General features: G+C 35.6%; 1 protein-coding gene across 4 annotated transcripts; it reads left to right on the top strand.

Annotated features, from left to right (window-relative positions):
- Positions 1-7,736: 7,736 nt before the first annotated feature.
- On the top strand, positions 7,737-44,503 carry LOC142350859 (polycystin-2-like). Of its 4 annotated transcripts, none has more exons than XM_075402842.1 (19): positions 7,737-7,875; positions 8,052-8,099; positions 8,286-8,413; positions 13,538-13,651; positions 14,243-14,373; positions 23,548-23,676; positions 23,944-24,068; positions 31,551-31,635; positions 31,995-32,134; positions 32,477-32,705; positions 33,163-33,342; positions 33,830-34,002; positions 34,424-34,643; positions 34,910-35,084; positions 41,448-41,601; positions 41,842-41,986; positions 42,389-42,523; positions 43,317-43,459; positions 43,729-44,503. In XM_075402842.1, the coding sequence occupies exons 2-19, from the start codon at positions 8,059-8,061 to the stop codon at positions 43,784-43,786; spliced, it is 2,505 nt and encodes an 834-aa protein (XP_075258957.1). In that variant the 5' UTR covers positions 7,737-7,875; positions 8,052-8,058; the 3' UTR covers positions 43,787-44,503. The 4 variants fall into 4 exon arrangements, with proteins under 4 accessions (XP_075258957.1, XP_075258958.1, XP_075258956.1 ...); XM_075402843.1 differs by lacking the exon at positions 14,243-14,373 and adding an exon at positions 21,854-21,981 and having other exon boundaries at positions 7,746-7,971; XM_075402841.1 differs by having other exon boundaries at positions 7,747-7,971.
- Positions 44,504-72,089: the final 27,586 nt, after the last annotated feature.

The following is a 72,089-nucleotide window of genomic DNA, read 5'->3' on the forward strand; positions in this document are numbered from 1 at the left end:
TGAAAACTGAAATAAATTGGTAAAGCACGAATGCATTAAGTAACTGAATGAAATCATCGGGTTCCCATTATTGCACCCCCCAGCATAATGTTCAGAAAACTTATAAATCCCCCCCCCCATAAATCATTGTAAGCATATCATAATGGGGGGCTATTATTTCATGGCTATAACGGGAAAGACACGGATCATAAAGCAAGCCTAAAAACTGGGGCAACGGGGGTTGGCGTAGGCTAAAAAATGACCGTCAGTGTACCAACTGAATAAATTCGGCAAAGTTTCTCTTAAGTTAACTGTGTGTATTTCATAGCTTGTTTTGCGTGCTATTTCCTTTTTGAAAACGGAATTAATTATACCCTCAAAAAGCAAAAAATGTTTGCTCTTAAGCCGCGCAGGACAATCAAATGGATGAGTAGAGCTCCCCTACTATAAGACACCACTGCATTCTATAAAATTTTAAAGGCAAAGTACTATAATGCTATTAGAGTTGGGTCATGAGAATTGAACTTCTATATAAATTAATTTGTTATGAAACCAGTTTCCCCTTCCACACTATGGCACTGCTAGAACTATCAATACCAGTCGTCCATTTGGAACCACGGAACCTTCTGAGGCATATGATGGCGCTGCGAAGGAGAGCAAAAATTTTCTTGTACATAAGTATGGTATTGCGTCCGAGTATGATTCGTCTTCCTTTTCATCAATTTTGCTGGATAGCTCGAGCGCGAGAAAGAAATGCGCGTTCAGTCCCGCAATTTGACCCAAGCAAAGTTGTGTGTTGCCGCCCAAGAAGCGTAGTTCGTTTTCTATGCGCTTTATGATGCATTTGCTTTTGATACGACGAACATCTTCTCGAACGCCAGTAGACCGAACACCTGGGTTTTTGTTTAGCGGAAAAGTATAAGCGTTGTAAGCTTCAAGAGATTTTTCAGATACTTTTTAAGTTGCCAGACAAATAGCAATTATGGTTCCCGTTTTCCCTATTTTTGCTAAAACTTCTTTGAACCACAGGAAAATTTGCCTCCAGTTTTTTTTTCGTTTAAACCAGAAAGTCCTTGGCTTCCATGCGTTTTCAGGGCTGTCTTTGTAAACTACCGATGCGGTTATGTTTTTGAATATTGCGGGGTGGCAAGGAATTGACTCAAAAATGTATTCGTCAACTGTGTAATTGAGGTTTTTTTGGGAAGGAGTCGGGTGTTTCGCAATGAGCAACTCATAAACAGTTTTCGACTCGTTTTCACTATGTTTGCTAAAACTTCTTTGAAACACGGGAAAATTCGTCTCCACCCATTTGCGTCTAAAACAGAAGGTCCGTGGCTGCCACGGGTTTCAAAGGCTGTCTGTTTAACTGCCGATGAGCCTGCGTTTTTGATGAATGAGGGGTTCTACGGGATAGACACAAACGTACGGGGTTTAGTTGACTATGTAATTGAGGTTTATTTGGGAAGGAGTCGAGTGATTCGGATTCAGCAACTCATAAACAGCTTTTCAGTTATTTGTATCGTTTGCTGATAATATTCCGTATTCCAGTTCACCAGTTAGACAAAAGATGGTGTTCGAAACTTTTCTGGTCTCCATGAACTGTTGAACTGGTTCACTTGATCAGGTTTGCCGTTTTTAGGGATCTTGTATTGTTTATTCTGCAGAGCTGTAGCTTCCAGAAGAATCTCGTCGAGGACGCCTTGGCACTATAACTTTAAGAGTAGGACAAGGTTCTTGGTAACTGACCCGTAGTTCGTCAATTTTGCGCACAAGAAGACCCTGGGGGAAGATAGTGGCAACTTACAATGAAACTTCTTTCATAAACTTTCAGAACTTCATTAAATTATTCAACTAGTTTTTGCCCTGTTGTTTTCGTTCAATATTATGAAGTTTGCCCGCCAGGGTCTGATCTTTTTATGAATTCTGTCAATCTTATCGGCGTTTTCTGGCAGTTTACTCCAGAACGTTTCGTAAAAACTTTTGCATTTTTTCCGCTACGTTTTGGGTGGTAGTTGCGACTACGGATTTATCATTGGCGTCATCAGCAACAACTTGGGCTTATCGTGGCTGTAAAAGTGTTGTACGGTATTGGTTTTTGATATGCGGATCAGTGGGCGGGGCTGTACTGGGTACGTTGCGATTACGGAGCGTTTCAGTCACTGCACCTTAAATGACAGTCGCAAGCGCAAACAATACAGCAAACGCTTGCGTTCCTTTACGAGTTTTACAATGACGAGTTTTACAATGACGAGTTTTACAATGACTGCATTAACTTTGACCAGGTCAAAGAACTCAAAGAAGTTAGTCGCATGCGCTTTTTGTAGAACACAAAAACGAACCAGAGATTTTATGAAACAATGACAGAGGTACATAAAGAGAGGAAAAATTTCCAAAAACTGAGAAAGAAGAATTTATAAGTGAATATTTAAACTTGAAGAAATTAGTATTACAATTAAAAGACAAAATTTTTTTCCTCCAACAACAAAATATCAAAATGATTGAGAATATAATTGGTAAAGTATACGAAAAACATCGAAAAATCAATGACAACAACAACGTCTAACAGCACGAATAACTAAGCAAGATTTTTTAACTAGGAATTATACCATAATCAACAAAGACACATAATCTCTCGGATGGTTCATACAAAAAAATTCAAGCAAAAGTTGTGAGCCCAAGTACAGCTAAACACTGCTACCCTGCAGCAAAAGCTCAAGACCTATCCAATATTGTAAAACAATAGAGCAATTATCACAAGATTGAACATCTCATTATACATGTTAGACATAACAATATTGATTCGGGAAGTATAGCGGTTTTGAATTGGATTTTGCGTCGGAAATAATAAAGAAACTGTCACCACTCAAAATTGCCCTTCGCAAAATTCCAACAGTTATTATATGTTTTTATATGTTTGCAGCAAAAAAAGAGAATAGAGACAAATATAATGAAGCGTTAGAAAATGTGGCAACGATGTTGAGTGGCGTTTTTGAAATCGATGTTGTTTTTCGAATAATATACTGGAAACAAAAGATATCAGATATGATGGATTGCGCCCATCAACCAATCATGGTATACATAAATTTGTCAAAAATGTTTTGAGTTTCTACGTATATCATGGGCCTATAGTGTCGGAAATTGCAATAAAACCGAAAATTATCCATCGAAACTTTGGAGAAATTTTTAATCATAATGATAATATCAAGTTTTTTGGTTTCCATCACATTCATTTCCAAAACAAGCATTTTTACCTGCTTTCATTATAATTCTGGCTGATGGTTTGTTGAAAAATAGAACAATGCGACTTTACCTGATATTTTTAATTTTCAGTATACTTATGGGAAAAAAATAATGCTGAAACTCATACGCGAACAATTGAAAAGTATTATTCCTTCAAACCTAATGTTCGTTTTTTTTAAAACAGTTGATATATAATTTTTTGTTTTCATTATAAACCTGTTAGTTTTATGATTACTTGAACGTCTCATATTGTCAGGTGACAAGGCATTGATCCCAGGGCCTCAGCTGGAAAACTTTATTGAGGATTGCACTCACTTAAAAACAGAGGATTAAGCCATTCGCCATCAATTTTCCTACTAATTGTCAAACCTTGAAAACATGTCTGAAGAGTTTTCAAATTTTGCAAACATCACCCATTATTTTTTTTGACGCTTTAACTGAAACCTGATTGGACACTGATTTTAACTTTGAAAACTTTTTTTAACAGCATTGCATATTTTTTGGGGAAATGTAGATCAGACAAAACAAGAGGTTCAAATGGTGGAGAAGTATGTATTTTTGTTACGAAAATTTTAACGCCAGTATTAAATCGAGCATTGAAATGTTGGATGAGAGTTTTTTAATCCATTTGGGTTGAAAAAAGCGACCCGCTGAATGAAAAATTACCGTTAACGTGTTAACGTTTCTTATTGCCGAAACAAATGCCTTGGGAATTTTTTTCTTGATCAGTTACGTAGCGAACTAATGGGTAAATACGGTATAATTGATAATGTTATTTTGCTGGGAGATTACAACTTGAATTGTCTGAACAGGACAGAAAAAAGTAAACTCGACAAATTTCTGTCGAATTCAAAATTGGAAGCTATTAACATAAGGGATGCAAACAGATGTACTGAAAAAAGATTTACACTTATTGATCACAGTTTCATTTCAAAAGATCAGATAATTGCCTAAAAGGTCACAACAACACCTTTTAACTCCGACCATTTTTTGTTGTCTTGAAACCAAACCTCTCATTGAAATCTGAAAGTGACAACATGATAAGTACAAGTAATTTTTGACTTTTCTCACGTTCTAAGTTTAAAAGAGATCCTGCACTTGCTGAATGCTGGAGAATGTACCAATGTGAGAATGGCAACGATATGTTTGATTCATTCACCTGAATTTTTGAGAAAATTGTTCAAATCATACACCAACTCAAACTCTTAAAAAAAAGGGGAGAAAATCTTTAGAATTCTAAGCCCTGGTTAACACGAGAATTGAAGCGTTTGATTGCCCAAAAACAATTTTTGTTCAGAAGATGAACAAAAAATGTCCTAACAGCGAAACTATCAAGAATTTAAGAGTTTCAGAAACTTGGTTTAAAGGAGATTAAGGGAGTCGCACAACAGTTTTTGCATCAATTACTTCCAAAATCTCACAACAAGTAAGGATCAGTAAAAAGTCATTAAACAGAAAATCAGACAGAGTGAAAAAAGTGCCCAGGTTGAAGAATTCAGTTTAGATAGTGATGAAACTTCAAGAGAACCAAAAATATTGTCAATTGTCTATACAATTCATTTAAAAAACTAGGTGTTTTCAATGGCTCAGATACTGCTTGTTAAAACTCTGATAAACATAATATACCTGAGTTTACATTCAAAGCTGCGAAGAGAAAAGAAATTTGTTCAGTCGTTGACTCACTGGACGATAACAAAGAAGCAGGACTTGGTGAATTCTCAATTTGTCTCATCAAGTCTTGCAAACTTGCTATAAGCGTTTATCTACAGTTCGCCTTAAATGAGTGCATTAAGGAAAAAGTTTCTCAAACTAAAATGGAACCAGCCTATGTATCATCAGTCATCAAAAAGCGATAATTTAGATCGCGCAAGCTATCAACCAATTTCTACAACTCCAAATTTTGCAAAAATAAGTGAGTGTCTCCTTCTGACTCAGATGACGGTTTTCATTGATAAGCTCAAAAATATAAATAAAGAGCAATTCAGACTTCGAAAAAAAACGTTAGCAACAGATGCAGTTTTAGATCTAGAAGCGGTCTCGTCCAACTTAGATCAAAGCAGAAATCTGCTGCTATTTTTCTAGACCTTGTAAAAACGTTTAATTCCATTTTACATAAAGTTTTTTGCACGGTTTTTCCCAGAAAGCGAAATAATTGCTGTTTTCTTTTGTTGCCATCCGCACACAAATTGTAATACTTAATTGCATGTTCTCTGATTGTGAAATTGTGAATGGCGGTGTGCCACAAGTAACTGTTTCAGGACCACTCAATTTACTTCTTTATGTGAACGATTTCTCATCTTATAAAAACAGGGAATCAGTGAAATTAATCAAGGAAATTTTACAAAAAACAGAAGAATATGCAGACATGAACAAGCTAAATTTGAAAACAAACAAAACCGAACTAATCTTTTTCTTGCGCATTAATTCTGATTTCGGATCTATTGTTTACAAAAACGAACATTACAAGAGAGTTGCAGATATATTGGTATCCGAATTGAAAGTAATCTTAAATTCAATAGGCAGCTGAATAAAACCTTAAAAAGATGGCTCATTCTATAAGATCGATATTCCTAATTAGACATCAATCCTCAACGCGCGCTTTCTTCTAAAATCATTTGTGCTTTCACACGTTTTCGGCAATCGTTTTCAAAATTCATCTGCTAAAAACCTAAAACGCCTTAACCGACAGATTAATTAGGGTATAACGGTGTGCTTTCTACGCATAAAGTGTCAAATGGAGAGATCTGCTTATCCAGACAAAGTCCCTACCAGCTGAGCTATTGATAGCAAACTTCTCCCAAATAAAATTTCATTATGCTATAGTCAGGCCAGTAACTTCTGAAAATTTTCACTTACCTGAGTTTTCATCAAAGTACTCGAAAAAAACAAGAAAATTAGACAATGTCAAAACCAAGTTTGGAATGACTTCGATAGTTCTTCAATGCGTAAAAAAGGCAATTAGTTACCACAGTTGTTTCGGTTGGAAAAAATGGAAATGTTATTTAGAAAACGCATGATTTCGTGCTCCCGCAACATGAAAAAATTCCTTTGAATTGTAACGTGGGAGCTTTTTAAAATTATTTCTTTTAGGAAGAAATCAAAAGTAAATTTTATAATGTGATTCTTTAAGAAATTGATTGATGTTTTATATTTTGTAGGGATGGTTTGAAGTTTTTTATGTCTCAAGTATATGTAACCGCATGGTTATAATTTTAATTTACTTGTTGCAAAAAAAAAAGAAAGTGGTTTAGCGAAGTGTCATAGTCGTCGGACATTGCGGGAGAGGAAACTGAACTTAGTAACTAAAGAACTTCATCTTGGGCGACCATGGATGTGACACTTCGCTCAACTGTTTGCATGATCAAAGCGAATGCAGTCATTGTAAATTTTGAAAATCAAATACTTGAGCTATGGCAACTGCAACATGGAATAATGCTTATTGTTGGGCGTAAAACTGCCCCAGCTTAATGGGCGTGTAATTTTTACGGCTCCCATGAGCACATGATATTTTTGTAAAACGCTTTGTAACCCAGGTGGGGGTTATAGTTAGTTTTATTTTGTTATAGTAGAACTATATAATTATAGTTAGCGGGGGCATAGAAAACGGAGTACAGAATAGATCCTTTTTTACTACTATTTGTTGATCTTCTTATATTTTGTCGAATCCGCTCGTAGCTTGGAGATGTCAGAACCTCCAACACAGGTTTCCGGGTGGTCCGTTATCTTCATCCCCAATAAATGGTGTTTACAATTGAAATACAACCATCACCTTCGCTGCTTTCTATGATGTCTTGTTTTTACTATTTTGCACTCTTCGCCTGCTGCAGGAATTCACCTTAGTGGGTATATAACTTATTAACTCATGTCCTCTTCGCAATAACCGTAACTATACCATATAAGGGACTGCAATTTCGAGACAGGAGCTTAGTCGAACCAGAAAATTTGGACTCTTCCCACCTAATCAGATTTAAAAGAATAAGGCCGATGTTCTGTGGAGATCTGCCATTGGAATGAGGCGTGAAGAGAAATTTTGAGTCTTTACCATTATAGCCCCCCCATGAAAATATAGCCCCCCATTATGGTATATTTACCATGATGGGGGGTATAGGTTATCTGACCACTAAGCTTAGGGGACTATAAGGCCCAAATTTTTTGCATTTTTTGAGCCAATTTTGATTTTGAACCCGTTTATATCATGCTAAAACTGTGGCTATAAGAGATAAACCAATTTTTAAATTACACGTTTTAAATATTCTGGGAAAAAACTGGTAAAAGTTACATGAGACGTCAGATGTCTTCCACATGAATCTATTTTCATAAAAATTGCGAAGAGTTGTTCTTGATCAGGTGTTACGTAAGCAGCTAAATCAAGTTATTTGCTTTAACGCGCTTGATCATTGCGCTTTTATCCAGTGAACGCAAATTTTTCCGTTGCTGCTTATTTCGTTGGAAGTAAAACATCTGCTCCTTGGTAACAGACTCAAATCCACACCTGCCATGTATTGAATAATATTCGATTGATTAATTTTTCATAAAGACGCTATCTCTTCTTTTATGGAAAAATACATTCGTTTCGCCTCGCTCCGCTAATTTTGCCTGTGGATGAATTTAGAGCTGGAACTGTTCCACATTTTCTACATTTGAAGTGAAAACGCTGTACGTATTGTACCTTTTAGCTTTAGCTAAAAAACCTTTGACAAGACCTCGATACGAGAGTCGCCTTCTAACTGTAAATTTTATTTTCCTAACTTGGTAAGCTAATTTATTTTAGAAATCAATTTTATGTAATGTTGGGAACTGAGCTGTGTATACTGTTTCTGATTCCATTTCAGACGCGCAATGCAAGAAGATTTTGATTTTCCTCGACCTGACTCTTCGAAGTAAGTTCAGCTAACATTTTTCTTCGGTCCCCAATGAAAATTAAAATTTGTTTTGAATATACATAGAGATAATTGTCACTAAAGTTGACAAATTTGAGCGCATTTTTGGATGCTAAATTTCTACGTGAAGAAAATGAAATAATTGAAACTGTCGTTGAAGAAATATCGATCTTTTTGTGCTTACAGGTCACTGGTCGATCCGGCAGCAGCTCAGAGGCGAGAGCAAAGGGCCAGAGAGAACAATGTGGAGGCCCAAGATGACGACGAATACAAGCCCAAACAGTTTTGCACTTTGGGCAAGAAGGTTTTATACAGTAAGTTTGAACTTCTTTAAACCTTTATTTGTGCTCAATACATCTTTTTTATCATCAATATTTCTGTTGGTCTTTAGCTTTTTGAGAGGTTAGCTCGATAGTTATTGTATAAGCGGTTAAACTACCAACGGTGGTGAACTGCAGTCGAAGGATCTTAAGATATGGGCAAATTTTTGTTATCTCGTCCTAATAATGGGAGCAACAGTTATCACGTGCACATTTCACAATTATTTGTTTCCTATTTACCAACCAAATATTAAGATTGTGCACCGAGCTCCCAATGTAATTTCTTTCGGCTGATTAGCAGGTTTGTGACAACTGTTAAATTTTGAATGCCTTTTAAAATTTTTGTTTGTTCTCATTTTAGTGACAGGACAGCATACGCATAGCATAGTGTAGGCTGTCACTGAAACGAGAGCAAAAGAAGTCGTGCGTAATCAGCCGTGCTTTAAAATTTATCTCTCATATATCTCTTTCGAACCTTTCTGAAAATTATGATTATCAGTTTTGGAACTGATTTAAAACATGCTGACCTATAGGCTTCCAAAGTAGCATTGGTGTTTGGAACGTTTATCGTTGTATCGATTGTAAATTTCATCAGTTTGCTTTGAGTTTAAGTTCTTGGTCGCGATGTTCCCTAAAATATCAGTGAACAGATTTTTACAGCTTATTAACTGGAAGCAGTTAACAAAAGTTTTGTCATTAGCACTATAAACTTAGTGGAATAAACTTGGAATCTAAAAGCGAGTGGTTTTGAGGCATGAAATTTTTCCACCTTTTTAAAGTACAGTCAGAAATTTGCATTGTTGATTAAAATTGGTTAATGAAAATTCTTTTGTTGTTGTTCAGCAGGACTATGATGCTTAATTCCTCTTGCGCGATTTTGTAACTCTCAATAAAATGACTTTTGTACTGATTAAATTAAAATGGGGGGTGTAAATTGGGGGATTTAAATCCTTTAGAGGTCAACGAAGCTAGATAACTGTGATATGATTTGGTTGAGGATCATTGGTGTCTGAAATCTCATTTGGAAGTAAGAATAGAGCTTGAAATCATCTTTTGAAAATTGGAGTCTTCAGTCTATTTCGCAGCTTTCGTCCAGAAATCTGCCGGCTATGATGATTTTTAGGATGCCTAAGAAGGTCACCGTTTCATACTTTTTAATAGCCGCACAGCGATAGCTGAGGCTATTATTGGCCTTCTCTTGGTTTTTTTTTTATTTCGTCGTCATGATTTTTGTTACGACCATATGACGTCACAGCCATTTTTTGTTCATTCGTTCATGCAATTTCAACTGAATTGCATGTGTGACGTCATTTTTCGCTCTTAGTGGAGCGAGTTTTTTTGTTCATGCGCGTGATTAAATTTTTGGTCACACTTGACTTACCTCACTCTCAAAAATGACTTCCTCACTTTGAAATTGACTTTTATTTACTTTAATTCAAAGAGATCAGGTCAAATGGGTGTGTATCACTCTAAATGAAGGTTATTTGAGATCAGCTAATAGAGGCAGTAATAACTTATACAGATTTTAAATCAAAATATAACATATCAGCCTTCAATGAAAAGACGAATTTTTTTGGTCTGTCTTTTTTACTGTTTTTTTAGAGTGCCGGTCTACGAATCTATTGCGGCTTTTTTCTGGCAATCTGCCAGCTATGTTTAGACTTCTACGTTTCGCTTTTCCAAGAATTAAAATAGCATTTGTATTGTTTTTATTACCGTTCGTCGAGGAAGTTTTTATAAACGTTTGTCAAATAGTAATTTTCCTGCTCACAAAGAATTTTTTGGCAGTTTTTTCCGCGTCGTGTATTGTTAAAGGAATCTTATCCTTCCAATGTTTCAATGATACATGTTATTTTTCTTCACCTTAAATTTGGTCCTTAGAGAATTGTGAAAACCCTTGAATTGCTGAAAGTAAATTCAAAACAAAAGTTTGAGGTTAATGCTACCACCAACATAAAGTTGCCAAACGAGATAAATAGAATAGATAACATCATACCCGCATCCCTTATCCATTTACGTGCCAGATCCCATCGTTCATTTGATTAAAATATTTTGTTTAGAGTTGTTTTAAAAAATATTGGAAAAATATTTTGTTTAAGAAGATGGGATTAAATGGAAATTAGTTCATTGTGCAATTAATAATGATATTTCGTGAATTGTTGAATATGTAAGTGGTGAAACCTAATGGCCTTAATTTTTTGGCAGCTCTTGCTTTCTATTTGAGAATGATTTCAGGAAAAAAATTTATTTGTTCTGATTCGCTTCGCTGAAGTTGTCTCCTAATGGATGCCAATAAGCTTTGGAATTTAGTCAGTAAGTCTAGTCTTAAAACAAGACAAAAATATTGTTAAAAAACGATTTTTATCTATTTCTAATTGCTCTTAGTGAGCATTGACTAGTCGCCATTTGCTGCCATATGGATTTTAATGACTTGAGTTTCTGGCTATATATGTAATAAGATTTGATAATGAAGCAAGTGCTAAATTTTCTCAACCAGAAATTGTGCACTGCCCCCTTGGTTTTTTCCTATTGCAATTAATGGTACAGAAATATTGATTGGTTTTGAAAATGATGCGAGTAATTAAATATCTTGATGTAGATTGGAGATTTTGAAAAAAGAATGGTCAGACAGAATGTAACTAGAGAGAATTCAAGTTGAATACTTTAAGGTTCCCGAAAATTTTTCAACACTGGCGAGTTTTGTTTTTGATGCTGGTTTTACCTCGACATTGGTCTTAGTCAATCCAATAAGCAGATGACTCAAAACGTACGTTTCTTGTACTTAAATGAAATTCCCTTTTCTATGCTAAGAATAAATCAATGCATACACGAAAGATTGGTTACTTTCTTTTTACGCAAAAAATCATTATAGGAATCAAATAACAAGTAGACTTGAATTTTTTTTCGCACACCAGATTAACATTTTTTAAAGGAAATTCAAATGTACAACTCCGTAAAACTCAATTTACAAGGATACATGACAATATACCCAATGCTCTTATACCTAATACACTCTAGATATTTTCGTTCAATAATCCGACTGCAAATTAGCCGTCGCTATTTCACGTATGTTATAGCATACTAAAATGGACAATTTAATCCCGTGTTCGGTTGTGATAGTTTCCTATTGAGTCCCACGGACCGCTGAGGCTCGACCATGGCCATTAAGAACGTTAAACATATGTGTAATAGTGACTGCTAATTGTGTAATTGACTTCTAATTTGTAGTTGGATTATTGAACGAAAATATCAAATTGCATTGGGTATTATGGGATTGGGCATATTGGCGTTGGGTGTAATGGCATTGGGTATATTGTCCTGACACCATTTACAAGTACTCACTAGTGATACCCTCATTAGGTTTCTCAAAGGCGTTCAGAAACCCATCATCGTCGACGAAACATTTTTTACGATACGCAAGTCTCTAATTGGCGCTCAATGTTCGTAATTTCTTAAAACTTTGCGCAATTGTCAGGTAGCAATTCATTTCTTAATAGCCAAATGTTAGAAACTCTTGTTGAATGCTTAGGTAAAATTTTGCAAACAAACTTTAACTTAAGTAAACTTTTTACTCAGTGTGTCACAAGCGTAATTTTCTGACATATTGAAACAATAACTGTTAGATAACTCGCTTACATATGAAATTAAGGTATTTTTTTGCAACCAGCAATATTTTTTTATAACCATACGGTTAAATATACCTGAAACAAAAAATATTTCAAATCATTCAAACAATAATAATAAAATAAACATCAACAAATTTCATAAAGAATCACATTATAAAATTTTCTTTCGATTGTTTTTCCTAAAAATAAAAATAACTTTTAAAAGCTCCTGCGTTACTATTCAAAGTAATTTTTTCATGTTGTGAGAGCAAGAAATCATTCAACGTTTTCTTAACAACGTTGCATTTGGCCATGCTTCGCGGGCCACAGCCATGCTTCAGCAGCCTATGGGACTTGATATGAATTTATAGCCATCTTCTATTTAACTTTGTCCCGAGCTGCTATTTGCTTGATCGGATCTCAAAATACCGAAATAGCTTCTTGAACCTATTTTATTTTTTCTAATTGTTGAAGAAATGGAATAATTTTCAAATATTTCCGTTTAAGTTTAACGAAAGTGTTTTTATCTAGTAATGTCGCACCCACGGCTAGTTTCCATGCACCAAACTAAATTGACGCCAGTTTTGAATCCTATACACGACCTTTGATCACTTAACTGGCGTCAAGATTTATTTTGTTCTCAAAAACATCCAATGTAAACAGCTGAGAAACCAGAAAGCTTGAAAAATTGCTGTCGTAATTACAATTCATGTTTTTATTTGAGCTATTGTAAAACGAATGTGTTTGATACGCATGATTGAAAATGGGTCTTTTGTTCTTTCACGTTTCCATGGCAATCAACACCTGTCTTTTCCCAATTTTCCATGTTTTTTGATTGAACAGTGGCCATAAAATTGTTGTCTCTCCAAGTATTTGTGGTAGCTCTGACGTCTTTTGATTTAGATGACATTTAGAAAGACAAAAGATATCTAAAATGGGACTTGAGAACAGTTTTGAATGCGAGATATTGTCTTAATTGCGGGTTTTGCGACAAAAACCTAAAAGAGGGCGCTGTGACGTCATACATAGGCTTTAAATAGTGCAATGAAAGAGAAACCTCTGGTTCACATTATCTGTTTTAGTATCAGCCGATTTAATGTAAATTTCACGTCATAATTTTCATTAATTTTCAAGTCATAATTTTCATTTATGCGACAAGTTTTTGTAGAAAAATTAGGAAAGATTATTGAAATTCGAAAAGTTAAGTCTGTATCTATTTGAGTTTTTATTTTTTGTAGTTAAGGTTGCATACAAAACTTCAATCAGCATAAAGACTACGTAATTTACATTAACATACGCTACCATAAAGGACTCAATGATTTTTATAAGAAAAACTCAATTAAGCGAGCCACAGTCAATTATTGCGAGCTGCAGTTTAATAAAAAGGAGACAAAAGAATCACGATCGGACTCTCATTTGATTAAAAACAGAAACTATAAACTAAACTCAAACAGCTGCTAAATTTCTTTGAGGGTTTTTGTATGGAAAATATTCAATATTTAATTTTTTGCAGCGATCTGGCGTACCCGTCTAACGATTCCGGAAGATGCGACGAGAGAGACTGTGATCCGGACCACTCTGAGGGAATTGGTCGTCTACTGCATCTTCCTTACCATCCTGTGCATAAGTAAGCATGTGTTCTTCTCTTGAGTCTTTTTGTTTGATTATTCAAGGTTTTTTAAAGCTAGATTGTATCGGTTTTTTAAATTTAATGTTGAATCAAGGCTGGATCTAATGTAATTATCTTTTTGGTTGATATATAAAAGTTTCTGAAGAAGATAGGTAGTGCATATTGTGATTTTCTTTGAGATTGTGCTATGACAACTATTGTATTTTATGCTGTTATATAACGTTGTCTGGTGGATATATGTTTGTGGTTATCTTTGAGTATATAGCGCAGGGAAAAATGGCGAGCTAGTACTGCTCTCGGAGAGAATATTGCTCACGCCAATTCGTATGACTAGTCAATAGATGGTGTTAAATATGATCGTTGAATACTGTGATTTGAACATTTTATTGGTATTATTGCTGTAAAGTAGGCCAGAAAGCATTTGTTAAACGAAGTTTCATTTGTTCTGTCAGGTATGCTAATTCTTGAATTTTTCTGTAACTTGAAGTTTTCTGGAACTGGCTTCTATAAGCGTTTAGGCAATGTTAAGAGACCTGTATAGCACTTGTAGTAATTTTGCTGGTAATTCGATTATGACGTAACAATTAGTGACGTATGGCATGGTGAACTCGACCATGTACTACTTCACGGCTGTGCTGATGAATCTCTTCTTGGATTCCTCGGCAACCGGATCCACCCTGACATTCAGGGATGTCAACTCCATTGACTACTTCTGGCAGGTAGTGCCTCTCCCCTCCTCTTAGTCCTAAAGTGGAATACTAAAAGCGGTGTAGTTGTGAGAATTATTAATCATGGGTAGTAACAATGAGCATGCGTTTAACAACTAGCAGTCGTGAAGAGAAACGTCTAACTGTGCATTGAAGCAGTCTTTATTTAAAAAAAACGAGCATCAGAGGAAATCATAATTAGCTTGCTCCTAATGTCATTGGTAGTTTGCATCCTAAAATGTCATTGATAATACCATCATTTAATGCTGAACCAGGAACATTAATCAGGTATATTTTTTCAGAACGGAGAAAACAATTATGCACTTAGTTTTTTAATTAACTTCGTTAGAGAATTTAGCATCTTCTATTGATTTTTTGACCAATTCTATTGATTTTCTGACCCATATAAAATTTAATCTAAAAATTTGCTAAGCGTACGATTGAAGGTTGACAAATGTTTTAGTTTTGAATTTTGATAATTGCAATAATTTGACAATTTATTCGAATGTCAGAAAAATTCATGATTAGTAACGCGTCCAAACGTTAGAAATGTTGAGAATGTTTCTTTTTGCATTTTGAGTACAGTGGAAATAGCCTCTTGGATTTCATGTTAAAATTGTTCTAATTATTCAAGACGTTTTAAGAGTAGCAATGGCTGCAAGTATTTGTATTTTTCTAATGGGATAAATAAGCTTTTAATTTCATGCGTTACAAATAACACAAGGCGGCTCGGTAATGTGCGATTGCAAATAAGGTTCCGACCCCGCTCATCCACAATTTTGGCATAATTGTCTACCAAATGAGGAACAGATAGAAAAACACAAAAAGTTCAAGTATTTAAAAAAAAATTGTGTATGAACGAAAAGATAGCCTCCAAAGCAAATAACTCAGTGGAGTAAAAAATGATGCATTAGATTGATGAGATATGCCGATATTAAGAAAGCGAGTGAAGACGAACGGCAAAATCAAACAACAACAACAAATATTAATAACATCCAAAAATTTATGTCCGTTTTAAAAAACAAAACTTAATAACAAAGTCAAAATAGCGGCAGAAAAAACTGAAATTAAACAAAATAACTTGTAATTCACCAGAAAAAAATGGTTATTCACCAGTTCATAGTAAAGCTTGGTAACAATTAGACAGAAAAGAACAGAATCTTCGCTGAATTTTTAATAAAAAAAAAACAAATAACTTCAATTTAATGAAAACCATTAGGAATCAACTAAAATATCCCATAGGTTTACAATAACCAATGCTTCTATAGAAGGGAATTAAGAACTCTTGGTATTCATTTTTTTATGCAGTTACAAAAATAACAACAAATAGACAACAAACTAAAAATCAATTAAAACTTGCCAGAAAATGCTTTGGAAGCCGTAAAGCCATAATTTGGCCCCCAAAATATGTTTGATTGCACCTTCGTCGAACACCGATACTGTATTATGTGGCCGCTCATTAATGAAAGTAATCAACAATTAGACAAAAAATAAAATTGAAAAATTATGTAATACTTGTTTTCTTTCGAAAAAAATTTATTTCCAAAGACATGAAAGCCATTAATTACAAAATGAAAAGGTTGAATAGGTTCGTCCATTCTTCCAAAGGAGGCCCCTGAGACCTGGGATTGTCCAGAATATGTCTTACGTCTACAAGAAGAACGTCAAATATGACAAAAATCAAAAATTCATTTACTTTGTGAAAAACCCGTGTGGAAGCCAGTCAAGTCATAACGAATTCTCTTAAAACATTAGATTTTTTGACACCAAGACCTTTTGACACCTTCCCTTCAAATGTATTATGTGACCTCTCATCAATGAAACTAGGTCACAATTAGACCAAAAAGAAAAAAGCAAGATTATGTAAAGCTTGTTTTTATCGAAAAACATTTATTTCCAAAGACATGAAAGCCATTAATTACAAAATGAAAAAATTGAATATGTTCGCTTATTCTTCCAAAGGAAGCCCTCGAGACCTGCAATTATCCAGAACATGTCTTACGTCTACAAAAAGAACGTCAAATATGACAAAAATCAAAAACATTTACTTTTTTTGTGAAAAACCCGTGTCGAAGCCAGTAAATTCATAACGAATTCTTTAAAAACATTCGATTTTGTGACACCAATCCCTTTTGACACCTTCCCTTGACAAAAATATTGTCATCTTTAACCTTTAATTAACGAGACCAGGTAACAAACAGACAATAAAAGGAACAAAATTGCGAAGTTGAAATGTTTTTTTTTTCATTTTGGAAAACAATTGTTTTCAAAGTCATGAAAGCCAATATCTATCTTCTATTATCAGAACGTCGGCTCCTCTACTCTTATAGGAAAAACCAATCAAACCGGGTCATTGTACAGGGAATTAAATACGACTAAAAAGACAAAGTAAAAACGACAGTTAAAGACAAAAATAAAAAATTCAATTAAATTCTTCGAGAAAGTATTGTCGAAGCGGTAAAGAACCACAATCTACATCTTTAAGGATTTGAATACTATCTATTGTGCGTTATTTTGGACGCGAAAAATGTGATATATGAAATGACAATAACATGATAATTTGAAAAAACTAGAAAACATGAAAAATGGGCAAGTACCTAAAAATTAAAAAAAAAATTGAAATCTAGTAGTATCAAAGACAGAACACCATAACTTAAGGCGTAAAACCGCAATAAAGACTAAATTTGAATTCAGCAGAAAGAAGGAGCACTCTTTGATTGCTGACACTAAGCTACAAGCTGACCAAAGTAAGAGAAAAATAGAGTCAATGTTCAATAAGCCATTTTTTATTTAAAAATCAAATATTTTAAAAGTCAAAACGACCATAAGCTTTCAAGCAATCAACTAGATAAAATAATTTCGAGCTTATTAGGAAGCCAGTAGGACCTATCATTAGTGAGCTTTGATTTGAAATGTTCTGTTATTTAATTAATATAAAGATTTATAAAAAGATTTATAAAGTTTATAAAAAACCGACTGATGACAATCCGAATTATTATTGTAACGGTCCAAGATAGGTACAGAACTAGTCCTGCTAATGTTGATTGTCCATTAGGAAAATTTAATTTTTGGAATGTCAGTGATATAGATATTTTGTTTGTTAAAAAATCAAAATTAAATGCTGCGTTTTTGATAATCAACGAATAAAGTTAGCAAAAAACGGCAAAGTTTTGTTACAGCGCACTTTCAACGGAAGTTGAAGTGGACTTAGCCCCCTTATCAGTCTACAAAGATTGTGTTAGTGTTGTTTGGGAGTGCACTTCCTGCAAATTTAATCAGAGTGGACTAAAGAAGCTTATTTCGTTCTGTTTTTGATGAAAAAGTCTGAATTTTGTAAAATTTTTAGCCGGAATTTGTGACAAAAAAATTCAATGAAAATAGCCGACAATGTATTTTGTCTTTAAACGTAAAATGTAAATGAAAAATGTTATTAAGTTGTATCAAAACTGGAGAAATTTTAGTCAAAAATTCAGAAAAAAGGTGAATGAAATCAACGGAATTCACTATTTTCTCGAAAGTTTAAACCTCGATATCTCCCTGTCAAAAACGAAAATCAAAAAATATTTTTAATTCCATATTCTAAGCTGGACAAGCTTTCTAATGATACCAGTCTCAACTCTCTACGATGAATATATCGATCGGCCAAAATTGACTGAACAAAAAAAACCCAGTTGAGTATATAGTTCCTCCCCCCCCCCCCCCCTCAAGAGGGGTCGGAACAATAAAAGTAGAACTTAATTTTGAGGACAACTTAGCAGTTATCGGACAAGCCGATGGTAACCTAATGTCATTTTTTCTATCCCAGGTGATTTAATATTTTATGGAGCTGTATCTCCTGAAACGTTTCAGATACTTTTTAAATAAATGTGTCCGTATTTGGCTCATTCACAAAAGTTTACAAGGAAACTGAATTTGGCGAAGAAAATGCCAACAATACGGTTATTTTAACATTTAAGCACCCATTCAGAACAGTGAAGGGCATTAACAGCAAAACTGAAACAACGTAACAGAGTACTCTGATGAGCACCAACTTAATCGATAACCTTTCAAAAACCGAGTTTATATTATGTGGTAAATGAGATGAGCAATACTTCAATCGACCGATTTTTTCTATTTCCAAGGAATTGTAATTTTGTAGTGGAAGTTTCACCTGGACCCTGATTTTCGACTTTTAAGACGCCTGAACGATTTCAATCACAAATAAAAGAAAGTAAAGCTTTCCTAGGAAGCACTGTTCACGATCGTAATAATGGTCCAAACGTGTGGAAAATATAAAAAAATTCGACGGGTATTAGATACAGTTATTGATTGGAGATGGGATAGGATATTAGGCGGAAAATTGACTAGGCAAACGAATTTTTTAGACGACTATTTTCAGTTTAAGATTTGTAGAAATAAGGCTGTCACCAACTAAAACACTTAAAATTAGGGCACTTTAAACCCAATTGACTATATAAAGCAATCAAGTGTCGTGAATCTTTGTCTTCACTAGGAAATACATTATAAATACAGACAAGAAATTAACTAATTTTAAAAAATTTCGAGCATGTTTAACAATTCATTTTCAATCAATCCAGCAGTTTTTCATTTTTTTTGCCCAGCAGCTCTAAAATTTAGGTTAAAGCAATGAATATTTTATTTTAGACTGCGATTGTTATTGTCAAATTCTTCTGGAAAGTACAATCTTGGTTGAGCTGACGCAATAGTTTTGGAAAATAGATTCTTCTTACTCATACGTCACTTTACCCATTTGCACAAGGAGTAAAACATGGAAAACTGACTACGTTATGTTGTCAAGTATATTTTCAAGTGATCATCTCAATTGTTCTAATTAGCTTTCGGCTGATTTTTAAATATCTATCCTGATAATTTGTGCTTAATGCTAATGTATACAGAACTTGCTTTAGCCTAATATAATTTTTCGCCTATTATCCTACTATGTTGATGGAGGATGTTGTTTCTTAAATGTAAAAAGATCCCGCTAGAAATTTTCATGTTTGTTACATAGAGTTGAAGAGTGAAGTAATGTTTTTTGTTCATCAATGTTTTTTTGAAAATAAGATAAATAGTGATTCTTTTTGCTCACACTGACGAGTTACTTTTTTACATTGTTCGTTTTTCTGACTTGGACTGCAATGCTTTTTTTATTTAATTGATGAACGGCTTACTTTACATAAATTTTATTAATAAAATTTCAGATTTTTAATGCAAACAATTTTTTAGTGAATTTTGAAAAAAACAAAATCATTTAATGGATAGTGCAGCTTTTCTAGGAAGAGCTGATAAATTGAGCATTTAGGTCAAGTAGTTCTATGCAGGAAATAGGTACTGTCAGGATTTCAATTTTGGTCCAATAATATTTGGAAGATAAAAAGGTACTTTAATGGATTCGAAACATTGAGGATAATGACATACTTAATTCTTATGAATGAAAGATTAAGTTGAGCTGGAAAAGTTGCTTCCAATTTACTGAAAATTTGTTTTGCGATCAATTGAAGGTTGGATTAAGTGCTTTTCAAAATATAAGAAAAAACCCTTATTTTAAATAAATGATAATTTATTAGATCATTACCTGAATCGAATCCTAATTTGTGGAAGTCAATTGTATGAATATTGTGGGTGTACAGTTTTGATTATGCCTTAGAGATGTGTTTCAAATTGAGATGAGTAATATAATGGTCTATGCTGCCGTTTTTTTATTGCTGCAAAGCGATAACTAGGGCTGTCCTTCTTGTTTTTGTCTGCAATTCAATGAATTTGATTTCTATGTGGCGCTGTTTTTACGGCTGGAAGAAGTGTACTGGCTGTGCATCTTTTGATCAACAATTTTTTGAGGTATTTATAACAGGATGCGCACGTGAAAAGTAGGTGTTTAGTTGAAGCGGTTGGAGGAATTGAAGAGCTGAGAGAAGGGAAAGTTTGATCATGCTGCATTTTTGCGAGACCAGCATCTTAACCTACGAAAAAGGAGGTATAAAAATATTTCTGCCTAGCAAGCGATGTTTTTGATAACGTGCGGCTTTTTGGAAGCTGTTTTTTTTTGTTTTTAATTGACTTTTATCTGGCAAAGTGGTTTTTTAAACTATATTAACAAGTAAGTGTATGTTTAGCTTTTTCGTCCGTCTCTAACGTGTATTGTCGAACTTAAAATAACTTTATCAGACATAAGTCATGACAGGTTTTGAAGTCCTGACTTGTGAAAAGTTTTCAGGAAACTTGAAAGTTACGCTTTGCTTTTACCTTCTATTTTCCTCCGTTTATTTAAATTCATTGGCACAGTAAAGTAAACGGTTAAAGTTCAGTTCGCTAGGGCGTTAGTCAAGTTTTACTTCGAGTCGATTTCAGAGTCTTCCGGCTATCTTATTTAATATCGGTTTCCGGCAATTTGCCAGCTGTTTTCTATTTTTTGATAGAATTTTCGCAATCCATTCGAGGTGTAGTTTGTTTAGTCATTGAAAATTCTTTGAATTATAGGTCAGGATATGTCCTGTTATGTTTTTGATTTTATTGTCAAGATTTTTCTGACGGCCATATGACGTCAGGATGACTTCAAATGTGCTTTTTGTTCATTAGCTCAATCAATTATGACTGCATTGCGTGGGTGACGTAATTTTTACATTTAATGGAATGGAGCAGCAGTTTTTGTTCATTTGTTTGATTGTCTTTGGTCACACCTGACATACCTCACTCTCTAAAATGATTCCTAGCTTTCAAAATGACTTTTTCCTACTTTAATTCAAGAATATCTGGCGAACTCAATTTGTCACTATAATTGAGGCTTATTTGAGACTAGCTGATGAAAACATCAATAAGTTTTCATATTCGTAATCAAAATACAACATGTCAGCAATTACTATAAAAAAAGAGAAAATTGTCTTTTTTGGTCTTTTTTATCGTTTTGAGAATGCAGATCTGCAAAGCTATCGCAACTATTTTCATGCAATCTGCAAGCTACGTTATAATATTGTTCATTCTTCAGACTCGGAAGTCAGTGCTCTTTCTTTGACTTAATAGAATAGCAGCATATTCGCATGAATTTTAATAAGTTTTCAGATGGTTAATACAAACGATTTCCGTGCTTTCGCCAGTTTCCTTTTTAGATTTATCCAATTTTGCTAATTGAACCATGAACCCATTTCTGTTTTGTGAACGTGTTAAAATTAACGAGTACTGGATTTGTGTGTTGTTCTGCCGAGGTCTTTTTTTCAGTTGAAAGCTCCGAAAAACTAATTTATTGTAACAAAAATTCAAGAATGATATCGATTGTAATCTGTATTATAATTTGGGGTGGTCCAGCGCATATATGTAGGATCGTCCCAACGCAGTCACGAACCTACTTCTAAGTGCCACCATTTCCGTGCTCACTAAATTTTGCTAATGTAATCGACTCCTGTTGGTTAATTGATGCAAATATCAATCTTAATTCGACTAAATTGGAATGTGAAATTGTTCTAACAAATGGTGCATTTGTGCGTTCTGCGTGGTGCTGTAGTAACATACGGCATGTTCTCATCCTCCATGTACTACTTCACTAACGTGTTGATGGTCCTCTTCTTGGACCAGACGGTGGATGATTCGGTGGATTTCAGATCCGCTGCCACCATCAACGACTTCTGGGATGTAAGGCCTAAGAGCAATCGTATATATGAGAGTTCGAACGGTTTGCAAAGTCATTGCTCAAGTGTGAAATCGCGTTTTCTGAAGAGTGGTACTTCAATTTTGCTTTGAATTTTTATAATTTTTAACCTTCAATCGCCTCAATCAACAAATCCAACTTTTTAGTGAAAACAACTTTCCTATCTTATAAAGTCTATCGAATCAGGATTAAGTGTTTGAATAATGTTATATCAATATTTTATCCAATCGGGATTAACTTAAAGCCATTTTTCAATATTATTAGTGAGCGATATTGTGAACAAATTCAGTATGTAAATTTTAGGAATGGATTGAACGGAATTTGCTAGTTTAAGAGTTTTACAGGTTTTCCAGAATCATTGCTTGTGTGAAATTTCCTTTTCCTGATGTGTGGTTCTTAAGTCCAAATCTTTGTTGATTTCCTCTCTGCGGCTACTATCAACGAATTTTGCAATGCAACGCTTAAAACGAGTGTTCCTTAAAATCACCATCCGCTTGCCCTTTTGAATGAATAAAAAACTTGAGGACTCTATAAACGAGCAATTATATTTGAGTTTTGAATGTTGTTTGTGAGTTTAAACAGTCAAAATTCATCATCTAAGTTTGGTATCCGCTTTCCAAGACACGAGCTGGTTAAATTCAAACATTTTTTCTGATTCATACTATACTTATGGTAATGGGGCGTTAATGTTCAGCCTTACCAATGGAAACGGAGCCGGATTTGCTTTGAAATTTGTTCTTCACAACATCAAAATTTTTAGTGGCGTCACAAAATCAAATATTATGGGCCAATGGACTGTTTAAATTTATGGTGAAATGTTCCGACACGATTACAAAATTTATATGACAGACAGTAGCAGCTATCGAATTTTCTAAATTTTGTCGACATTTCGAAAGCAAGTTATGATATTTCCACTTTTTATATTTGAGTGATGTTTTGAAGTTAAAGCGGCCTTGACAAGTGATCGCTGTGGAGTGTACGAATGAGTTTGAACTAATAAATTTTGTTTCGACAACTTATCATTCAATTATCAACCATCGGAGAGATAAATTCATAGCATGATTCTTAAATTCTTCCAATTTGAAATTATAAGGTTGCTCTCTCTGCTGTTTCCCAAAATAGCAATTTGCCCTAATTTTAATTTCACGTTAAATTGCAGGTTTACTTTTAATAATTTGAAACAGTTAAATCAAAGTCCACATTAGACCAAAACTAAGTAATGTAAATTAGTTAGCTTTCAATTTTAGTACTACAATAGTAGACATAGCTGTGTAGTAACTACTACGGGGGGACATTTCGATTTTTTTGTCAAAAATTGTAGGAAATGTCCCGTCCCATGTCCCCCTCTATCCTTCCTTATATGGTATTGGCTATCTTAAAATATGTAATGTCCCACCGTAGTAGTTACTACACAGCTATGTCTACTAATTACTACAGGCTGGAAACATTGCGTATCATTTATCATAAAAGAAAGAGCAATGAAAGGAAGAACTTAGAGACTTTGATGAGAATGATTTTTTGATCCCGGATGATATTTGATTGTTTGTTAGTACGTAGAGGGCCCATTGATGAATGGACTCTACTGGGAGGAGTGGTACAATGGAGAAGAGCTTGCGGATGATGAGAAGGGATACATATACTACGAGAACAAACTCATGGGACTCGCCAGACTCAGACAGGTATGCTGAATCAATTTTGGATCCCCCCGCCCCCAATTCTAGATAGGAATAATATCCACAAGGAAAATATCCACGAGGAAATAAACCCCTACTTTACTGGTTAAGAGCTGCGCATTTGGTCGTTCCTCAGCGGCTCGTGGGAATTATTTCAGTTAAATCTGCCGCATTAATAAATAAAAGTTCAAAAATCGTCGCAAATGTAAAGGTTTTGATGATTTGGGAGTGGCATTAGGTGGTTTATACTGATGACGACTGATTTTTTAACAGGTGAAAGTGAGAAACGACACGTGCGATATTCCCGAGGACTTTGAGAATGAAATCAAGGAGTGCTTCGCAGCTTATGCACCAGCCAACGAGGACATATCCGACTTTGGTCTAGGCAATGGCACTGCGTAAGCATTAATTAATAACCTTTTCTATTGCAAATGGATTGTAGGAAATGAAAAATAGTCATTCTCATCAGAGTAATTTCAGATTTCATTTGGATTCAAATAAGTGATTAATTGCTTTCAAACGACGTTTATATCAATTATATTAGTCCTGATGCTCTTTTTTATGCAATATTTTGTACTATCGACTTATTGTCTGACTATTTGATTTTTTGTCCTCGAAAACGTAATACAGAGGCAACGCAAGTCGCTGAGCAGTTATCTTAGAGCCTTATTAGTCTTTAAGTATTCTCTAAGCATGCTAAACAACGCAACTGCCGAGGAGACTTAGATTCATGGTGTGAGGTACAATTTTGTCGGATTAGACCCCCTCACTCTGGCGAGCTCTTTATGCATTAAGCACTCAAACAGGAACTTTTCCAAACGTTAAAGTCAAAAACCTCAGGTCAATTTTTTAAAAGTCACTGTGTTGCTGGTTTTTTATGGGAAACTTTTGAGGGTAATAACGAAAAGAAGAATTATAAAATGAAGAATGCAAATACGTTTACCAAAACTAGAAAACTATTGCTCGGTGTGATTTTACCAAATAGGTTTCATAGTTGGTTATCAGGTGCTCATAGAGAGTTAGAAAATTAAAATTGTGCGGTAACAGAATGTTACTCTGCCAGCACCCAAGATCATTGTTTCGTGGAATCTTTTTAAATTTATTAATTGCTCTCGAACAAAATTCCTAGCAATTATTGTAAACGTGTTGGTCTTTTTACGATTCGAAAAGGAGTATTGGTTTTCTATCGGTCTTTTTTTTTATCAGAATTACTATTTGTTCATTGGGTTTTTTGACCTAAAAGCGAAAGCGAGGAAAATTGTGGCATGAACTATTTTTTTCTGAGCGAGAGTTTTTTGATCATGCGCTGCGTTCAGTGAATGATTTTTAAAAAGTGTTTTTGAAAGAATAGCCTATATAATATAGATGACAGTTTTTAGTTGTTTTTGTCCATTTGGCTCAATTTCGTTCCTTGTAATTAGGTTTCTCGTATAAATAGGTTTTGATCAACGATGCTTAATGTATAGCTCCCTGAAATTGATACCACAAAGTTTTGAAAGCATAATAATGTGTTTTATGGGCAAAATAGGAACATATTTCTCCATTTTTTTTTTTGATATTTTTAATTTTTTTAATTTTGATCTTTGCACGGACATTTTTCAATAGAATAAGTATATTTAGCAACGTTTTCTTGACAATTCGGACATTAGGCACTCCTCTTTAACTTTGTCATTTTTGTGTTATAGTTTTGTAATTGTATTAATCCGATTTTTGCAATTTTTGTCCAATTTTTCAGTTTTTTTAGTAGTTTTTTTAGTTTTATTTACTAGAAAGTCTTTCTGTGCACCCGCATGGATTGTAATTTTGTGTTATGAATGATTGCTTTGTTTTTTTTTGGCTGTGTCTTCAAAATTTAACAATCTTTTGACGACAACTTTTTTGCACAATATTTAGTGTTTTTGAATCTTTGAACTGTATCAACTTTTTTTAAATTAAACAATAGATTGGGCATGTAATCTTCTGAGCCGAGAATGCTAAGTAAAATTTTCTGTTTGTCCACATTCAGGTGTTTGATTTTTAATTTTCAAATTTACAAAGTTGTTTTTGTTTTTTTCCGCAATGTTTCAGTATCTTTAATCTATCACATATAATTCTAGCATTCTCCTCTGACTTAGAATTTTGTTGTCATTGATGTTTATTCTTTAAAATTGTTAAATACATCTTAATCGATTTTTCCTAATTTGTTGTTGGTTTGCAATTGATTTCATTTATAATGTAGCACTTTTGCTGGAATTAGTTTTTGAAACTCTGTGACTGATATTTAGTTTTTGTGAATGTGAATTTAAGTTTAAGTTAGGTTCTTAAAAAATGATTTTATTTGCTTTGAGTGTTCTCTTCCTTTTTTCAAGATTATTTAAAGTTAGAGATAGTTTTCAATTAATTTTTTCAATTCCTATCTCGAACACCAGAGAAATTTACCTTATTTCTGTCCTAACTCTAAGTGCTTTGACGTCAAAAGAAATAGTTTGGCGTTTTGTTCTCTTAAGTCTTGGGTCCTCTTAATTGTAGTTTTTTTCTTTTTTGAAGGCAATTTGGTTTGTAAAAAAGATACTTGTCTTATCCTTTCCGATTGTGTCTTTTGAGAGTTAATTTCTGAGCTCTGAGTTTTAAAACATTTAGTTAATTCGTGACAATTCTCGTTATGAGGTATAGATTTCATACCAAATAATTTCTTTGAATCAGGTGCGGTGAAAAATAACTGTTTTCAGACAAGACAAAAAAATGGTTTCGACTGTAGTTACGGTTTTGCTGGTAAAGTTCCGACGATTCGAGTGGCTTCCGGTCTTGTTTTTTTTGCAAATTTTTGGCTTGAGCGTTTTGCTCTTTTTTTTATAGAACATTGATTTTTCAAGTGACTTTTTCACGCTATCGTTTTCATTTTTGAGTGATCTAAAAAAGAGCATTGTCAATTTCCTCTGGTACACATAAGTATAGAAAGCAAATGGTAAAAGAGGCAATGTAAAGTTAAGAATATAACATTATGTAAAATTATAAAATCATTAAATTACTTAACTAAAAATTTGACCTTACATTATTTAAAAATGGCCTATAATGCGAGCATAAGATTTTCTCACAATTCTATATGTACATCATAAAGATTGAAAAATAAAATTAAAATCTAATGCTCTCAATGTCATCTTTTATATCAGTTACTTTTGGGTCCTTCAAAAATTCTTTCCAAAAATATTCTTTCAGTTCTTTTTTTAAAGAAGCTTTCGATGTTGTTTGCAGTCTAGTATTAGAACGCAGACTATTATAAATTGGAATGGCTTGTGCAATAAAAGAATCAGTTAAAAACTTATTGTTCTTTCTTATATCGAACGTTACTTTTTTTGACCTGTCATGTTGTTTTATTCTCATGGTAGAGAGAGGTTCAATTTTATATGCTGGAAGATCGTTGCTGAGTAAGAGAAAAAAAATATTTTGAGCAATGGTATTTCAAGAGAAAAGAAACTGGTAGTATTTTGTTGCGAAGTTAGATCTGTAGACCGATCGTATTTTCTCCTATTGAAAATGGATTTTATTCCCCAATTCAGTTGTTTTTCTAAAGTTGTCAGTATTGACTTTTGCAACCCTATCAGAATTAGAGCGGAATAATGTAGATGACTTATTACTATTGCATTAAGTAATAAGACTTTCGTTTTCTCTGGTAAACTTTTACTTAGTGTATTCAAAACTTTTATTCCACAAGCCATTCTCTGAAGAATCTTTTTCACTTCTCCATCAAATTTTAGTTTGCTATCAATAATTACGCCAAGATACTTCACACTATTTGCTTCTGCTATTCTTTCATTGTCGACATTCAGAACAGTATTTGTTAACCGCTTCCTGGTGCTGAACACAATATATTCTGTTTTTTGTTTGTTCACTACTAACTGGGACTTTGCAAAAAAGTCAATAATTTTTGAGATGTTATGTTAAAGTTTTGTTTTTGACGATATTTCATCAGTGTCCGATGTAAAAAGAAAAGTGTCGTCTGCGTACTGGACGAACGTGCAATCCTTTTCTACAATCGTTGCTAAATCGTTGACGTAAATGTTAAATAAGAGAGGTCCTAAAATAGTACCTTGTGGAACTCCTCTTTTTAAATTTATCCATTCTGATTCAATTCCATTCAGAACAACTCTCTGCGTTCTTTCACTCAAATAATTCTCTAATAAATTGGTAGCATGTTCGTCAAAACCTATATTTTCAAGTCTCCGTAACAGTATTTTGTGGTTTATAGAGTCAAAAGCCTTTGAAAGATCTAAAAACGCCCCTGTAACATTTTTTTTCTTGTGGAGTTCTAATCTTATTTGTTCTGTCAATTTCAGGATAGCATCAATTGTTGAAATTTGTTTTTTTCTTAACCAAGTTGACTAGCAAACAATAATTGCTCCCTTTCTAGGAAACTTGTGATTTGCGAACTGAACGCCTTTTCAAAAATTTTTGACAAAGCAGAAGTGACAAGGTCTATAATTGAGTGGATGGTCGGGATTCCCTTTTTTGAAGAATGGAGTTACACAAGCTTTCTTAAGATCTTCTGGAAATTTTCCTTCTGTAATGAACTGATTAATGAGATAACATAGGGGTTCCGCTAGCGCTGCTTTAGCATCTTTTATTGCCCGAGCTGGTATTTTTGAAGGACCGACTGGTTTACTTGTATTCAATGAATCTATGAGCACATTTGTTTCCTTGGTTGTTATATATCGGAACTTGAAACACTTTCTCGGAGCAGTTTTAGGGTGAATGTTGTTTGTTTGTTGCAAGCCAATGAATTCTCCTAGAGTGGAAAATCTGTAATTTAGAAGATTTGCAATTTCCATGGGCTTTGTTATCTTATCACCAAAACTGTTTAATAAAGATTGAATTCTTGCTTGAGTCTTTTCTTTATTACGAAGATCTTGAATGAATTTCCATCTGGCTTTTTCACTTTTTAACTCCATAAAACTTGAAAGAAGTTGTTTTTCTTTTTAACGAATTAAATCGTTTTTAATTTCATCATCGCTAATTCTTGAAAACTGTCTTTTTGTTTCCTCACATAGCCATTTTTCTTGAAGCAAAAATTTTGGTTTATTTGTTCTAACATAACAGGCTTTAATTAGAGCATGTAGTGCTAATGCTCTTTCAATAATTCTTTGAAATTCTAATAACAACATATCTCCTGTCACTGCACCGTAAAAGTGTCTCCAGTCTGAATTTTCAATAAAATTTTGGAATGCTATGGCTGAATAGTTTTTATTGTCAAAAAATTTTTTCTTTGTTGTTTTTGATTTTAGCATCACAGATTTAAGAACTGTGATTGCTGCAAAATGATCAGTTTTCAAAATCGTATCAGCTACTGTGCCTGTTTCGTAATCGTCTGTTATGATATATTCGATAAGTGTTGATGAAGAGTTAGTCATTCTTGTAGCTGTATCATTATTCGTTGGTTCAAGATCATATGGAGAATTTACAGATTGTAGCAGACTTCTGTCGCGCTTTGCAAAATAGTTTAAGTTGTAGTCTCCAGCAAGTGTGGCCGATTTTCCATCAGCCATAGCAAGATCAATTCCCAGGACCAATTTCTCCAAAAACATCTTTACAAGTTTTTTTTCGAGACAGTATGATAAATTCAAAACGCATTTCTTTTTTTGTATGCTCAACTCAACCCATGAACTTTCAAAATTTGTATCCGGAAAGCAGTTGAGATCATCGCGGAGACGAGGTTTCAATATTTTCGGAATGTGCATGATAATACCACCAACTTTTGTTTTTGTTGTTTGGATGCGATTTTTTCGAAAACAGTCAAAGTTTTGCTTATCGACATGCCAAAATTCTTCCGGATAGTTTTATGACAACCATGTTTCACTAAACGCATATATGCAGTTGTAACCAATGTCCTGAACGAGTTCTTTCAACAGCAGATGTTGTCCTGCTAAACTTCTGGCGTTTTGATGTAGAATTTTTATTCTGGAATCAAATAATTTTAACTTTTTCATCATAAGTGCATATGGCAAAACTGGTCAAGGGTTTATTTCGATATCACCACTTTTTAGTAGAAGGTACCATATAACAAACAAGAAAAAGGAAAGGTTGAATTTGGATGTTAAAGCACATTGTTTGCTGTTACAGCTTCCTTTGAATGAAGGTATTCGAGATGCATAAGGAAAACTTTCTTTAAAAAATTCTGAAATACTATCGGAGGATATGAGTAGTACACTTAGTATAACTATGAGTTGAATACCTTCCATTTTTGGTTATATCTGATTATAAATCGTTACACGTTGCAAAATAGCTTAAAAACAACCGAAACTGCAGCTGCAATCCATTTGTATAACGATGTGTTTGCCTCCATGGTTTGTAAGTGTTAGCCCTACTCACGTATGTACTTTGAGAATATTGCAAAGGTTGTAAACGAACAAGATTACAAGAAGTTAAAAGAAAATGACTTAAAACTGCATTTTTAATGAACGGAATTCCCTGCTGAAAATTAAAATGTATAGCATCGTAAAAGAGAGCGTTGTAATTTGCCATTTGACTCAACATGTTGCAGACAGGAAGTATTTTGATTTTTTCAGTGTTTTCTTGTGTAATATACTCTCGCAGTTTTTCATTGAATTCGTAAATTTTGTTGTTTGTCTGTTCGTTTTTCGGCAATTTTTTTAAGGGAGGCAGTTCCATCAATACCAATGTTTCTGGGCTGAACTTTTCCTTTATTGCAGAGACAAGATCTTTGTAATCTGAGAATAATGTTTCTAAATGATCACTTTTTTTGATTTAGAATAGCATTGGTCCCATCCTGTAAAATGACTGTTTTCATCTTTTTTGATCGTAACCCTGTAATAATTGCAGTTTTCTTTTGTCGTCAAGCCTGGGTAAGCATGTATACTGCAGTCCTGAGGAAATTTCCGATCTCTTGCCAGGTGTTTGATGATATTACTATCAATTAAAAATTTTTCTGTTTTCTCCTCGATCTTTAATGTCTCAAACTTTCGAATAAAAACGTCATTTTTTGCACTCGTGTTAATCTTTGGTGTTATTATAGCTGAAGTAGTTGTTACCTGTGCCGATTTTTTAAGGAATTCACTCACGGTTACCTCATGCTCGGCGATGAGACTGTCCTTCCCTTATAATTTTTGATAAAGTTCGCATTAAATTTTATAAAGATCTTCTTTCGAATAACTATTAAACTTTTCTGCAGTCATCATCATGATTGGAATATATTACAGGAGGATATTTACAGGAGTAATTTACAATTCTTGATATTTACAATTAGAACTTTGTTACAGAATCTGTTGCTTAAAAAGAACTATTGTACTAACGTTTAAAACTAGCAATGCATAAGAAAGTGCTTCAAACGTTTAAAAAATGAAGGTCAAGAAGCAACTGTAAAGAATGAAAGAATTGTGTGTTGTGAAATGAAAGAATTGTATGTGAAATGAAAGAATCTCTGTTGCTCTCACTCTGAAGTAAAGCTTGTTGCTAAAATAAAATCGATTGCAGCATAGCAACAAAAAGGGACTGAAAGCCGAGTGTGCAGTGCTTCTGGTGCGGGATCGGGAGGTCAACGGTTGGAATCCCGGCGTGGTCAACTATTTTTGCACCCATAAAGAGAAATTTATCTAGGCTACACCCCCTGAATTAAATTGCATCGCCGGTCAATCGAGAGCAATTCTTCCGACATTGGTTGGTTTATGTTTTAATGAGCAACAGTGAAATTATTTCTTTGAAGAAATTTACCATGAATCAGAATTTTTATGAACGTTCTGAACTTCCAATGAATTTTGCTAGTGAAACGTTGCAACTATCTGTTCGATAGCAGGGAGACACGAACCTCCTTCTTCATGTTCGTTTTTGTTGGACGTATCATGTTTTCATTCTTCATGTTTCACGTATCATTCTTCATGTTTGTTTTTCAGTTGGACGTATTCTACCGAATCTGAGCTGGATGGTGCCACAGATTGGGGCACTCTGGCTAAATACGGAGGTGGCGGATATTACCAGGTCTGTATTTTAACCGGTCTGAACATCCACAGCTTTGGAACTAGTTATGGATAATGGTGACTTTTCACCCACTTATTCTTATATTAGCTTTAAGCATGTACGGAACCTTTGTTTGAAAAGGACTGACTCGCTGAGCAAAAGAAGTTATTGAGGTGCCGTACTTTCAGTTTCAATTCAATAGTTTGTTAAGAACTACGTTCTTATAGGAGCCTAAATAATACGAGCTTAAGATTCAAAGGAAAATTTTTGGATTGACATTTTTTTGCTCTAAAACCAGGTAAGAATAGTTTGCAACCCCCGCCCCTTTTTGAAGTGTCAATCGTGCTGAAAAGTAATCGCCACTCATTTTCTTGTTGCAGGATCTGCCTCCGCTGAAGGAGGATGCACAGGCAGTGATAGCGGAGTTGAAGAGTGGACTGTGGGTGGACAGAGGCACCAGGGCCATATTCATTGACTTCACTGTCTACAATGCCAACATCAACCTTTTCTGCGTTATCACGTAAGCCCAAGTCAAACCTTCAGTGTTGGGGTCCCTCCCATTTCTTACAAAATGTTAACTGAGAATTGGAATCTTCATTATATATAATGAACATCCAATGATATTTTAGAAGCCTGCTATACTAAGTATTCACAAAAAATGGAACTGAAAGGATTGTCAGATGTTACAACTTATGCTCGATGACCTCTTTCAATTTTGATTCAGATTTTAGCACTGTTACATGTTTAACGTAGTATCTTATCGACTAAAACGATAGCTATTTCGGTTTGTTCAAGGCCAAAAATTGTTCAGGACATAGGAGCGCAATTGAATACTATTCAAACCACTGCTTTTGTCTTTTAGACTACGATTGGAGTTCCCCCCAACTGGCGGTGCGATTCCCTCGTGGCAATTCAGAACTGTGAAACTGATCCGATATGTGTCTGCATTCGATCGATTCGTGTACCTGTGTGAAGTGTTGTTCATTCTCTTCATCATCTACTACATTATTGAGGAGATGCTTGAGATCCAGATCCACAAGCTCAACTACTTCAGAGGATTCTGGAACATTCTTGATATCGTGATCATTGCTGTAAGTTTGATTAAGTTTGATTGTTTTGACTGATGTCTGTTCGATTGTCGAGCAATATTTTGTACTGTTTTCCTCTGTCATGTCTAGGCGCAAAAGTTTTGATATTTATATGTTGAATTTTCGACCATGCATTTTTTTGTCGAGAAATTTATTTTTGTACTGCTTTTCCACCATGAATTGCCTATTCTTTGGAAAAAAATGTGCTATTCTTGGAAATGAGTAATTGTTCTTCAGAATTGACTTCTAGTACTCTTTGATTACAAAAGAAGCTGTCGATAGTGTCGTAATAATAAATGGCTCATGAGGAAGTGTGGTAACATTACTTGGCAGATAGCTGCTTTTGGGATTTTTTCCTGATGTTTCAATCAGCCGAAAGCATGATTTGGCAAGATCTCAGTATCATTTTGGCACCTTGCTCAATTGTATGGCTGTAAAACGTTATACTTAACTGTTACAGCTATCGATGGTTGGTATCGTGTACTCGATCTACCGGGAGAGGACAGTACAGAGCAAGCTGGAGACTCTGATTGCGAACAGTGACACTTACGGAAACTTCTACTGGCTCGGATACCTCCAGACTCAGTTCAACAATGCACTCGCTGTGGTTGTGTTCTTCGCATGGGTCAAGCTGTTCAAAGTAAGTGAATTTTTCAAGAATTAAGAATCGTTGAAAGTTCACTTTTGTGTCTTCAAGTACACTTATTTTTTGAAACAATTAAATTTAACTTATAACCAAATGTTTACTTGTAACAAAATTAAAATTCAACACAGCAGAATTTTAACATTAAGTTGTAAACCGGTTGGTTCACATTTAAATCCATACCTTGAATATTTGGAATTAATGAAACAAAGTAGCTCTGAAGTAACTTCGAGTAAATTGGCGGATCCTTATTAGTTATTTTGTCCCCTTGCTGCTTTTTGTGATGCTCAATTTTACTATTTAAATAGCTGAATATCAGGAAATCAAAACTTCATGATGCCAACCAAAGTCCAAAGTTGGATATCCTGTATTAAGGGAGAATGCATGCAGGGTGCATTAATAATCTGTCTAAGTTATTTTCAAAAATTGTTTAATATTCCCGAGAATCGTTTGATGTTGACTGAAAATTGTGTATATTTTTTAGTACATCAGCTTCAACAAGACAATGACTCAGCTGCAGACCACTCTGAGCAGATGTGCCAAGGACATTGCTGGATTCCTGGTGATGTTCTTGATTGTCTTCCTGGCTTATGCACAGCTCAGCTACTTGGTGTTCGGAACGCAAGTCAAAGATTTCTCCACATTCAAGAATTGCATGTGAGGCTTAACTCTTTTTCCATCTTATCTTTATAGTGAAAGTGATATTAAGAGTTTTTGTCTATGAAAAACAATGTAATTAAAGCTAAACCAGATCTATTTAATGATGGTCATTGTATTTTGGCCATGGATGAAGACGGTTATGTCAGAATTACAAGAACTCTTTTTGATCATACATGGATCCGAAAATAGTGTTGTATATCTTTTATACTCATAATCGTGGAAGAGTTGAAATCTTTTAGATCTTATGATTGTATAAGTGTATATGGTATAAGACGTAATTAAAGCAATATAATCATGATTGGACCACACCAAATTGAATTTGAACATCTCGAAAAATGCTGATTGGGCCAACTTATCTGCACTTTCCATAATTTTAACGAAAACTAACAATTTTCACGTAACTGTTAATCTTATTTAGCTTCACATTGTTCCGAATCATCCTGGGTGACTTCGACTTCTACGCCCTGGAGGCAGCAAACCGAGTTTTGGGTCCGATTGTGTTCTTGACATACGTGTTCTTCGTCTTCTTTGTCCTGCTTAACATGTTCCTGGCTATCATCAACGATACTTACTCTGAAGTGAAGGCTGATCTGGCCAGCCAGAAGAGCGAGATTGAGATCTCCGACTATTTCAAGAAGGTGAGATTATCGATTTAAGGATTTTGTTTGTAAAGGTTTTACAGCCCTATGAAGTAGTTCAGGATTCGTAGTCTTTCACTAGCAAGGAAATTTTGTACTGATTCTAGCAGCTGTTTGTCTATACAGGAAATTTTCTCTGGATTTACTTAAAATTAGATCCGGTTTTTGCCATGACGTATTCAGTTAAGTTCAGCATAAAGTTGCCATTAACCTATGAAAACTTATTGAAACGAAATTTGAACGAGGTTCATTTCTTCCTATTGTAGGGACTGAACAAGGCAGTTGCCCGATTGACTTTCAAGCATGACCGTCTCTCGGACATCCAGAGGGCTATTGGCAAGGCTGACATCAATAATGACAACAAACTCGACTTCAACGAGTGGAGGGCGGAGCTGAAGAAGAACGGACACAGTGATGCCGAGATTAGAGCCATGTTCGCTGGTTAGTTGTTTAAAGGGGAGACAATTTGGCATTCATTTCTAAACCATATACTGTATCAATATACTCAAGTACCGCGATTTCCAATGTTCTTTATGATAGACTGTATGGTACCAAAGAGCTACGCACACCTGAAGATATTTTATAGCTGCGAAGCTGTAAGCTGGGCGGAGGTATATTACGGTGATCTTGGTTTTTTCTTACAATTCAAAGAATTTGAATTGTATTGGGTCGCTGTCTTTTTTTTAAAGATCTGTTCACACATTGAAGTCAAATTGTAGCAGTGATTTTGGGCACGCAAAAACAGGAAGTGGAGCGAAAAAGCGAGTGGTTTTGCGGCTTGAAATTTTTTTATGCTTAATAATAGCCGCCCTCATCTTCTCAGCCGGCTATTATAGCGCTCCTAATTTTTTTTACAATCCAAGAATTGGATTGTATTGGTGCTCTCTTTTTTTCTGTTAGATGTTTTTACACCTTTTTTCATGACTTTGAGCTTTCAAAACGGGATAAACAGGTAAAGCTCAGCAGGCATCAAGTTTCATTAGAGGCCCTTAGCCGCGTTTAGTAGTTCTTCAAGTACTTAGAGTGGTGAAGCTACTGGGAAGGCCGCAATTTAATGTTAACAGGTCATTTTCAGAAGTTTGAGCCCAAAATGTTGCAATTTGTTCGTCTTTTTTGAATTTTTTTTGGACCAGTCTGAAATTGAGATTTGTAAAAGTTGGTAAAGGTCTTTTGCAAGACGTAATTACTTTTTATGGCCATTTTAAGAGCTATATGTATTGCTACACCAAACATGAACACGGTAATTTATTCTAATTTTTAAATTTTTTCAAGTTTTTATAGCTGCGAAGCTGTAAGCTGAGCGTAGCTATATTGAGGTGCTCTTGGTTTTTTACAATTCAAAGAATTTGAATTGTATTGGGGTGCTGTCTTTTTTTTAAGATCTGTTCACACATTTTCATGATTTTTGAAGTCAAATTGGAGTAGTGATTTTGGTCACGCCAAAACCGGAAGTGGAGCGAAAAAGCGAGTGGTTTTGCGGCGTGAATTTTTTTTGCTCCAAATTTAAAGTAGAGTGAGAAAACGGTGTTTGAACAAAAATTCGCTTTCTCGCTAGTGGTTTTTTGTTCACCTGCGGCAATTTGACTTTGATTTTTACTTTTTTTTTCGTTTTTTTGGATCGGATTTTTTTCTAAATGGTTTTACCAATCCATTCATAGTCCATTCTAGGTCTAAATTTCTGTTTATTCAATGAAAATTCTTTGAATTGTACGTCAGGACTTGTCCTGCTTTTTTTTTGTTTCGTCCTCTGACGCTCTTTTTTCGTTTTACATTTGTTCACACAGCAAAGCTGAAAAAGTCAAATTTTCTGAATGACCTCTTCCTCTCTCTAACGGCATTTGCGCGCGCGACGTCATTTCTCACTCGCTTTAGCGAAAGTTTTTAGGTTGTTTGCGTGATTAGATTTTGATCTTACGTGACTTACCTCACTCAATAAAATGACTTTTGCACTTTAAAACTTAAGTTTAATTTGAATTTGTTTAAGGTCAAAGGAACTCATACGTGCAGTAAATTTCCCTAATAAGAAGCTTCTGTGGAATGAATTTTAACAAGCTTTTTAAATTTATCGCTGAATGTTTTTAGCCTAGTTTTTTGAGCGGCATCGATTTTTCAATTTAGATCTCTATCTGTTTCTGTTTCTATTATATGGTACGCAGGTCTATTCTTTCGCAGCTATTCCGGCAATCTGCCGGCTATGTTTTGAATATTTTTGTTGTTTCAGCTCTTGGTGTCACAATATTAGGTTATTTTATAGTTTCTAGTGGCAATGGAATTGTTTTCAACTTACGAATTTTACCAATTTTTTTGATAAAACTTGCATTTTTTTCCAATTTTCTGACATTAATTGTCATTATTCAAGTTTTCCAGCTCCAGGGGCAAGAAATCTCTTCTAGGATTTGCTAATAGTTTACTGCAAAACTTTAATTGGCGTTGGCATAAGCCAATTTTTTCTAATTTTTGAAAATTGTCAATTTTTAGGTTTCTCTAACCTGAACAGCCAAAACTTTTCCTTTAGGTCTTGATAATAGGTTACTGCATAGTTTCTAGTGGTAATGCGGAATGTGTTTCAAGATTTTAATATTATAAATTAGTGATTTTCAAATTGTAATTTTTTCTGAAATTTTAGTCTTTTTCCTCAGTGGACAGGGGTTTGCTGCTATTCAGTTTGCTAGTATGTTATTGCAGAGTATCTAGTGGCATCAAAATAGTTTATGTTTTTTTTTAGATTGCAATTATAAGTAATTTTATAAATAAAGCTTGCAATTTAAATTTTATTGATTGTTCAAAATTTTTGAATTTTTTTTTGTCATTTTCTGAGTTTAACTATCTTTATTGGCCAACGAAACTTTTTATATGTTGCAGATGAGTTACAACACAGAACTCCACAGAGAAAAAATTAATTTGAACATTTTTCAGGACACATTTTCGAAAAATATCTTTAAATTTTTCCTTTTCAATTGAAGCATTTTTCACATTTCTTTTTGAAGCATTTGTCATTTTTTTTCGAGATTATCTACCTTTAGTGTCAAATTAATCTCTTTCAAGTCTTTTGCGTTAGGTAATGACTATATTGCATTGTGTCATAAATGGTCTTGATGTTAAAAGCTTCAAGAGTTTTAGGAATAATTGTTTTTTTTTTTGCTTAGTTTGATTCTTTTAGTTTCTCAACTTTCGAGATTTCGTCTTTTTGGCTGGGATTGTTCAATTGATCTGCCGGTCAGGTACATTAGGCCTGTTTTTCATTCAATTCCTTGGATTGTATTTCAAGACTTGTCCTGCTATGTTTTTTACTTCGTCGAACTTTTTTTTCGGTTTACCCATTTTGCCGCTTTTTCGACATTTTGCGTGAAATCTTTCTGACTTCTCTAGGCTAGTTTCACTCTTCTGTCATTCTGCTCAAAGTCCTTTTAAACAGCAGCTGCTCAGCAAAGCAATTCAAAATGAAGAGAGTATTAAAAAAATCAAAATCAGAAATAGAAACGGGATAAACCCATAAAGCCTATTTTTAGATGCCCGGTACTTGAACTTTGTTCTCAAGTTTTAGTTACTATCTATAATGATTATTGATATTGATAGTAGACCCTGTAGCCGCTCACAGAGAGAGGAGTATGTTCAATTACGAAATGACATCAAAATAAATTGCCCTTAAAAATTTTTTTATACAAAAATCAATTTTTGTTGACATTTTCTTTTCTTTCAATCCCAATAGAGTTATGGGAATCTAATTTCACGGCGGCTATTTTCCGGCAATCTGTCGGGTATGTTTTTAGAGAAAGAGAGAGAGAGAGAGAGAGAAAGAGAGAACGGTGTCCGAACAAAAATCCGCTTTCTCGCTAGTGATTTTTTGTTCACATGCGGCATTTTCACTTTGGTCTTTATTCTTTTTTCGTTTTTTTTATCGAGGTTTTTTCTTAATGGTTTTTCCTGATCGAGACAGTCCATTTGAGGTCTAGTTTTTTTGTTTAGTGGATAAAAATTCTTTGAATTGTCAGGACTTGTCCTGTTATGTTTTCGTCGTCTGACGGTCTTTTTCGTTTTATGTTTGTTCACACAGCAAAGCTGAAGTCAAATTTTCTGAATCACTTATTCCTCTCACTAACGGCATTTGCGCGCGTGGCGTCATTTCTCACTTTCTCTAGCAAAAGTTTTTGTATCATTCGTGACTTACCTCATTCAATAAAATGACTTTTGCACTTTAAAACGTAGGTTTAATCAGAATTTGTTTAATGTTAAAGCAACTCATATGTGTAATAAAGGCCCCTAATGGAAAGGCTTCTCCCCAATTTTTTTCACAAGCTTTTTAATTTACTGCTGAACGTTTTTTTCCATAGTTTTTTGAGCGGCGTCGATGACTTTTTCTACTTATGTCTCTATCTGTTTCTTTCTCTATTATACGGCACTCAAGTCTTGTTTCGCAGCTATTCCGGCAATCTGCCGGCTATGCTTTTAAAAGCAGCGGAGCTAAGCTGAAGCTCTTAACGTTGTTTCGCAAGTTTCAGAATATAAGAATCAAGATTTTGCTGGAGCTGTGCTTTTCACATTCCAAGAAATGTTGCTGTTCTCTTTTTGGTAGGCTATGTTAGCACCTATGAGAAGATTTTGAAATTTGTAAGCAGGATAAACTTTCAAAGCACGAAGACTGTGAATCGAAGGGCAATTTCGTTCTATTTATCCATTTAAGAAAGTGCGTGTTTCATTTAAAAAATTATTGGCATGTAGTAAATCAGTTTGTTTTCCAGCTAATAGCGTGTTTCTTGAAAGAGTCCATTTTGTATTTCAGTTTTTCAACTCGAAAATTAAGATTTTTTCAGCTTGTACGTTTGTTATTCTGCTTTTCAATAAAAACTTTGGCTGTAATAGCGAATAATTTCAAATTCGTGACGAGCTGCTTTGTACATTTTTAATAGCCGCCCTCATCTTCTCTGCCGGCTATTATAGCGCTCCTATTTTTTTTACAATTCAAAGAATTTGAATTGTATTGGGGCGCTGTCTTTTTTTAAGATCTGTTAACACATTTTCATGATTTTTGAAGTCAAATTGGAGTACTGATTTTGGTCACGCCGAAACAGGAAATGGAGCGAAAAAGCGAGTGGTTTTGCGGCGTGAATTTTTTTCGCTCTAATTTTAAAGTAGAGCGCAAAAATGGTGTTTGAACAAAAATTCGGTTTCTCGGTAGTTGTTTTTTGTTCACATGCGGCAATTTCACTCTGATTTTACTGTTTTTTCGGTTTTTTGGATCGAATTTTTTTCTAAATGGTTTTCCCAATCCATTCACAGCTCATTCAAGGCCTAGTTTTTTGTTTGAATTAAATTTTCATTTCTCGCTAGTGGTTTTTTTATTCACATGCGGCATTTTGACATTGATTTTTTGTTTTTTTTTCTTATTTTTTGATCTGATTTTTTAAAAATGGTTTTCTCAATTCACTCATAGTCCATTCTAGGTCTAGTTTTTCTGTTTAGTCAATGAAAATTCTTTGAATTGTACGTCAGGAGTTGTCCTGCTATGTTTTTTTACTTGGTCGAACAAAAAAATGTTTCGCTTTACCTCATTTTGCCGCTTTTCAACATTTTGCGTGAAAATTTTTTGACTTCTCTAGGCTAGTTTCTCTTTTCTGTCATTCTGCTAAAAGTGATTTTGAACATCAGTTGCTCAGCAAAGCAATTCAAAATGAACAGAGTCAGTATAAATATTGAAGTCAGAAATAGAAACGGGATAAACCCATAAAGCCCAATTTTAGATGCCCGCTATTTGAACGTCGTTCCTATAAGTATTGGTTACCTCTCTCTAATGCTTATTGGTATTGATAGAAGCCCATGTAGCCTCTCTCTAAGAAACAGAAGTATGCTCAACTACGAAATGCCATCAAAATAAATCGGACTTAAAAAATTTTTTTTGTACAAAAATCTTTTTTTTCAATATCTATTCTTTTAATCCCAATCATGCTTATTGGAATCAACGGCGGCTATTTTCCGGCAATCTGCCGGGTATGTTTTGTTTGGCTTCGAAGGGTCAAGACAGCTTCCATATTTGCTATGGATGGATGTTTTCTGGAAATTTCGTCTAATTAGTTCGTATCATTTTTCACGAGTGCACGTGATAAGTCTAAGTAGGATTTTTCATGGTTTTTTTATATTGGAGCTACTAAGATCACTTGAAAATGTCAAATTACCATTTATATTGCTGTTTTCTTTGTACCAGGCTCGCAAAATTTTTTCTGTAGGTGATAAACCTCTAGAGAAATTTGCTTTTGTATGCGTGGTCAGTTGTGTCTTATAGCCGCGTCATCTTCCGAACCGGCTATTTCTCGAGCACCGGTGTCTCGGAGAAGCAATCTAAAATGAACCGCGTAGTAAATTTCGATAACCGAAAATAAATGCAGAAGTGGGATAAAGCCATAAAGACCAATGTTAGATGCCTGTTACTTTAATTTTTTTAATTATCTTTGTCGCCAGTGCTAAGGCTTATTGCCATTGTTTCCAATCCATCTATCTTCTCATTAATAAGCAAAGATAAGGCTAAGTACCAACTGAAATCAAATTAACATACTTCCGATATTTTGTTTTAAATCAATCAATTTTTCAATTTTGTTTTGTTTCAATATCAATTAGGATCATAGTCATAAAAGGTGTTCTTAGAGTTGATATATGTTGGATTTTTTTAGCTTCACATGTGACCCTCCAACAAATTAGCGTTGCATTTCATTTCAGCAAACTGATCACGAGCCTTTACTCTCTAAGATAAAAGCCGGGAAGAGCCTTCTTTATTTGATTTTTTTTAAAAAAGCTAAATTTGATTGCGTTTAGAGTACGACGTGGATGCGGATGGTGTCTTGAGTGCGGAAGAGCAGAGAGCGATGGCAGCTTGTCTAGAGGGACAAAAGGACGAACTACAAAGGGAGATTGCTGAGGCCAAACAGGATGATGATGACAGGCCAAAGTCACGAGGCAGATCTGCAAAGTAAGTACATATTTTCCTACAACTCAATAGACAATCTGTTTTTGATGCAAGGTTTTGGAGAATGAACTAGTTCTTCAATGCAATTTAAGAATTATAATATGCTGGACGCGAGTGAAGTGAAATATTTTGCGCTGGCTCAAAAAATTTAAGTTCCTGGGACGCTCACAGAAGGCACTAAGCTTACCAAGAAAATCTACCTTTGTCATCGGTTGAAATATTTGATGTTCATCGTACATATAGGAGCCGAGATGGGGACGAGGATGAGGATTCTGAAAGTGGCTCCGATGATGACAGCTCCATTCGAGGTGGAAGTCGCGGTGGAAGTGGAGGTGGAGCTGGACGGGGTGGAGTGCCAAAGGAGGAGTTCAATGTCCTCGCGAGAAGAGTATGTAGTTTCAGATGCTTATTTAAGTCTGGCTTAGCAGTGCTGCCGGTTGGTGCGCTATTTTGCTGTTGCAAAATTAAAGTTGAGGCAAAATTGAGTTTATTTCAAGTTGAGGAAGAGCTTTATTTTTCCAAAGAAATGAAAGGTTTTCTAGCATCTTTTCTATTTGAGTCCTTGAATTGCTATTTATTTCCAGACAGTTAATATGATAAATATTCATATTTCTGTAGACACCTGGAAAACGGGTAAACAGTTGGTTACGGTTTTTTTGCGTGTTCTAATGAAATACGGATTTTTAATACTTTGGACCGACTGTCTGTTGGGGTTCATATCTGGGCTTAAGATTTACGAGTTGATGAGTTGACCATACCAGCATACTTAACTACGTGTTGTGTTTATTAGGTTGACAGGATGGAGCACTCGATTGGAAGTATAGTGTCGAAGATAGATGCTGTGCTTGTGAAACTGGAGGCCATGGAGAAGATGAGACTGAAGAGGAAAGAGACTATGGGCAAACTGCTTGACCACCTCAACGAGGTGTCCCTTTTGCAAATTAATATAAATTATCTGCCGGTTTTTGATCCAAAGCATGTTATTTCAAAATGTAGTCATTTCAACTAGAGTGGCTCAATGTTATTTATCATAGTATCTAAACTATTTAGTGACTATCAAATTTGATAGCCTTAAGTTTCTTTGTAATTTTGCGTCTGATTTGACTAAAAGAAAATGTATAGATATTTTCTTGAGCTTTAAGATTTTGAACGATAAGCGACTTAGCCATTGCGTATTAAGGAAAAGAAAAGCGATCTCGATCGTTTCGTCTTTGTAAGTATTACTCTTGAAAGTAATAGTAGCATTATTTATACGAGAAGTCAATCTGGGGCTGCTTTTCTGACTAATGCCAGAAGTGCTGAGTGTTCGTGACATCTAGTTAGAACCAATTTTAAAACACCAAAGTTTGCTTATTTTTTTTTTCACGGCGAAAAATTACAAACCTATATGATTTCCCTGTAATGTGGGTCTAGGTAATAAACTCCAACGGAAAAAAACCCACAATTTAACCCCACGGAAATAAACCCCCATTTTAAATTTTAGTTTTCCTCGTGATGTTTGTTTGGTTGTGATAGTTTCATATCAAGTCCCACATGTCGCTAAGGCATGGCTCGCGAGGCATAGCCACGCGCGCTAAATGCGCAGCTCCTTGAAACTAAAGTGGGGGTTTGTGCCTATTAAATTGGGTTTTTTTCGATAGGGTTTTTAGGTGCGGTTTTTTCCGGAACCGCTGTAATGTACTCATGCAGCTTGCAGTTGATCAATTTTTGTGTTACAGCAGCAGAATCCAGACAATGAGCAGATGGAGCAGTTGGTGAGACAGGAGCTGGAACAGCTGGATGCAGACAAGCTGTCAGTGTCTAATGGGAGCCAGATGGGACAGAGTGCCACAAGTGGGGCAGCCGGAGCATTCCAGTCCAGGTACTTTCATTTAAAACATCGAAGCTTAAGATCTTCAAATCTACTGTACAGTGCATGCTACGTCTGAATCTTCATCATATTAATAGTTATAACAAAAATGAACAAAGTAATCAGAAATAAATTGAAAATTCATCTGGCCTTAACTAAACAGCACTAAGATATCAAAACAAACCTTAGATAAACAAAAAGCAACTTATCTCAGATGTGAGAATGACTTAAAAATAAGAGATAGAAAATTCGCAGCCACCAATCAATTGCTTTGTTTACAGGTCACCATCCGCTTTGAGTCGACGATCTCGAGTGTCGCCGGCACCTCCCCAAGAGTAAACAACCCCAAAGTGATGGGCACGTGGGCGCTTGAAGCAACAGAAATTACCCGAGCGCACGCTTGAAACCAGCTTCATTTACTTGCTACCCCATAATATGTAACAGAAACTCGGCACCAACTCAGCGATGCACAGAAGTTCAGCAAAGTAAAAGTCACAAAAATATATTCCTGAAAAACAGTTCATATGACTCTGCTCCAATCATTTCAGAGCTATTCTTTGTTAGAATGTATAATCCTTTTGAAACGTTTCATATTGATGTGTAATAATGTTCTTTGATATGTAACTGAAATCTGGAGTATTTAGAGCATACCGAAGCCATTTGCAGTTATATTTTCACTATAGCTTGCAACCAAGATCACAAAACTGGAGCTCAAACTCTTAAAAATTATTATTCAACTGCTTTTAGTGCCTTCCCAGGTTTTTCTCATATCGCAATATCTCAGTTACTGATTGGCAATATATTACTGTTGTGTTATTGTGGAATTGGATTTGTAAAGGTGGTTATAATATTGACTTTAAACAAAATTGTTGATTGTTAACTTGACCTTGCTAATGATCCGATCAGATAAATTATGATTTTAAGTATAGAATTGTGTAATTGTTCTATCCTCAGTGTAACATTCCAGCAGTGTAGTTCAAATAGATCAGAATTTTACTCATATTTATTCTTTAAAAATATTCTCAAACCAACTCTTCCGAAAAATTTTAGCAGTTAAATTTCTGTGACAATAAGTATTAGATACGTATTAATTGAAATAGAAATCGTATCTAGTAAATGAATTAATTCAATTCAATTGGTTTGAGTTTTTCCTTTGGTGTGATATCGAATTGATTTACCTCTAATTGTAGCTTCTAAATTTAACCAGGACATAGTCGTCATGACCTTCACAATCAATCGAAATATTTTTTAGAGCTTCCTTAAAATGACGACTGTTGCCTTTTAGTTTGTAGCTGAAACGTATTATTAACATGGTAGATAAGGAAAGAGATACGAAGGTCAGAACACTGATGTATTTTAGTGTCCACTTCGCATTTTTATGCTTCTCATTTGACTGATTACATCATTCTGAAGTGAGATATTAAGCTTCATTGGAGTGAATAAAATCTATTTTTGAATTTTTTCTCAATGAGTGAGATGCAATTTGATAGATATGTTGATAGTCTTAAAACGATTGCCTTGATGTTCCATGAATGCAAGAAGTACAGTCAAGAGATCGATATTGCAAAGACTCCGTTTGGGATTGACTCTTTTTGGCGCAGACCTCGTGAACCACTGCGTTGAAAAGATTCAATTTGAGTTAGTTCTACAACATAATTGTCAATTTAAATGCGCTGGCCCACAAAGATTATATTTGCTCGATGTAGCGGAACAAAGAGTATATTTAGTCCCATTTCATAGTTGATTGCTAATTCTGGTGACCCATTTAGTTCGACTGTTTCGCGAAGCAAGTGTCTTTGGATCTCTCCATTAAGCGTTTGTTTTAAGATAAAACATCTCGTACAAAAAGTCCTTATTGCCAAGATCACAATTGTTGGCAACAGTAAGGCTACCAAATACTTTTCCAACAGATTTAATTTTTAGACGTGTTTCCTCATTGATATTGATCGCAAGTAATGGTACGCTGTTTATTGAATGCATCATAGACGGCGTCCGACAGTTGTTTAGTTATTAAACAACCATTGACATCTCAATGAAGATTTTTGTACTATTGAAGAAGCGTCGCCTTTCCACACCAAGACTAGAAAAACGACAAAGGAACTGCTTTTAATGACAAAGGAACAGAATTTTTTCCATCTGACTTTCAATCGAGCATTCCTTAGTTTACTTAGCGTTCTGTCTGAAGAGTAGTGGTGTATGGGCTTTCTTAGGTCACATCGGTGTTAAATTGACACTTTGTCCAACAAAGCAATTATTCGTTTTTCACTAAAAAACCGTTTTTCTTGCAAATTTTATTTAACGGCTTGGAAGTTTCAATTTCGTTGATGAATATCATAAGCAGCACTCAGTTTTAAAAATACAAAATCAGTTTTTTCATCAACAAGAATCTCAAATAAGGCACAATAGCTTTTTACAATTCTGAGATCCTTAAGAACAGTCAAAAGAAAAGTTCATGCAAGCAGGCATTTTCAAATATGTAGTTATCAGATAATCTACGGCAAAAGTGTTTAAACTGAAATGTTTGCAATTTTTTAATGTTAGTTGGTATAAGATCATTTTCTAGGAGAAAATTGTAGGCTGTCTTAATCCGACCGATTCTCTAGAGATTTTCCGTGTAATAGGGACCTAACTTTTGATGTTTTTACTTGACCTTTGAAGCTACCCCTAGTACAAGAATCTCTTTTGTCAAAAAATAAGGGTGATGAAAAAAGTTGAGAGCTACCCCTAATTTGTTACAATACAATTAGCTACCCCTAATTTGTTACAATACAATTAGCTACCCCTAATTTGTTTAGAGACAAGACACTTAATTGAACAAAGCTCTAGCTGTCGATTATTCTACAATGTAGCTCTATTCTTCATATGGCCCCCATCTGAGGTTATCAGGGACCAATCATTGCAGATGGCCAAAAACACTCCTCTTTTCTTCGAAATTCAAAAGTTTACTTCAAACATTTCTAACGATCAAGATTTAAACAGATTTCAAACACACTACTGTCGAGGATCCTAGCTGATTTTTGATTTTTGGACACTATTTTGCAACCAGAGACTTTTTGTGCAACGACTACAGAACGTGCAAGCTTGAAAAACTCAAATTCTCAAAAACTCATAAACAATTTTTGCTTAGCAGACTGAGAAAACGACAAAAATTCACCTCTAAAGGTTGATTACTTTGTTTGTGTGCCCACATATCTGACACCAATATCCATTGGTGTAATCTGGAAAAAACGTCATAACGATATTGAGAATGGAGACTCGTGGTCAGGACAACGGCCTGGCCCTAAGGTCTGTTCACTCTGGCCAATTGTCTGGACAAACTCGGTTCAGTCTGGCCAATGGTGGACAAAGTCTGCTAAGCCCGACCAACGATGGCCGGTGTGGTCTCATCAATACCTATTTTTTGGGTATTGTCGTTCTCTGTCCCCACTATTCGCAATCCAAGTCGGTCTGGCAAACACCTGTCTTGAGTCGTTGACCTCATCGGATTTCTATCAATTGGACCTATACAAGTCTATAAAACGCAATTCATAGTTGCAATAAACTAACTCATAAGAGAAAAAATGAGTCCAGTAGAAGATTGTAGAGAAAATATTTTGAGTTTCAAGATGAACGTGAAAACCTCATTAGAAAATTTTGACAAATTTCTGAAATTCGGTGTGAAAATGCGTGTTCTGGATGGAAAATGAAACTAATTGAAAGCTCGATTTCTATTCGAGGGACATTGCAATCGTTGCAGTTATAAATGTATGCCGTTATCATCTGTCCTCTCATTTGAAAAATACCAGTAACATTGTTGATGATTTTAACAACGTTTCTGGCTGTTGACGAATTTAAAATACTAATCAGCCGTCTGAATTTGAATTTTCCGGAGAGAGATATCGAAAGACGGGACTATTTTTTTAATCAGCAATAGCAATTATAGCAATAGCAATGGTAATTGCAAGAAAAATCATGTATCATTTTTCATAATTGCTCTTGATTTGTCAAGCGGTAAAAACTGCATCGAGTTCGGTATATTTGATGTATCATTATTCTTTTCTGTCCATTAGTAGACACCCACTATGAGTTTTAAATCATGGCTCATTTCCCTCATGGCTAGTTTTTGGTGACAGGGAATTGGCCAATGCAATCTTATATTGTCAATCATCACATTTTTTTTATTAATTGGATATTTAATTGTGTGTGGGAAACGTGTGGATAATTAACTGCTTGGGAAATTATTATGCAGATATAAATTTGACAAATCAAAGAAAATCCAAAAAGCGATTAGTAGAAACATCAGTAAAATCATTTTTGGATCTTTTTAAAGAAAAAACAAAGCCTTCACGAACCTAGATGTGAGATTTAATTTGTTTTCAAAAATAAACACATCTCATGTGGAATATTTTTGGAAATAGAGCAATTTTTTCATTGAACTAGTTATTTCACTGTGCGCTGAGTTTGTTCTCAAAATTATACAAATGATCTGCATGCATAAGAAACTCGTTCCCTTCTTTAATTGTTTGTTGCACGTATTTGAAAGCAATATGGAGTAAATAATCAACTCAATTATGTATGCATGAAATCTTGATATAATTTATTAGCGAAAACTTTTTCTTGAACTGTATGTAATTTAATTGTTTCTAAGTGCTTAATGAATGTCCAACTTCTTTGTTAATGATATATTTTAGATTAAATTAAAACCTCAATGAGCCTAAAAAATTTGAAGCTTGCAATTCAGTGAAAATTTTTGATATTCAAGATTTCCGTTTGCTAGGAAAGAAAATCGATCTATTCTGTTTCACGTGGTGCCCCCCCCCCCCCCCCCCCCCCCCTGTGTATCTATGTTCCGCGTTACAAATGTTGCGTAGTTTAATGTCGCGTTATTCTGTAAAAAAAGCAGGTCAGCGTGATGATGGGGAGGGGGAAGTAATTGTTGCGTTTGCATCTTATGGCAATTTCTTAATTGGTTTAAAACGTCTAAGTTTATAGATCTGCCCCCTCGCCCGCCCACACTATTCTCTAATTCATACCCAACCGGACTTCAGATACGATGCATTTTTGAATTATTGTGTTCTTTTGTCTATAGAGTCTTGAGCAAGTCTTGACTTGTCTTCACAAGTCTTAAGACTTGAGGTAAGACGTGATCTCATTGATTTGTTATTTCAAGAGCTGACTTTCACTGGTGAATTACTGACTTGAAGCTCGTTGGCGGTACGGAGAGTGTCCGAATTGTGCAGATTTATGTCTAAAGGTCATTGGAATGAGTAAGAAAAGTGCAGTTGTATGTTTAAAACGCCGTATGATTAAATAACGTGCAGAAGAAGGGATCTTGAAGTTGAAAAGTGTCCTAACTTATTATCTATGGGAAATAAAAGACCTAATCAGAACATTCATAGCCAGCAAATGCGGCAGCAATTGCATTATACGATTTGTAAAATAACTGAGCTCTTAGCTACCAAAACGTTTTGTTCTGTTTTTGCTCTAAGTTTGCGTGCAGCTGCTTCATTATTTTGATTTCATTTTAATCTGAAAATATGATTTCATAAAAGTACAATTAATTGATAAATTGACTTCAATACTCATGCAATTTTTTGTTAATTGCATTTCATTAGATTTGAAAAGATATAAATATATGGAAACCATAGACATCCTAGCATCATCAATTAGAACTTTTTATATGGCGTATGTGGAACCACAAATGATTATTTATAGGAGTTTCAATTTCTGTCAATCCGGGTCCAACTCTACCACCACGACCGGGAAATCCCATCCTATTTTGTGTAAATTAACTGTTTTTGTTTAACTCAATATTATTGTTGATAAATGCAGAGAATTGCACCCCTGGTGATTGATAAATTTAAAATCTTGCAAGAATCTTTCAAAAAATCTTGCAGGGGAATGCATAGTTCTTCCATTTTGCTTGCAAGATTCTCAATCCACACTTTTTTATTAGCTGACTCCAGGAGGAGACTGATCGAGCTGAAATACGAAGGGTGAAGATAAAATAGTTAATACTGTGTCGGAAAGCTGTCTCAAGTCCAGTTAAAAAACCGACTTTGAGATTGTTCCAGTATGTTGTGTTTTTACCCTCCTCCTCCGTTTTTACTAGCTTGGGAAAGGCAGTGGCGGAATTAGTTTAAATATCTCTAGGAGAATTGAGCAGAGCACCAGGTATAAAATCAGGCCTAAAAAGCTCTCTCTCCGAAACAAAAACAAACAAACAAGGAAAACGAATAGAAGCATAATAGCTTACATTTGTCGGAAAGTTTTCTCAAATATAGCTGAAAAACTGAATTTGAGATTTCTCCAGTCTGTTCTGAATGTTTCTGGTTGTTTGATGCAAAATGGTATTTGACATCAAAATCTTGCAAGAATTCACATCAGAAGAACGTTTAGGAAAAATGGTTAAATAGAATCAGTTCTGCTGATCGCAAATTCGGGTAGGAGTCAGTTCATTTGGTTCTTAGTTATTTTTAGCTACCTGAGATACACACATAAAGTTTCCAGAATTCATAAACTTTAATCCGGGCTTAAAATAGCAAAGGTGTTTTCTAAAACATTAGAGCCATGATTTGTTTTTTTGCTTGGATTGATATCTTGCAAGATTCTTGCAACAATCTTGCAAGTTTTGAATCATCTTGTACGGTTCTTGCAAGATTTGAATCAGCTCATCAATAGGGGTTGCTTTTAATTCTGACAAAGGGCAACGAACTGTAAAGAAAAAGTAATGTTATGTAAGTTTATGCAATCTGAGAAGGAGGAAGTCATCAAGGATTGAAAATTGGGAAAGATATTTGTTGCATGAACGATGGAGGAGAACTGAAAATCACGAACACACAACCACCCACCCACCCATACAAATACGCACACACAAATACAAACGCACATACAAGAGCAACTAAGTACTCACACACCCACCCGCTCACACACTGACACACTCACACACTTACACTTACACACACACACGCACAAACAAACTCAAACACACACATGCACACACAAACTTGAACACACACACATGGACACACTCACATGCACACACACACACACACACACACACACACACACAAACACACACACAAACACACACACACAAACACACACACACACAAACACACACACACGGGTGAGCGCTAGAATTAGCACTCACTTCCTGTTCCGTTTCAGTCAGTTGGGTCCAGCGTGCACTGTTTGACACTACTCATTATTTTCCTCAATTTAGAAACCAGCATTTTAAAGGGCTGTTGAAAAGGCCGGAGCAAAATAATGAGCAGAATAGAATTTACGAATCCGTAGGCATGCCTCGAAGACCGCAAGAGAAAGTACGCTGCACATATGATTTTGTTATCAGTGTTCCAGTGTTTGAAACCAGATGAAATTTTCTAGAAAAATCTGTGAGACTCCCAGCTAACCAAACCGTTGTCTAAAAACAAAAACGCTGTTTTGTTATACTCAAAATGATGAAAGTGGTTAAAGTTAATAGGGAATTGAATGATAAAAAATAGATAAAAAACTTTGCAGAAATTTTTAACCGAAACTTTCAAATAATCTTAAATTTGAAGTATGTACATCGTTAATTAGCTGACCCGGGGTAAGATTGTGGAAAAATGAACCAGATAGTCGAGACGAAAGTGGGCCATTATGTGACGGTTTAGAGAATAAATTGGCCATCGTTCTAATTAGCTAATTTAGCGCAATCTACCACGAAATAATGCGACAAAACACGTGTATGTCCCGCTTTGCTTAGAAGTTTTTCGACTATTATTCGAAATGGCGCAACAAAAAGTGTGGCGCAGACCATGCAAATCTCCCAGAAAAAGTTCAAATCATTTTTCCACCAGCTCATCACCGGATAGATTCTGATAACTTCGGTGACCAAAAATTAAATCATGATGAATTTTAAAATCGTTTATCCTGCTATAGATATATTAGGTTGTTTGCGGTCTAAATAGTTAATGAGTCTATGATGTAATTAGTAGATTAAAACCCACAACAATTTATCTCTTAGTTATATAGGTTGCTTATATAATCACCAAGTTTCGTAAAAAGATATATAATGAACGATGACCATTTTTTAATTTTGTTTTCAGATATCTTGACTGTTTGCTTTAAAAAGCAACTTCAAAAAGGGCATTACCTTTAAAATGTAACACTATTTTTGACTGCAAAAAATTAGTTAACAATTCGTAAAATTTCCACACATTGACATTTTTAATTGCGATTCTTCTTTGAATATAATAATTAGTTATTCTACTGAAAAACAGCAAATTTTTTTCTGTCGAACTAACCAAATACCAATCTGAGGGAGTATACCAAAATCCAGCAACTCTCTTCTTCTATTTTTTTTACCGGCAGGACACTTCCTGAAAATTGCTCATACACTACTAGCTCTTTTTCAACAATTAAGACAGAATTGTGCATTCAGTAAGGTGCTCGCTTCATTGCAGCAGAACTTGGAAGCATTGAACCTCTCTTAGAACAAATACTTTTACCAATAACAAAGATATTGATCTGCTGACGCCAAGCACTTCTTCAAAGTTCCTGCAGCCGTATTCGACAAGACGCTGACACTGAAGTCTTCAACATGGATGCAAGATAAGCAGTGACTCCAACAAATTTGGAAGAAGGCGCTGTTTATTTATCTAAAGGGAAAAACGACAGAAATAGACATCACTCGAAGGAGCATTGAACTGAGTGATGTCATCTGGCTTCCCGATGAATTCAGCCTAGAAATCTGGCCGCTGGGACGAGTCACACAAACTTTCACCGTCCCCTATAAAATTGCTAGGTCAAGTGAAGTTAATACCGCTTTAAGTAATTTAACTAGACTAGCGATGAATTTGATGCATATTTAACCGAAATCCACTGGCAGGTTAGATAGTTTTTGTGGGCACCGAGGATTCTAAGGCTGATGAATAATTTGTTTGTAACTGAGTTGAATTTACCACCATTGCAATTCGTGATTTTCTTTCCTAGCAATTCGGTTTTAAACGATGTGAAGTTATATAACCGGATATAAAATGAGTTTGTTTGAGGGAAACCAGAGTCAATTTTGCTCTTTCGTCAGCTAAATTAAAAACATTTATTACTATTTCTACCAATTTTTGTACGCGTCTCACATCACCAGTAGATTTTCAAATCCACAAAATTTACAAATTCTTTCTTGCAAAAAGTTTGAATTTATTATATGCAAAATTTGTGCTATTAATAATCAACGACGGTCTTTTAATAATTTGACGCACGGTCTTTTCATAGCTATTGCGGTCTACTGAAAGTTTTTTCTTGATGTTTTCTCCCAAATATCAGTTCGGCACATTCGACCCCGACCTTCAATGGAACTTTTAACTAGGGCAATTACTAATTAACTAGGGCAATTGCTAATTACTCCAACCTACAGCCTTGTTCAAAACCCAACCTTCTTCAAAACATTGGTTAAGTCCATACAAAAAGTGCATGCGCAAAACCTACACGTCTCTACGATCGGCTGTGAGCCCACCGGCTATTATTCCTATGCAAGGGTGACTGATGCTTGAGAAATTAATTTCATTTTTGTATTATTGTATGATTAATTATTGGGGGGGGGGGGGGGGCACAATTTGGGATTCAAGCATGGCTGTAAATGTTTCTTTTAAACTTGAAGAATACTCTAAGCAAATGTACAGATGTGCCTGGGAACGATTTTTTGAGAATTTTTTTTCCAATTTTTTAAAAATTATAATTGCCGTCTGTTGATTCAAAAACGTTTTCTAAACTGCCTGGCTACCGCGTACCAGTTATAAGGCTAATTCGTGCTCAACATCTCTATACATAACTCGCATGACAACTAATTGGCTCAAACATTTTTTGTCAAGTTTCATGTTCTTGTAGTTCATAAATGCTTGCTCCCCAGGATGAAGTCCGCGACCCAAGACAGGTATTGGCCAGACCGACTTCTGTCGCGGACAGGGGGGGTCCGGTGTGACCCAACCCAATGGTCTGGAAAAAAATTGGGTCGCGCCTTTCGTCTGGCCAATGGCTATTTTGGTACGTTCGGTCCGGTCAGTACCCATATTTATGTCTAATTGACACGTCTTGAGGAGCACTCGTGGACAGCAGTGACAAGTTGAGTAAATTTACTAGAGCAGATGTTGCTTTAGTTGTAGAGTGAATTTTGTGGGTTTTCTATACCCCAAAAATGGGGAGTTCAATTTTTAAACAAAACTGTTGTAGTCAAAAATTTGTTGTTAATTTTTGCCTTTGTAAAGCCGCAGTCAAATGCACCAGGGTCCTTACACCTTTGATGAATCCCCGGATTACTCACGTTGAATGTAGAGCTCTGCAAAGAAACTTTTGTAATGAGTCAAATACACGTTAAGTATTGTACTGGGCAAAACCATTACAATCCAAGATACCCATAAAGCAATGAAGGCACGACTTAGTGTTCTACTTCTCGCAGACTGTTGCCTCGATCTCTGGATAGTGCGAACAATATTATAGTAAAAAATGCCGGACAAAACAGCGAAAAGAAGAGTGCATGAGAGCTCAAAAATTTCGTCGAAGTATAAATACTTCTCGGCAAGGCAGTCGATACAAAGATCATCGCCGTTGTACTGAAAATACTGCTCTTTAAATAATTTAAAAATTTTTTGAGAAAAGTATATATAGGAGTAAAACAAACTGTAAACTTCAAAATTAACTGTCATTCTCACATTTCCATTCACTCAGAGAGGCATAGGTAAGCTTGCCTTGTTAAACTGAACCAAAAACTTTGAGAATATAATTCCTGCTTTGTTTTTCGTTGATTGGTCACAATTATTGGACTTCAACTAGCTTCACACTTATCGCAAATTGAATATTGCAAATTTTGAAAAACATTTTTTCCGTTTTTGCTGAACTGATTCTTACAAAACCTATGAACTACCAAAACACGTTTTCAAATGAAGGTTAAATTGTTCTTACACACGAGATTTAGAATAAAGGTCAGTAGTTTAAACTTTATCAAGTTCACCTGTGTTTGTAGTCTTTATAATACACATAAAAACTCGTTTTTCGGGAAAATCATTGCAACATTAAAAGTGTTGAAAGTATTCAGGTGATCAGAGTTCCAAACATTTTCGCATCTCTGCTGGCAATTTCCCGGCAAAGAGTTAAACAAAAAAGATCGTTCATGGCAGTCGAAGAGGGTGCTGTAGAGGGCACTCTTGTTTTGGATCTCAAAATGGCTTTGGGTTTTCTTGGGAAACTATAGCACGTATAATAAAAAATTGCTGTCGAATCTTTTTTCCGGATGACGCACGACGTACTGATGTTTAGGTCGGCAGTTTGTAGTGAGGTCAGAAATTGGCCGAAAATCTTTTCAAAAACTTTTGTATATTGCAATTTTTGAACTTCTGTCATCTCGCCGTTGCTTATCACTGCTTCACTTTGTCGAAAAGAACGCCCAATCTTTATAGTCAGCAACAAGATAAGTTTCTGTTTCAAAAGTTTCACATTAATTTTGATAATTCCAGTTATCATTCGCCGCGATGAATTTTGTGGCTGATAGTTTACGTTTTTAGTGAATTAATAAGTATATTGTCGTATCATATCGTTCGTAATTAATGTGATTAACGGAATCTTCGATTTTCTGTCAAGTCTATTGGTGCAATAAATAATTTCGGTCACTTTGTGGCTGACATATGACAGTTGAAAGTGATTATTCTTCAACAATTTTGATATTTGTTTCTATTTCTTGAGAGTTATTTACAGGCCATGTTTCCACATCACGGTTTAAATGCTTGACTTTTTTGTTCAATCTAGTTACAATTAGTCGATGAGACGTTTTTGAACTTTTAATTCTTTTTATGAGTTTTGGTTGTTGTTGGCAATGATCTTGAATTAACGCTTCAGTTTTTTTGGGTTTACTGTAAACCTTTTTGTTGTCTTTGTTGTGTTTTTTTTTTGTTATTGCGATGTTGGTCTTTGGTTTGAGTGTTGTTGTAATTAACCAAACCTTCGATTTTTTGCCAAGTCTATTGATGTAATCAATCATTTCGGGAACTTTTTTGCTCACATATGGTAGTTGAAAAGGTTTGTTTCTCAACAATTTTGATATTTGTTAAGATTTCATGAGTGTTATTTACTGACAATGTTTCCGCGTTTCTGATTAAATCTTTGAGTTTGATGTTCATTCCAGTTGCGACTAGGCGATGAGCTCTTTCAGCACTTTGAATTCATTTTATGAGCATGTGTTGTTGTTGTTGGCAGTTTTGTTGAATTGATGTTTTGCGTTTTGTGGGTTTGCTTTAAAACATTGTGGGTTTGATCTTTGCTTTATTTTTTCTTTGTTGTGTTCTTTATCTTTGCGATGTTGGTCTTTGCTTTGGGTTTTGTTTGATGGGTTAACTGTAGTCATAACAAAAGCAGAATCAAGTTATCTGACTATCTGATTTTCGCATTCCCCAACCACGAAAACAGATGAAAATAATATAGAAGCAGTACTCCTAGACTCAGAGTTGCAGAGGATGAAAGTGAGTAAGTTTGACTGTTTCATACTCCTTGGTTTTCAAAAAACACCCAGAAGAAAACGGGTACGTTTTTTGTTCGCCCACTAGATAATTCCTGTTTCATTACTCGGAGTCTTCAACTTGTTACTAAATTTAACTACATCAATTTGAGCGAACTGATTGGGAATGGTTATGCAATCGTTGTCCAGGTTTATTATAGTGGTCAATCTACTGTTATTGCTTAAAATAGCGTATCACAAATATTTGTATATCCCCTGATAGAGAATCAAACGAATAATCATCTCTAACCCCGGCGCGTTCAGTCTTTTCTAAAATGATGCCTAATCTAAAATATTGCGCAGTGTAGCAGAAAGAAGTTCTTTGCACCTTGCGTTTTAATGCAATTATTTGCAAACTGGATTTCGTCTCGTATGTCCAACTGATAAATTGCTACCAGTTAATCAAAATGAATATTTAATGTAAATATATTCTTTAAAACTTTACTTTTTGCGGCGTAATTAGCTTGAATATTTATACTATTGATCAAACATTTTTAATTTTTTGCTTCCTTTGAAAAAATAGAGAATATCATCTTGTACCGCAATGGGGCCTGTTTTAAAACAAATCTCTAGTCTAACCATTTGTTGAAAGAGCACGTCTAAGTTTCACGTTGTTGCACAAAAGAGTCAAAGTTTTTAGTTTTTGTTGCAACTTTGGCGGTTTATTTGAACCATTGTGAAAGTTGCAATAACATTGGCAACATGCTGCAAGGGCACAAAGGGGGCATCAAGGGTTTTCGGAAGCATCAATTGATTGAAGTCTTTTGTAATCTTCTTTGAAATTGGCTCTGAAACTGTAGGCTGAAATGTTGTCGAGCTCATCAGTACATCAATTTGTGGGAAGGGGGTAACTCACTTTGCTTTAAACCGGAGCGAAGAAAATCAGAAAAAAACTACAGAGAAAAAACGCGTGCGAGACCGGAAACGGGGCTAACGTACGTGCCGTAAGCCGTTTCTACCTTTACAGCTCTTGTTTCTCCATCTCGTCCAGCTGTGGTTTCCATGACTCTTCCCAGTGGCCAGACACCTCTTGTTGTTTGGTCTTTCAACACCCAAACGATGTCGTCCACTTTGAGCGGTCGATCGTTGCTGTTTGACAATTTTGACCTTCGGCTAAGGGTTGGCAGATACTCTTTCACCAAGCATCGCCATATGTGGTTCTTCAGCTTCTGTGTGTTCCTCCATGCTTCAAGCTTGCAGGTTGCTGATCTCCAAATTGTCTTAGTGGCAAGCTATTGAAGGGACGCTGGATGAGAAAGTGGTTTGGAGTCAAGGGTTTCTCGTTGTCGGGCTGCTCAGCAACGTTAGTCAGTGGTCTGGCCTTGAGGATTGATTCTGTTTCCACCATGATTGTTAGGAAAGTGTCAAAAGAGAGTCTTCTGTATCCTAGAATGAGAAGGAGCGTTCTTGTGGCGCTTTGGATCAAACGCTCCCAGACACCGCCAAAATGAGGGCCATATGGTGGGTTGAATTTCCACGTTGTATTGGTAACTTCTAAAGCTTTGTAGATCCTATCATTGTTCAATGCTTTAACAGTTTTCTTAAGTTCTTCAGAGGTACCTACGAAAGTTTTCCAGTTGTCGCTGTAGAGAAGTTGGGGCTGGCATCGATGACTGCAAAATCTTCTGAAGGCATTGAGAAACGTATCTCTATTAAGGTCTAGACACGTGAATAAGTGCACTGCACGCGTCACCATGCAAGTAAATATCAGACCATAATGTTTTTCTATAATGCCTCTGGAATCTTCGATGTAGAAGGGTCCAAAGAAATCCACATCATAATTAGCAAAGGGGAACTGTGTTTCTGCTGTTGGAAAACGAAAACTGGGTAATGGTGCCATAATTGGTTGAATGTTTTTCGTCTCAAGGCGTCGACATAAAAAACAATGAAATCGTACGCTTGCTAACGCTTTCCGCAGGCCAATCACAAGGTAACGTTGTTGAATGAATGCTTTTGTGGGCTCTGTAGACTGGTGAATACATATTTGATGGGCATGTTCCAAGAACAACGACTAATTTTGTCCATGGCGTGCAAAATTATTGGACGTTTTTCTGAATCCAGTGGTGTTGGCGCATACTGCAATCGGCCACAACATCTGAGTAATCCTTTCTCATCCAACAACGGATTTAGGCATCGTATTTTGCACTTAGAATCTAGTTTGATTCCACGTATTAAGGAATTAATGGCGGAATGGAAGTAACTGTCCTGAGATAATTTCAGGAGATACTTTCTTGTTAATTGAATGTCTTCAGTTGCGTACGTATGGTGATTGTTCGTTCGCATTCTCTTTGCGCGACTAATTAGGTTAAACACTGTTGCAACTGTCAGAAGAAGTTTGTTCCATGTTGAGAAGTTTACTCCGATCGACTACAGGTTTAATTGTCTTGGGACTTCCCGTGACAGCCGCACATGTTGCGCGTGCTTTGTTTATCTCATTCCAGGCCGACTCGTTTTCGCAAAGAAATTGATGCGAATAAAACCATTTCTGCTGACTTTCGTTTGTCTCAAGACCGCGAGTTCCGTGATCGGCGGGATTGAGATAAGTTGAAATGTGATGCCATTGTTGGGGTGAAAAAATTTTATGAATTTCTTGCAATCTGTTTGAAACAAAAACTTTTTGTTTCTTATTTGAGGCTATCCAGTCCAAGACTACCTGACTGTCGGACCAGAAAAAAGTTTGGTCGAATGTCAGTGTCATTTCTCTTTGGATCAGTTATAGAAGGCGCACTCCTATAACAGCGGCCTCCAGTTCCATTTTTGGCACGCTTATTTGTTTAATGGGAGCGAATTTGCAATTTCCAATGGGAAATGAGGCTTGTTGATGACCAGTTTTGCTAATTTTGGAACGGAGGTAAGAATGGGCTGCCATAGCTGCCATTGAGGCATCCACAGAAATGTGAAGTTGGCTGGCTGGGTTTTTGCTCAAATTGTGAACAGTTCTTGGTATAAGATTATCTGGCACGGCAAGGTAGCTGTTAAGAACTTTCTGGACGGCATTCTGTAGTTCCAGTGGTATCAATTCATCCCATTTTTTCCAAGTTTCCAAATCTGATGCAGAATCATCCTAATTGTCAAAGGAGACAACAAGCCGAGAGGATCAAAGACTGAGGATACCAAACTGAAAAATTCCCTTTGTGTGTACACTGCTGCATCTTTAGGAAATTGTTCTAGGAGAAACATGACAAAATCGTCAGTTGTTACGTTCCATTTTTTACAGAGGACTCTCAAGATCCCTTTTGTTTCGTCCTTGTCATCGTCTGAGGTTTCAGCGAGAACATCTGGTGTGTTTGAAAAAAATATTATCTACGTGAAGCCGCCTTTTGGAATTTTTGGCGTCCGCTATTGTTGGCACAGACTGGATGTAATCATCCATATAAAAGTGGTGCTTAATGGCAATCGAGGCTGCTGGAAACTGAAATTTGTTGTCTTCAGCACATTTGTGATGCTCATAAATTGCGCAAAATGGTGAGCTTGTAATACCGAAGATTAACCTAGTAAACTGGAATTGTCGATTGTTGTTGTCTATCATCCAAAGAAAACTGAAGAGCAGACTGGTCTTCTTGTTTGACGGCAATTTGCATAAAAATCCTTTCGATGTCTGAAAGGACAGCGAACTGATGTTCTCTGAATCTCTACAAAATTCCAACTAAGTTATTCAACAAATCAGGACCAGCTAGAAGGTTTGAGTTCAGTGATTCAACACGAAACTTTGATGCTGCGTTTGCAACTCTTCTCTCTTTTCCAGGTTTGTTTGGATTAGTGACTGGATGATGGGGTAAGTACCATATTGACTCTGGAGTTGGTACTTGCATTTCAACTGGCTTGATAAAATTTTTATCGAAGTCTGTTTAGAGTGTCTGGTTGTACTTCTGATTGAGAACGGGACCGTTTTGTAGTCGTTTTTGTAGACTTTTTAGTTGACAGACTGCTGAGAAATAGATGTTCCGGAGTTTCTTTACAGGTTTCCAAGGAAAGCCAGTCTGATATCTTTCACTTTTGTGACAGATTGAGTGTGCCACTGTTTGCACTGCTAAATGGTCTAGTGAGCTGTCTTCAATTTGCTCGGGTAATGTACCTTCAGCTTCTATTTTCCAGAATCTTTGAACCAATTCGTCCAATGGTTCTTCTTTAATGTCTTTCTGGTAGACATGGTAAATGAATGGTTGGCACTGGGGCTTTTTTGCGTTCATTGTTTTATCAGATAGCTCGTACTCTCCACCGAGAGTCCAAGCAACGCCGCATGGACGCTTTTTGCTACCTTGGATTACATCGACTGGATATGTGAAGGCAACACCAAGAAGGGCGCCTATTGCACCGTTGGCTATGTCAGGGAAACAAATTTGACTAAATTCCTTGAAGGTGTCGCATAAATGATTGAGTTCAAGAACGTTAGCGGGTTATACATTGAGACATGGCGTGCTATAGGTTCTTGCAATGCTGAATTGCTGACTCATTTTGTCAAAAGGCGTTACTGTCACTGTTTCACTTATTTTGGACAGTGGCATTTCATGTTCAGTGTTTAGGTACTGCAGAGTTGTTGATGCTTGTGCTTCGCAGGGAAGCTCAAGAAAGCTAGTAACTTTATCCAGCAGGAAGGTGAACTGGCTTCCGAGATCGATCAAGGCGTAAGTATCAAACACTTTACTTCCATTTACAAATGGAACTGGTAGTATTTGTAGTTGTTTATACCATTCAGGAGGAGGAATTTTATTTCGGTTGATTCTGAAGATTTGGGTGGGATTTTTAGCATTCAAATAGGCGCGTTGAATATTTTGTTGCTGTGATTGTTGTTTACCAGAAAACGATTGACCATATCTTGTGTGCTGGATTTTTTTTACTGCTGACAGTGTCAGTACTTTTATTTTGATTTTGTTGCAGAAAGGATGGCTGTGTTTGGCGGCTTGCCAGATTTTACGTCGGCTGATTGGTATTGATTGTCCAGAAAGCAGCGGTGGGCCGCTTAACTTGTTTTTAAGGATCATGCAAAGTTGTGTGGTGAAATCCTTTACATGTTTGCGATCGTTTTGTGGACGGACATAACTGCTTAAAATGTTGCTTACACAGTTCGAGCAAAAATTGTTCTTGCTCACAAATTCATACCTTCGGTCTGGCAAACATTTCTGGTATTCAGGGCTTGTAGCAAGTATGTGACTTTTTTGAATTTCTCGCAATATTTTTTTGACTGATCAGCATCTTTACGCGGAGGAGACGATGGTTTACCATGGTGGTTTGCAGGGCGACTTGAGTTCAGTGAATTTTGTTTCCAATTGTTTGGTGAATTATTGGAAAATTGATTCATCGCATTGCTGCTCCTATTATCATTGTTGTTGTTAATTCTGCTAAGGTAGTTTTTGTTTTGACCAAAAGTGTTCAAATTATTGAACGGCTTTTGAACATTTTCTCTGTTGATTTTGTCGTATACTTTGGCCTGTAGTTCAAGCCACTTTTGGAATTCAGAGAGTGTTGGCTTATTACCAATTGATGTAATTGCATGTTTAATCCATTTTATCAAAATGTTATGTGGAATTTTTTTTTGCCTTCTTCATCAAAGTTGAGCTCTGCAAGTCAGCTTTGAAACCTAAATATTCGAAAGCTTGCACTAACCGTTTGAGAAAGGAAGCAAAAGATACAAAATTCTGTTTGTTGTAATCATTGTTCGGGCGCCAGGCTTCGAATGAATCGATGAACACCTTCACAACAATGACACGGTCTCCAAAGTGATTCATAAGCTCTTTCAATGCAATCGGGTAGGAAGCAGGGTCACATGAATACGCTTGAATTTTTTCCTTTGCTCTTCCTACAACCCAGTTTTGCAGGTATGTTATACGGTGTGTATCCGTAAGACTGATATTATTGTGGACAAGTTTGAAAAAATTGTTTATCCACTCCTGGTATTTCAGTGGATCTCCATTGAAATTTGGAAATTTTAGAGGAGGAAGTTTAATGGAACTCTTATTTGTGGTTTGTAAATTGAAATTGTGTTCAAACGGGATTTTTTCTGTTTGTATTTCAGTTGGTGGTTGAATCTGGTGGCTAACGTGACAGGACCAAATTGGAAACTGATTCGGGTTTACCGAAACGTTTGGTTGGCTAACTTGTTGATCAATTGGAGGAACGACGGCCGTTTGGTAGTTTGAAAATGGATTTTCCGTAGTAGATGGAAAGTGAAGTGGTAGTGAGGGTATACAACTAACGAGGGTGGTACCAGTGTTGCTGAATATTGTATTTGATAGAAAACAATTCCTATCGTTCGGTTCTTTTGTTTGAATTAAATTGTTCAACTGAAATGCAGTTGGATATTGTTCGTTTCGATATTGTTGAGAATTGTTTGGTTGCACTAACGTAGGTAAGGACTTTTCTGTTACCAATCTCTCGCTATTCGGTTTTTGATTGGTTGGAAAAATTGACAAAGTATTGTTTGAAACTTTTTGAGCAGCTGAAAACTGGTTACTGACAAATTGCAAAGGAATGTGACTACAGTTTTCAAAATTTTGTGGATTAGGAACGATTATTTTTGGCATTGTATTTCTTACTTTTTCAGAATGACACTGAGTTTGAAGCTTTTGCTCATGTTCTCTGAATGCATTTGAAGTTTGATTTGTTTTGTTTTTGTCAGCTGAGCCTTTATTATGAAGTGTGTTTTGAAAATCAAATGCAAAACATTGCATATTTTTACCTTCTATTTTGCTATTTAAGGGAATGAAAAACAAATGATTTCGTCTAACTGAGGCACCTGTTGTTTGATTCATTGGAGTAATGTGTGTTGAGATCAACTTTGAATTAGGGAACTGTTGCAGTTCTTCTATTGATGAGTGAATCAGTTCCCGCTGATTATCATTAGATTAAATAGGAAATAAGGACGCAGATTGTTTCAAAGGAATGGACGGTTGTTGTATTGAAGCAAACTGGTTGAAATTGTTCTCTCGTTCTCTGGGAACAACGTTGTCTTCTGGGGATTAAGGATTACTCAAGACAAATCTGTGCTGAATAGTAGCTCTGGATATTTGGGTCGATGCTGGTGTTGGGGCTGCTAACGGCGACATTGATTGATTTATGTGTTCAACTGTCGTAAATTTTTTTTCTGAGTCCTCAGTCAATTTTCTAGTATCCTGAGAAAAATGTCGGTTCTTCTGAAGGAATTTAGAGAGAAAATTGGGTTTTTTCTCCTTGCGGAAGGAAAAACGATGGTTTCGCCGGTCTTGGGGGCAGTGGAGGGGAGACATCGCTGGCAGGGTTTTTTACTGTCATGTCGTTTTCTACTGAGTTTTGGTAAAACAGTGTTGATCGGTGCGGCTCGAGTTGTCTTCTTGAGGACAGTGAGACACAGCTGATGTCATTGCGTACTCGATTTGATTATTGTTCTCTGCTCAACGGATGTCTGTAAGAGGTCAAGCTGATTTTTCATGTTGAACTCAGTCATTTTGAACTTGTTCATTGAGTATTGTAATTTCTGTCTGTTCTCTTTTGTCATCTCGATGAACCGGCTGTATTCAGCTCGTAATTGTTCTGTCGTATGTAAAGTAAAGGTAAAAACGGCTCGAAAATTACGGAGCGACGACTTTTTTTGGTAAATTAAAAACTTCTTATGTTTATATAGGCTGATCAGCTCAGCTCTTTTTGTTCAAAAGTAGCAAGGCAAAAATTCACGAAAACAAGAGTCCTAAATGTTTTTTGTGGTGCTAAATCTAGCTAAAAAATTGCTTAAAAAAGGAAAAACTAAGCGTTCGCGCGTGTGTACCGTTGATTTGTTGAACAGGACCAAATAATTGCTTTCAGTTTTTTTTACAAATATGACTTCGCAACGATTCTCCTGTAAGTTTAAGTTCTCCTTTAGTCACAATTAAGTTACCAGAAAAATTTTTTACTGAACTGTTTTCTTTATATTTATTCGTAGTAACAAATAAAACCTAAAAATCAATAATCAAACAAACTAAATCTGTATTGATACTTCTGCAAAAAAATTTATTTTTTTTTAGATTTTAAAATGCGGTGCGACCAGGCAACGTGAGCTACAGACAAGCTGGTTGCTTAAATGCTTGGTCTTTTTTGAAGCTCTTTTCCAAGAAATTCAGTTTTGCGATTCTTATGAAGTTAAGGACAGCTGCTACCATTAAACTGCTTTTATTTGTTTCTGGGTATTAATTACCACCTATGAATTGCTGATACTTACTTTGGTGACTACTGCGGCCTAAAGGAAACACATTCCACTTCAATTGGTGACTACTGAGACCAAAGGGGTAAAAGGGACTTCTTTCGGCAACTTCTGAGACCGCGGACAAAAAAGAAGAGACGTTTGAGTTTTCCAACTTAAAGGGATTATATGCGTGAGCGAACTTTGAGTGGGGAATTATTCGAAAGCTTTTGTTTTCCTTGTTTCTGAGAAAAAGAAAATAGATCCTTTCTTCTCTTTTTCATTTTTCTTCAGAATGTATTTTCAGTGTATACTACCCCATTAACTAAATGCGCGGCTAGTAGTATTCATAAAATGAAAACAAAATAAATTTGAATGAAGGATTTTCTTAGGCTCTTAGGAAAACATACTACCCCATTAACTAGGTTAACCATTCGCGGCTAGTAGTGTGAAATTATGATCAGAGAAAACACAAACCTCTTTGTAGGTTTTTTTGTAAGAAGTTTTTCACGAATTTTCTGTCAGTTCTTTTCGGTTTTGCAGAATGGTTATATAATTTCTTAGCCTGTTTTGTATTGAACTGAGGAAGCTTATTAAATAGCTCTTTTTGAAAGTTGATTGATATTTTTAATAAGATGTTAGAAAAAACGTTAGAAAAAAACGTTTTTTGTCTTTAAAAAAATGTTTTTCGAATTTTTTTTAAAAAAGAAGCAAATTTGCAAATTTCAAGTAGCCTCTTTAAAAACTTGTTTATTCAATCAATGATAATTTAAGCTTGTGTTCTTACAAAAAAAGGGGTTGATTCAATAGTTTTTTGGTATCTATTAAAAATTTCAACAAAAAAACTGTAGAAAACCGTTTTTTTTTTCAATTTTTTAAGTCGAAAGAGCAATTTTGTCAATATTAAGTTGTCTCTTTACTAAAAAGCAGAATCAGTAAACTGCCTTTGAAACTTGTTTTCTTACAAGCCCAGGGGAACCAATCCACAGATTTTAGTGTAACTATTAAATTTGTTATTCAAAACGTTAGTAAAACGTTTTTTGAATTTTTTTAGTCAAAGAGGCAATTTTTGTCAAAAATGAGTTGCCTCTTTACAAAATTGCAAAATCGATAAACTGATTTTGAAGCCTCTTTTCCAACAAACCCAGGGGGTGATCAATGGGTTTTTTGGATTTTATAAAAAGTTCTTTAAAACGTTAGAAAAACGTTTTTTAATTTTTTGTAGTCAAAGAAGCAACTTTTGCCAAAAATGAGTTGCCTCCTTACGAAATTGCAAAATCGATAAACTGATTTCGAAGCCTCTTTTCCAACAAACCTAGGGGGGTAATCAATGGGTTTTTTGGATTTTTTAAAAAGTTCTCCTGAAAACGTTAGAAAAACGTTTTTTAATTTTTTGTAGTCAAAGAAGCAACTTTTGTCAAAAATGAGTTGCCTCTTTACGAAATTGCAAAATCGGAAACTGATTTTGAAGGTTCTTTTCCAGCAAACCCAGGGGGCTAATCAATGGGTTTTTTGGATTTATCAAAATGTTTTCATTAAAACGTTAGAAAAACGTTTTTTGATTTTTTGTAGTCAAAGAAGAAATTTTTGCTAATTTTAAGTTGTCTCTTTAATAAAAACCAAATTCGATAAACTAAATTTGAATCTAGTATTATAATAAACCGAGGTGGCCCAATCAAAAAGTTTTTTGGATTTATTAAAAAGTTTTCAATAAAACGTAAGAAAAACGTTTTTTGATTTTTGGCACTCAAGAAAGCACTTCTGCGTTTTCCATTTTTTAGCAAAAATTTTACATGAAGAATTCAACTTAAAAAAAGTTGATTTGAGGTCCAATTGAAGTATTGAATTCAACTAGTAAATTTATTTTCATGTAGATTTTTTGCGACAAATTCAGAATAGCTATATCGTTTTTTCGTGTAATTTGTGTTTTTTCCGTTAATTGCTCACATGTAGTTTCTCACGGCTAGTTCATTCATAAACCATCAACAAAAGCTCGTTGGGGGACAATTTTTGTGTGTTTGAGATTCTTTTGTCGCAAAAAATTCAGGTTTTTTTGGATACGTCTAACCGAGGAAAGGACTTCTGAGGTGACGTCTGGAACCTCGGGCGATCATCTCTTGGTGACCTCTGTAACCAAAAAAAATGTCAGGCCTTCTTGATCTGGTGACGTCTAAAAACACTTGAAAAAAATAACTCTTCGTCTTTGATTGGCTCGTCTGCAATAAAAAAACTCTTCCTCTGAGGTGACGTTGTAGTCTTGGATATTAGTCTTGGGGTCTGCTCATGCCCCGTCTTTGTTTAAAAAAAAATTAAATTAAATTAGGAAGGTTTTATGTCCTTATCAAGGCGGATGGTCGCCAAAATTATAATTTAAAACATATCTCTAGTCTAATCATTTGTTAAAAGAGCACGTCTAAGTTTCACGTTGTTGGACAAAAGGCTCGTCTGCAATATGCCCAGACTATCGTTCGTTCAAAATAACATATGTCCAGACTATCGTGCGTTCATTTTTTTCCAGACCGTGTAATTTTGAACGCACGACGCCACCTTGTGCGTTCATTTTGGTCTGGACATATCGATATTCGGTTTGGCACCTCAATCTGGGTAGAACTCCTCGGATCATAGTAACATTGTAAAACAGAGCTGAATCATAGTACTTCAATTCTGCGTTTATACCCTTTTTTTGGCACTCAAGAAAGCACTTCTGCGTTTTCCATTTTTTAGCAAAAATTTTACATGAAGAATTCAACTTAAAAAAGTTGATTTGAGGTCCAACTGAAGTATTGAATTCAACTAGTAAATTTATTTTCATGTAGATTCTTTGCGACAAATTCAGAATAGCTATATCGTTTTTTCGTGTAATTTGTGTTTTTTCCGTTAATTGCTCACATGTAGTTTTTCATGGCTAGTTCATTCATAAACCATCCACAAAAGCTCGTTGGGGGACAATTTTTGTGTGTTTGAGATTTTTTGTCGCAGAAAATTCAGGTTTTTTTTGGATACGTCTAACCGAGGAAAGGACTTCTGAGGTGACGTCTGGAACCTCGGGCGATCATCTCTTGGTGACCTCTGTAACCAAAAAAAAATGTAAGGCCTTTTTGATCTGGTGACGTCTAAAAACCCTTGAAAAAAATAACTCTTCGTCTTTGGTTGGCTCGTCTGCAATAAAAAACTCTTCCTCTGAGGTGACGTCGTAGTCTTGGATATTAGTCTTGGGGTCTGCTCATGCCCCGTCTTTGTTTTAAAAAAAATAAATTAATTTAGGAAGGTTTTATGTCCTTATCAAGGCGGATGGTCGCCAAAATTATATTTTAAAACATATCTCTAGTCTAATCATTTGTTAAAAGAGCACGTCTAAGTTTCACGTTGTTGGACAAAAGGCTCGTCTGCAATATGCCCAGACTATCGTTCGTTCAAAATAACATATGTCCAGACTATCGTACGTTCATTTTTTTCCAGACCGTGTAATTTTGAACGCACGACGCCACCTTGTGCGTTCATTTTGGTCTGGACATATCGATATTCGGTCTGGCACCTCAATCTGGGTAGAACTCCTCGGATCATAGTAACATTGTAAAACAGAGCTGAATCATAGTACTTCAATTCTGCGTTTATACTCCGTTTTTTGATTTTTGGCACTCAAGAAAGCACTTCTGCGTTTTCCATTTTTTAGCAAAAGTTTTACATGAAGAATTCAACTAAAAAAAGTTGATTTGAGGTCCAACTGAAGTATTGAATTCAACTAGTAAATTTATTTTCATGTAGATTTTTTGCGACAAATTCAGAATAGCTATATCGTTTTTTCGTGTAATTTGTGTTTTTTCCGTTAATTGCTCACATGTAGTTTCTCACGGCTAGTTCATTCATAAACCATCAACAAAAGCTCGTTGGGGGACAATTTTTGTGTGTTTGAGATTCTTTTGTCGCAAAAAATTCAGGTTTTTTTGGATACGTCTAACCGAGGAAAGGACTTCTGAGGTGACGTCTGGAACCTCGGGCGATCATCTCTTGGTGACCTCTGTAACCAAAAAAAAATGTCAGGCCTTTTTGATCTGGTGACGTCTAAAAACCCTTAAAAAAATAACTCTTCGTCTTTGGTTGGCTCGTCTGCAATAAAAAACTCTTCCTCTGAGGTGACGTCGTAGTCTTGGATATTAGTCTTGGGGTCTGCTCATGCCCCGTCTTTGTTTTAAAAAAATTAAATTAAATTAGGAAGGTTTTATGTCCTTATCAAGGCGGATGGTCGCCAAAATTATATTTTAAAACATATCTCCAGTCTAATCATTTGTTAAAAGAGCACGTCTAAGTTTCACGTTGTTGGACAAAAGGCTCGTCTGCAATATGCCCAGACTATCGTTCGTTCAAAATAACATATGTCCAGACTATCGTGCGTTCATTTTTTTCCAGACCGTGTAATTTTGAACGCACGACGCCACCTTGTGCGTTCATTTTGGTCTGGACATATCGATATTCGGTCTGGCACCTCAACCTGGGTAGAACTCCTCGGATCATAGTAACATTGTAAAACAGAGCTGAATCATAGTACTTCAATTCTGCGTTTATACTCCGTTTTTTGATTTTTGGCACTCAAGAAAGCACTTCTGCGTTTTCCATTTTTTAGCAAACGTTTTACATGAAGAATTCAACTAAAAAAAGTTGATTTGAGGTCCAACTGAAGTATTGAATTCAACTAGTAAATTTATTTTCATGTAGATTTTTTGCGACAAATTCAGAATAGCTATATCGTTTTTTCGTGTAATTTGTGTTTTTTCCGTTAATTGCTCACATGTAGTTTCTCACGGCTAGTTCATTCATAAACCATCAACAAAAGCTCGTTGGGGGACAATTTTTGTGTGTTTGAGATTTTTTTGTCGCAGAAAATTCATGTTTTTTTTGGATACGTCTAACCGAGGAAAGGACTTCTGAGGTGACGTCTGGAACCTCGGGCGATCATCTCTTGGTGACCTCTGTAACCAAAAAAAATGTCAGGCCTTTTTGATCTGGTGACGTCTAAAAACCCTTGAAAAAAATAACTCTTCGTCTTTGGTTGGCTCGTCTGCAATAAAAAACTCTTCCTCTGAGGTGACGTCGTAGTCTTGGATATTAGTCTTGGGGTCTGCTCATGCCCCGTCTTTGTTTAAAAAAAATTAAATTAAATTAGGAAGGTTTTATGTCCTTATCAAGGCGGATGGTCGCCAAAATTATATTTTAAAACATATCTCTAGTCTAATCATTTGTTAAAAGAGCACGTCTAAGTTTCACGTTGTTGGACAAAAGAGTCAAAGTTTTTGTTGCAATTTTGGCGATTTATTTGAATCATCTTGAAAGTTGCAATAACATTGGCAACAGGGCCCAACAGAATGGTATTTAGATTTTTGGACAGATCATGCATTGCTAAACTGAAATAGATCTAGTGGTCCATAAAAATACTTGTATCGACTTTATGTCGATTTTCGGCAGCGTAATTTTACTTAATAGCTTCACAACCACTTAATCCTGCGGGCTGATTCTTATAGTTAAGAATCGACTTGCAATGACCCGGACAAAAACAGAGACTATTTTCAACCGAACTCTATGCGTGTTCTTTTTGTTTATAGTTAATAAAGAGCAGCTTGTATCCTTGTGATAAACCAGGTCGGCAAAAAAAACACTTGGAACTCCCACTGATAAAGCGACAGCTACAAATGTCAGCCAAAGCCGGTTTTGCTTGTTTAATATCTGTTTGGCATTGTGCGGTCGACAAACACACACCCATCTCTCAAAGCTCATTCCGAAAGTAAGGAAACATTGGGAGTAGAGTGGATACAGTTCCATTGCCCTATGAAGATAGAGAAGGTAGTCATCGTTTCTCATTTTGTATCCGTACTTTCCAATCACACTGGGTTCAAACTTGCAGAAGATACTGTTCGCATTAGTATCACTAAACCTGAAACACAAAAATCTTAGAACAGAATATATATTCGCCCTACCTATAATTCCTGTTCGTTGACTGTTGAAGCCGGGCCGGAGCTACGCTACCCAGGTTGAGGTGCCAGACCGAAAGTCGATATGTCCGGACCATCCCAGACGGAAAGTGTCTATGTTCAGAAACCCAGACGGAAAGTGCCTATGTCCAGACTTTCGTGCGTTCAAAACTTTTCGTGCGTTCATCGTGCGTTCAAAAGTCCTCATGTCCAGACTTTCGTGCGTTCAAAATTGCCTATGTCAAGACTTTCGTGCGTTCCAAAGCAAAATTCGTGCGCTCCAAAATTGATAACTTGTGCGTTCATGTCCAGACTATCGTGCGTTCAAAAGGCCTTATGTCCAGACTTTCGTGCGTTCAAAAATGCCTATGTCCAGACTTTTGTGTGTTCCATACCAAAAACCGTCCGCTGCCAAATTGATATTCTGTGCGTTTTTGTCGAGGCTATCCTGCTTTCAAAAGACTTTATCACGATAGCAAAAAAAGGCAATGTCTCCTATTAGTATAAAGATGTTCATATACCTCACGTAAAAAAAGACTTTATATGTGGCTTTGTGGACTCATGGAACCCTCTGGTCTTCATCTTCAATGGATCTTCATTCCCCACATGGTAATTTTTTTTCCATCTGGACATATGTAACTTTGAACGCACGAAAGTCTGGACATATGCCATTTTGAACGCACGATAGTCTGATCATGAACGCACGAAAATTTTTTCGTGCGTTCATGATCAGACTATCGTGCGTTCAAAGCGGCCTATGTCCAGACTGTCGTGCGTTCAAGTTACCTATGATCAGACTATCGTGCGTTCAAAGTTGCATATGTCCAGACTATCGTGCGTTCAAAGTTACATATGTCCAGACTATCGTGCGTTCAAAATTGCTTATGTCCAGACTATCGTGCGTTCAAAGTTACATATGTCCAGACTATCGTGCATTCAAAATTGCATATGTCCAGACTATCATGCGTTCAAAATTGCATATGTCCAGACTATCGTGCGTTCAAAATTGCATATGTCCAGACTATCGTTCGTTCAAAATAGCATATGTCCAGACTATCGTGCGTTCATTTTTTTCCAGACCGTGTAATTTTGAACGCACGACGCCACCTTGTGTGTTCATTTTGGTCTGGACATATCGATATTCGGTCTGGCACCTCAACCTGGGTAGAACTCCTCGGATCATAGTAACATTGTAAAACAGCGCTGAATCGTAGTACTTCAATTCTGCGTTTATACTCCGAGCAGTATTATGATCATGTCATATTATAGACTTTTCACAGTAAAATACAGGACAAAAAAGTTTCGCTGAATTTACTCTGGAGTATTGTAAATTTGCAGCCTTAAAACACCCTGATCATGGAAAAGTACATTAACGTGTTAACTACGCAGTATGACCATTAAGTTTCAATTCTTTCAAACTTTTTGAAAGCTTTACAGAGAGTTGGACACACGTACTGCTTACATTATGCTAAACTTATTGCAAAAAATTTATTCACTATTGACAGTTTTCACTCAAAAAATTTCTGTTTCGTTAAGTTTTGAGTACATTTTTTTCCAATATTACTGAACAGAAGCGTGACCCAAGTGCACAAGGGTTCTCGAAAACATTCGTAAAAAAGACATGGAACTGAGCACATTTGAAATCAGGAGTATCATGAAAATCTTTTCTGGTTTTGAATTGAGTTTCTGGCAAAAAATGTCACCAGGGTGGTTGAAACAGTGGTTGGAGCAACTAACTCTTGCCTTTCTTTGCGTGATGATGGTCAGTAATCGGCGAAACATGCTACCACGGAATTTACACCCAACATGATAACGCTATCGGGAGAGTTCAAACGCACACTGTGCTTTCTTTTTTCAAGACATGAAAATTTGCAAAAAAAATACCCCAGCGACCCGGGTTGAATTTTTCCCCCCAAAATGATGTAAGAGTGGGGCTGCAATGGGAGGATTTTTTAGGAAAATGCAGCTCAAAACTCTTACGTCTTTTTGGGCTGCATTGGACTTCCAAGGGGGGTAAAATGGTGTAAGAGTGAGGGGGTAAAA

This window comes from Convolutriloba macropyga, chromosome 12, assembly GCF_964194025.1.
Source record: "Convolutriloba macropyga chromosome 12, txConMacr16.3, whole genome shotgun sequence".
NCBI classification, from domain to species: Eukaryota; Metazoa; Xenacoelomorpha; order Acoela; family Convolutidae; genus Convolutriloba; species Convolutriloba macropyga.

Excerpts from the sequence above, each read along its gene's own strand:
- LOC142350859 (XM_075402842.1), top strand. The coding sequence starts at position 8,059 with ATGCAAGAAGATTTTGATTTTCCTCGACCTGACTCTTCGAA. Across the intron at positions 8,414-13,537 it reads GGGCAAGAAGGTTTTATACA|CGATCTGGCGTACCCGTCTA; the intron begins GTAAGTTTGAAC and ends AATTTTTTGCAG. Across the intron at positions 32,135-32,476 it reads AACCTTTTCTGCGTTATCAC|ACTACGATTGGAGTTCCCCC; the intron begins GTAAGCCCAAGT and ends TTTGTCTTTTAG.